The sequence below is a fragment of the Cyprinus carpio genome, chromosome B23 (assembly GCF_018340385.1).
Source record: "Cyprinus carpio isolate SPL01 chromosome B23, ASM1834038v1, whole genome shotgun sequence".
Taxonomy (NCBI): domain Eukaryota; kingdom Metazoa; phylum Chordata; class Actinopteri; order Cypriniformes; family Cyprinidae; genus Cyprinus; species Cyprinus carpio.
The window spans coordinates 10,609,546-10,681,634 of NC_056619.1; the positions used below are offsets into that span (position 1 = coordinate 10,609,546).

The 72,089-nt window shown below is 35.4% G+C and overlaps 2 protein-coding genes across 7 annotated transcripts in view; both read right to left on the bottom strand.

Annotated features, from left to right (window-relative positions):
* Positions 1-4,189: 4,189 nt before the first annotated feature.
* On the bottom strand, positions 4,190-35,857 carry LOC109048726 (neurotensin receptor 1 (high affinity)). Its single transcript, XM_042750926.1, is given in 11 exon segments — positions 4,190-7,043; positions 10,734-10,818; positions 18,579-18,780; positions 35,170-35,246; positions 35,249-35,306; positions 35,308-35,346; positions 35,349-35,576; positions 35,578-35,643; positions 35,646-35,768; positions 35,770-35,805; positions 35,807-35,857. Coding segments are annotated over 11 exon segments (1,215 nt in total). The 3' UTR covers positions 4,190-6,793.
* Positions 35,858-64,015: 28,158 nt separating this feature from the next.
* slco4a1 (solute carrier organic anion transporter family, member 4A1) overlaps positions 64,016-72,089 on the bottom strand; it is a 19,103-nt gene continuing 11,029 nt past the window's right edge. For all 6 annotated transcript variants that reach the window (XM_042750585.1, XM_042750590.1, XM_042750588.1 and 3 more), the window contains 7 exons: positions 72,004-72,089; positions 68,328-68,482; positions 67,965-68,217; positions 66,458-66,620; positions 66,013-66,188; positions 65,553-65,766; positions 64,016-64,782 (listed from right to left, as the gene is read on the bottom strand). The exon at positions 72,004-72,089 is cut by the window's right edge and continues 26 nt beyond it. In XM_042750585.1, the coding sequence (XP_042606519.1) occupies positions 64,615-64,782; positions 65,553-65,766; positions 66,013-66,188; positions 66,458-66,620; positions 67,965-68,217; positions 68,328-68,482; positions 72,004-72,089 (1,215 nt within the window). In that variant the 3' untranslated portion in view covers positions 64,016-64,614. The remainder of the gene's footprint in view (positions 64,783-65,552; positions 65,767-66,012; positions 66,189-66,457; positions 66,621-67,964; positions 68,218-68,327; positions 68,483-72,003) is intronic.

Consider the following 72,089-nt stretch of genomic DNA (forward strand, 5'->3'; position numbering starts at 1 on the left):
CACTGTGTGTAATGTTTTGCAAAAAGTGTGAAGCTGACAATGTGCTTAAAGTTGTGCAAATATACGCCAGTGATTCGCTCCTTGAGTGTAAGGTTTTGCTAATTGTGGGAAAGTTTTAATTTTAGTGTGTAAGCAATTGAAAAAAAACTGTAATGCTCTTATTAGTCCATTGTTTGGTTTAGTATTTATAGCCCTGCCTTTCCTCAGTTTCTTTTTCCTTTCACTGTCGTGTTAAGTGGTTGTTTTTCCCCTGTTCTCCTGAAGATTTATTAAAGATACTGTTTTTTTGATTATCTTCCTCCTTCAAGCTCCTTTCCCCAGCAACCCATGACAAATTTAGGGTCGGGTATGAGATAAATTTTCTTCTTTGCTGTAGTGTTAAATTAAGAATGTGTGCTGGTCTTGTTGTTGAAGGGCTTTGATAGCAGCATTGCAATGCAGGTGGAAAACTAAGAAATATTGATCTGAGCTGACAGATTGTTTCCTTGTGACACATTGTTGCATCCTATCACCCTTAGGGAGAGAAGTGCAATCATGCACACACATACACAGGCTGAGACTTTGAAATGGCCTTCTGCTTACAGCTCTACATATGGCACACTCCATGAATAGGATGCAAATGAAGGCCTGAAACTCTTTAATATTTCCCCAACTCAAACAATCAAAGAAAGGAGGTGGCTAAACTAATGGAAGACAGTTAAAATATTAGTTATCATTATATTAGTTATCACCATTTAACTGGAGTGATACAGACATTTGATGTTTAAAACTAGCCACTTTAATAAAAAAATAATAAAAAAAATAATATTCAGTGCACCCAGTACTAAACAAGCATTCAGGCAAATAAATCATGAGGGATTTGTAAATCTTAAATAAAATCCTAAGGACTTTGATACAGCAAAACATTTCAGCATGCCCTCTTCTGGTCATGATTTAGTAATTTATTTGTTCATCCTTTCCCCTCTTTCTCTGTGTTCTTTTTAACCTTTTGGGGATGCCAGCTGGGGAGAGTATGCTGCCAGAGCATCACAATCCCAGAGGAATTAATGCTCAAGCAGGCAAAGCCTGGCTGCATTTTGAATTGACTAGTGCATGCTCAAAATGCCAAAAGTCTAGTACACACACACACACACACACACACACACACACACACACACACACACACACACACACACACACACACATATTCAAAAAATGCACAAAGATGACATCTTAATTGACAGATTTGTATTAATTACATAAAATAACAGGATCTATTGACCTATGTAGCTAAATGTCACTAATAGTGATAAATAATATTATCTACACAATGTGTAATATATAGCATTAGAACCTGCTTTTTATCAACACTGAATTGAGAAGAATACCCCCTTTTTGTAAAATATGACACATGACTTTTCAGAAACTTTTCAGGACACTGTAACATTTAAAACACATTTGACAATATAAGAATTTTACATGTTTTTGATTAAACTATTTGATTTTGACCTGGAAATTTGAAGTTTGCACAAGTTTTTTGATTTGTTTTTTTTTTTTTTATTTGGTTTTTTGTTGTTTTTTTGAATTTTGGTGAATTTTTTGTTTGAAAAAGAGAAAAACTGTAAAAGCAGAACCAAGAGTCAAAAATATAAAAGATTTTAGATTTAATCAAAAGGGGTAGGTTATATTGTCAAATGTGTTTTAAATGTTACAGTGTCCTGAAAAGTTGATTTACTTTAAAATTTTTATTTTTTTATAAAATAGCTTTGTTCAAAATTATGTTTTCTTTTTTAAGATTAAATATTTTGATTAAGATGATGTTTTATTTTGTCAAATACACAGACTATTTTCCTGCCTAGAGAACACTAGTGAGAACAATTCGAAACGTGTTACAAAAACCTCCTTTTGGGAAATAGGAATCCTTTTGCTAGTCAATGTCTGTTACAGTATACAGCATAAATAGAGGGATGCAGATACAGTCAAATTCAGTATTAAACTGTAAGAAAAGTTTACTTACATTACACTACTGTAAAGAGATTTTACAGGAGATGAAAAGCACTAGAAGAGATATATTAAAAAACCAAACAACAGAATATACACTACACACACATTGGAATATACTGTCAGTTACTGTAAATAAATAAATAAATAAATAAATAAATAAATAAATTCATTCATTCATTCATTCATTCATTCATTCATTCATTCAGCATCCTCTGCCAAATTGCATTACAGTATTGGTAGTATCCTTATTTGTTGTAGCAGTTTCTTAGTCTCCTGTGTTGAGTTGTGAGTTGTTGAGATGCTTATGAGCAAGTTACTGTACCATGGATTACACTACCATGGATTGCCTACCTTTCGTCCATTTCATCCATATTTGATGTCATATCATTAAATTCAAACATCACATTAGTTTCCCATATAAACTCATTAAAGTATTTCCAGCTGAATTTGCATGCTTATTGCAAATCTCAGAGAAGCTCATTTCCACTTTCCCTTCATGAAGCTGGAAAAGTCACAAGCTCATTGCCCTTACTGAATGTGTAATTAAGCACATGTGCAAAAGTAAAGATATGATGATGGTTTTCCATTTGGGCAGAGGAGGGATAGGCTGTGGGCTGTGAATGGTTGACTACTGGTGCCTCTGAATCTGCACTGGACATTAAAGAAACACGGTGGCATTCTCAAAGGTCTTTAGTCCTTATTACAGTTTTTCTGAATTGCTAAATGGATTAAAGTTTTTTTTATTTGCTAAATTCTCACTAGCTTAAACCAATTTGTCAAATAAAGCACTCTTTCTGCTAAACCTAAACACATTCAGGTAGTTAGGCTCTATTTGCAAATCTCACCAGAGGTTTCAACCAGACTCAAGCACAAAGACATGATGCTGAGACAGAATGAAACTCTCATTGACCCTGATTTTACAATTACATAACTTGAATGTACTGTAACATGCTATTCATTTAGAATTTTATTTGACCTTTTTGACCTTTGCAGTTGGACTGCAGCATTTTTGCAGTATCCAATTGTTAAATATATACAAACATTCAGTACTATTCAATATTCAGTACAATGTTAATAATACTTTTCCACACAAGATCAGCCCAAAGAGGTCCTCTTTTACTATATATCATATGGTCATTTGATTGAAAGAACCTCAACACCTGAGTGTGTTTTCTAGATGGGAATAAGCTGTAATTTGCATAATTTGTATTTGCATCGTTTCAATCAGCTAATTAGCATTGGCATAAAATACAGGAGACATATTTGTGTTTTGATTCACAATATGAACAGCTGTTCACTTTTGACTTCAGCCTATAAGTTAGTTTTAAAAATGATGTTATCTGATCTGACATACAGTGTGAAAGCATTTGAAAATTTGGCAGTAAAATAATATTGTTTTGGTCTTGGTTGAGCTTGTGTGTAAAATAAGTTCAAGCATTTTAAATTTGTGTTAACTGTAACATTTGTTAACAAAGCATTTTGTGTCAAAGCAACAAGAAATATGTTAATTGTATAGTCTACACAGACGGATGTTGGGCAAACTGTGTTAAGAGTTTAGGAAAATTGTTAAAAGTATTGTCATAACGATTGTAAAAAACTGTAATGACAATGTTAACAAATGTAACCTTGTTGTAAAGTTTTTCCCAGATTGAAGGATCCTCCACATGTGGAAAATAGGATAAAAACTAACAAACTGGTCTTAGAGAATACTTGAATTCTCTTGATTGTGAACGTCAAACAGTTTAGAAAGTCAAAGGTTTATTTTTATCATGGTTATGAGGATGCCCCCAGCTTCAGGGCAGGATCTCAGAAGTGATTGAACAGCCCAATTACGTTTGACTGCTTCTCAGTGCTGCTCCTGCCTTTGGGATCCAATCACCACAACAATCACATCCATCACAGACCTCAGACAACCTCCAGACTGGGCATTACCTGAGGACAGTCTGAGAAAGTCAACAAGCTCAGCCATTTGTCTGCATGTGTGTGATTAGAATCAAGTGAATGGCAAAATATTAGAATGCCTCATATTTTGCGTATCTATAATGCCTCTGTAATTAATTTTTAATGGAATACTATTTACAAATAAATTTATCACAAATAATACATGGAGAAAAGATGTATCACTGCTTTTAATGATCTGACTAAAACAAATACTAAAAAAGAAAAAGAAAAACATAATTCCATTTTTATTCACTTATTTGCAAAACAAACTCATTAAATTTTAGTGGACTATAATGGATTGGCAGAAATCAAACATCACAAGCTTTATAAACATTTAAAGCCTTTTGAACAATTTATTAATCAGAATTATCCCCCCATTAAAATGAATACAACATAATCCGAATTTCAGTCTGAATTAAGGAAATAATAACAAGACACATCAACACCAATACATAGTACTATTCAAATACTATTAACTGTAATAATAACATATTTATTTTTTTACACCAAAAGTTATAACCTCAATTGTGGGATGTACATTGTATTGATTTATTCAACATCAATTCAGATAAGTTTTGAATTCGTTAATGTGATTTATGACACTATGAGCATGGAGGCACAGTCTAAAGGCATGTCAACTGTGAATCTGATTACTATTGATCTAAAACACTGTAAAGTCAGTTTAGCGCCAAAAAAAAGAAAAGAAGAAGAAGTTATAGTGAAGCCTTACTCCAGGCTTACATAGGAAAGGTATTGATTTGTAGGCAACAACAATAAAATTACAATAAAAAAAGTCATAGTGACCATGATGCAGATCATCCAAACAAAATGGTTTTGTTTGATGTGCCACATGGCTCGCTCTCACCCCAGAGAGCCATCAAGCAAACATTTTAACCTTTCTTACTGCATTGGTCTTGTTTTCTTTACAGTCTCAGCAGGTGGTCTCTCGTACCGTTCACTTTCTCATTTTTTTATTTTTATGTTGCTTGTTGTACCCTTATAGCCCTGGCCATCATACCCACTCTTTTTCCATTCAGTATACTTCAACACACTGGTCTACAACTCCGCTCAAGTGCTCAGCTTCCTCCCTGCTGTGAATATCCACCATGTTCTGTAGAGTTCACTCATGATGGTTCATGTGGATGGATTTCAAGACGGCACCAAAATGTGGTCCATACAGTATATACATAAAAATCCAGTCATATTAGGAGCCTAGCAAAAGCTTTATTTTACTTGGAACGGTAAAAATCATGGGGCAGCCATGTTGCAATCACATGACCAGATAAATATTACTTACTTTATCTTGATAACTACTTTGTTTTAGAATACTTGAGGATTAAATTAATTGTGACCAGTCAATGGCATCAATAACTGAAAATTGCTACATGCAAAATACATCCACACCACTAGGTGTCAGGTGGACTGCAAGTCCAGGACATTTATAGGAACATTAAACAAACTTTGTATCAACATGATTTAATGGGAAATCAGTTATCTATACGGCAACATGAACTAGAGAGCTTACTCATCTTCACCTCTAAGGCACAAGAAAAAAGCAGCAGTCTTGAACTTCCCATTTTCTTTGGCTTTCTTTAGTATTATCACATTCCATTATCCATTATTATCCATTATATTATTATTATCATTGTCACAGACCCTCTATCAACTCTTCTAGTCCATTCATCTCTCTCTAAATGGTTCCCTTTGACTTGTGTTGGATATAAAGCTCATCTCAACACTGTCCACAAGTCTTTGAACAGAATTTATATGAGATGAGCTGAACATTTATGCTGCTTTTCTGCTTTCCTTCAGCAACACATATTCTCAACCAATGCTCATTGGAAAACCATGCCTGTGGCGACATCTATGCAAAATGAAAAGTAGCTCCTTGTACATTTGTTCAAATTGAAATGTCCACTGAGTAATGCTAACACTGCATTCAGTTTTCCCCAAAACAGATGAACCTGAATTTGGCAAGCAATAGAAATGAAATGTTCTGGTGAGTGGTGCTAACAGGTTAATGCTGTATTACATTTGAAAATAATGTACCACCTATAGTGGTTTACTATATACCTATTATAAAATTATTTTTACTAAAAATTTAAATTGTAGAGGCATGTTTTTTTCAGTGAGCCTGTTAGACATTCTATCATTGCAATCTGAAGACTCTCCCCTCTCTGCAAATTGCAGAACAAGGCAGTGTTCAATTGAAGCTGCTTTAGAATGAGAGAATCATTTCTTTTTCGTAATCCTGTATTCTTCTCCAGTTTGCACACAACAGTGCTGCCTTTTTGCACATACTGTTGCTAAGGCAATGGAATGGCGACAATGTCTTGGTGTGTTGCGAGCAAAAGTCACTTCTTTGACAATGCAGCAGCCTCCTCTTTGAAAGCCCCTGTTGTGTGCCAGTGAATTAAATAAAATTCAAAATGGTGTATGTCCTTGTCTTCACAGTTATTCCGGTGTTGGTAAATTACATAAGCTGGATATAAAGACTCTGTGTACACAACACCGACTCTCTGCAGTCTTTTCCCTTCATAATATTTTTTTCTCTTTTCACACTTTTAGCTGCACAACATAGATATACATTTTATACTTTGAATGGGAAACAATGAACTGGATATACATTAGCTTTTTTGTATTTACACTGTTTCGGCACATTGTTCTTTGTATTTTGTGCTACATTTCCTCCTATAAACATTGTATGCGTCTCTGGTGCCAGTGCAGTTCTGCACTGTTTAAAAGCTTCAGTAGCATGGATATTATGAATTCTTGTAATAATAACTCAATATGAAAACATTCTTCGGTTCAGCAGTTTCTCCTTGGCTGAGTGAAATAGAGGAATGGAATGGCTGAATCTTGACAGCATTCAGTAAATGGTTTCTTTGATGACACTGGTGGAGAAGGTCTGGTTGCTGCAGATGCTGATGTAGTGTCTGGTGAGAACGTGCTTCTGTTTCTTATGGCGGCATGGCAGGATTAGGTAGCGAAGCGTGGAAAAAAAAATTTGCCGGTAATTGGCAGAGACGAGATTGTAGAGGATGGGGTTGATGGCCGAGCTGACATAAAAGAGCACATTGGTGACCATGTAGAAGTAGTGGTAGAAATCGAAGAGAGTTCTGTGGAAGAGAAAAAATACAGTTTGTTCCCATTTATAGCAACTACATAGAAAAGAGTTGCCATTATGAGGGTGAGTAAATGTAGTTTAATTGCTGATAAAAATAGGGTGCTTTTAAGTCACCTTCTCTGTGGGTATAAACATGATGACGATGATCTTCATTCAACCAACCCTTTTTCCCTTCACATAAAGTAACACACGACACATAATTCTATATGGTGTGCATGAGTAATTTTAAATTATTTGTAGGTTCAGTTTGCGGCTCGGCTCTCAAAGAAATCAAAGTGTTCAGCTTTACTTCTCTCTCCATTATTGCACTACATACTGCAGATAGCTTTTATTCAACTGGAAGCACTTTCTGCTAATGGCTGTAGATGACTAATGGTTAGTTCATATGTATTTTATCTTTTCCCTAAAAAAGTTTTTTTTTTTTTCCTCTCTCTGCCACAGTTTCCCCTACAACATTCAGAAAAACATATCTATTACATAATATATATTCTAAAGAAATTGATACTTTTATTCAGCAAGGATGCATAACATTGATGAAAAGTTACAGTAAAGCCAATTTGAAACGTTTTCTATTTCAAATACATGCTGTTTTTTTTTTCCAACAATAATTTTTAGATTGTAAAAATATTTCACAATATTACTTTTTTTAATTTTATTTTTATTACATAAAATCATCCTTTGTGAGCATAAGTGACTTTCTAAAACATAAAAAAGTAATTTTAACTCCAAATATTTGTAGTATATACACATAAAATGTTATGTATATTCTCAAGTAAACTGAAATCTGCTTGTTTGTGATGACTTTGATGTGCTGCATGTAATTATTTTGAATGTGTTGTTTTGCTGAAAGAGAGAACATTTTTTTTCCAGGAGCAGCTGAGAAGATTTTGCATAGTGATTTGAGTGTGTGTGAGAGAGTAATATTAATGTGAAATGCTTCAAATGAAGGTTGCTTTTGGCCTGCCTCAGTGCAATCTCATGATCAATCTTATATCCCCTGGGTTCATGACTCATCATCGCACACAAAAAAAGGAAATTGGGTTTTGACTACATTGGGCAGACGTCATATTCATAATCCATTATCCCTTTGATATTTGATCACATCAGGATTATGATATGTAGCATATCCACCGAAGACAGAACCACTAGGAATCTCTATCAGCTCACAGTCCTTAAAACAAACTAGTTCTTCTTTGATAGTGCTCATTGTAACAGCCTGGGACCTTGTAAACAAAACTGTCAACTTTCCCTTTTGGCCAATAAAAATTAGTACGCTATCCAATTAAATTAGGGCTTGATGTTTCTAAAAAGCTCTTACAATTTTTGTGTGCAACATACATCAGGCATTTTATAACCAGTCTGTGGCCATGCCATCTAAGCCAGCAACAATACCTATCCTTAATGACATTAATATCTGACCATTCATCTGCTAATAAAAGGGACTACCTATATTTCTGAAACCCAGCGGACAGCCATCAGCTTAGGAGACAAATGGACTAAATCATCAGCAAAACGAGTTTGGCTCTGATGACGTATGAGACTGATGTCTGCCCTTTAGCTCTCCATATATGCATTTTACACTTGTATTTTATTTAAAATGTAATATGCTTTTATCATAATTTCATGAGACACTTCTTGAAAATATTTAAAATCTGAAGACTATTCTTTCAGCTTGACGATCTTTAAAGTATAAATAATGAGTATAATAATTCATATGCAATGTATCTTTAAATATAATAATTAGTTGGCCATCCGGCTGAAGCCTTTGATTTCCCCCAAGGCAGCACTGCTGATGAGCCCTGCATGTGAAAAAAACAGCATTTCGACTGGGTAGAGAGATCTCTGCTGTGATTTTAATGAATGATGAATAAATTCAGTGGCTTACTGGCTGTATATGAGATTGAGAATATTATACAGCAACCAGAGTGATTCTGTTGTGGTTTAGTTTGTCATATTGAAATGTGTGCGTGCAAGACTCACATGTCCTGAGTCTCCTCTCATAATTTTCTTATAAATGAAAAGACCTTAATACATAAAAAGAAACTGGTAGACTGACATTAGGAGGCTTGTGTTCAGAGCCGATTCTCCCTATACGCAAAATCCGCAAGCTGCGAAGGGGCCCCCTTGCTCTCAAAGATGATTTTATTTCAGTTTCATTTTTTAATTTGGCCAGTGGTTATGAAAACATGAATCGTCATTTATTTTAATGTGGTGTGCTGACGCCCTTTCTACGTAAATATCAGTCAAATCATGTAACGTGAATGTCATACAGTCTTGCTCGAGACTAAAAAAAATTAGTTAAAAACGTACCGAGCCATGGAAGAGACACTGTTTTTTCTCAAGTTTTTTCGAGGGGAGTTATTGGAGGAGTGGTGAAAGGAGGAATGCATTTCATTCATTTGTTCATAACCACTCATACCCTACTTAATACTGCCTCCCATAACATCTTTGATTCCTCTCATATTTTCACTTCTCATCTTCTTCTTCTTCTTCTTCTTCTTCTTTCTGCTTTACTAAAACATCAAATGTACTACAACATCAAGCACTGCCTCGGCTCACTGGCACATATTAAAGTACTTCCATTTATTTATTTTTTTTAACCTTTGCAATCAATACTACAGCGAAAATGTACAGATCTCATACCGATCATTTCATTGTGTGGACAAGCATTACTATTGTTACTGTTCATATTTAGGGTTAAGGATTTGAACAAACACCCTGACAATATTAAATTTTGCCCTATAAGTTACCTTAAATCTTTGGTTTGATGACTAAATTGCATGTTTCGTTAAGCCGAGGGGTATTACTTTTTTAAACGAAAAGTTTTTTTTCACCTTGTGAATGACAAAACTCCAGACCAAAATCCCAATAGAATTATATTCTAAAGCCCTCTAGAATTACAAAGAAAGGGGCCTGAGCTTTCTAATCTAAACTGGTTTTGAATAGGCAAGCGCCATTCATATTTCTAAATCAAGTCTGAATTATTATCGAAACTTATGCATTTTTCAGCAAGGGTTCAAATGCCATGTTTTTCTGGACATTTGACATCCAATGAGGTGGTGTGTGCACTGAATCATAAAAAAGTCCCATCATTTATCAGCATATGCTTGAGGAAGCTCACCGCAGCATTAATCTGTGTGCAGTCAGCCACTGATAAAAATCACATGTACAAGCTGTTTGGATTAATTTGCACCATATGTAGTGGTGCTCTATATGAATTATAAGCTGCGTGTTGGAGCATAAGGCACAGATTTATAGATCCGGCCCTAAATCATTGAAGAAAACTCCCAGAAATCACTACCACCACCAGATGCATTGTGATTTATGTGCACTGCTGTTGGTAGGTGCTGCCCAGAACAAAGCATTGATTTGTGGAGCTGTAGTATGCATTGAGCTAGCTACAGGCTATAACTATTAATTTTTATTTATTTATTTATTTTTACTTTATATGTTATTTATAAGCTACTGTGTATGTTATTTATAAGAAGCTCTTGGACTTCAGCAACTTTGTCTCTAAAAACAGATGAATTTGATATTGGACGGGAATTGCAGTTACACTTGTGCATCTTTAAGCTCAGCATTTGTGCATGTTGTCCAATAAGAGAATGCAAATTGAAGATCTGAGAGAATGCTTTACAGTTTTATTGTATTGTGCTGTGATTGTCTTTGAACTGAAACTTACGGTGTCCATTCAGTGATATAGCAGTACATTAGTCTTCGAGCATGATATGGCAGCCAGCACACCACGAAAGCAATGACCACGGCACCTGTGGAGAATAAAATAAAATAAAATAAATAGGAAAAACATAGTCATAATAAGCAGCATTTCCACCTTTGTGCTATAGTCTATGTAAATGAACAGTTTTCAAGAGCTCTGCTGGTGGTTCCAGCATGTAAAGCCACATTTGGTAGAAACAGATGACTCATAATTTATTTCCTGACAGAAATGGATTTGTGTCTGCCAATTTTATATGTGCCATTTATTTTTCTCTGATCTGTCTCATTCTTTACGATCCCATTTCAATTTATCCGCCCCTCCAGGTCTGATCCGAGTCAAGCAGGGATTGACTCACTAATCTCTGTTGTATCTTTGTATGAGGCACAAACCTATTGATCTCTCATATAGTGACAACACACATTTGCTTCTTGATTCTGTTTCCTCACAGTTTATGTCCATATCAATTTGTTTTTAGTTCGCTTCAACATTATAAGCCTTATTCATGAAACAGAATGAATTTCTGTGTATACTCTATGTACAACCATTTGTATTCAAATTGTCACATTGTCAGACAGTTGAATATCATAATTTAAACACAGATGGCTTTACATAGCAATTTATTTTGCTTGTGTTTCATGAATAAAAACTAATGCAAATATAGCAGATTACAAATCATGTATTCCTGGAACGGATCTGTGCCATCCATCCATCGATATGAATATGAATGTTAACATATTCCAGGAATTAATGCCCTCCTTGCTCATGTTGTTAAAAATCATTTGGCAGAAATTATCTTTTTATTGTTTCATTACAAAAACAAACAAACAAACAAACAAACAAAAAACTTAAATGTTAACGTGTACTAGAATACTGTCTCTGATCTAGTAAACATGAATTCTTATTCAATATTTTGTTTGTTTAAATATGTTAAGGAGCATTTAGTAATCATTATAGTCAAAATTTTTTTTATAACGAAATACCAATAAAAAGATCATTTCTGCAAATTGGTTTTTAGCCTTTTTTACATAATATATTTCAATGTAACGTAATATTTAAAAACAAATATTTAATATTTGAATTTTTATATATTAATACATTTATTATTATATGTAAAAATGTTAATACATTAATTAATTGTTTTATTTTATTTATTCATTTATTTTTATATAGAGTTTTTACCTTTCTTGTGTTTTATTTGTCCCTTTGGTACAATTAAGCATTGAATGTTTCAGTGTTGGGGAAGCTGCTTTGACACTACACTCTTAAAAATAAAGGTTCTTCACGATGCCATAGAAGAACCTTTTTGTCTAAATGGTTCCATAAAGAGCCTTTAACATCTGTTTGTATTTTTTGTTTCATAAAAGGTTTTTTGTGTTTTACAAAAGGTTCTTTGTGGTGAAATAAGGTTGAAAAAGATGGTTCTTTAAAGAACCTTTGACTGAATGGCTCTTTGTGGAACCAAAAATGGTTCTTCTATGGCATCGCTTGAAGAACAGTTTGAAGCACCTTTATTTTTAAGAGTGTATCATTTTAAATAGGAAAACTGCAGTAAAGCTGATGAAAAATATAAACATAGTACAGGAATTTTTATTGGGGATAATTTTTTAACCTGTCTGTTGATCTTCTGAATGAACTGATTCACAAAAATGAATCACATTTTCTGATTCTACATCTGAGAGAGGACTGTTAAGTTAGCAGTGGCAGCATATACTTTTACCTCCTGTAAAATAATTAAATATTCTGTTATGTGACCTTCTGTGCAGTAAAATAGCAAATAATTTGTTGTCACAGTATTATACTGGAACTAAGAATATAAGCTTGGCAGATGATTTTAAATGAATTTCATTACAACGAAGCACTAGTTCACCTCAAGCAAATCTATTCATTACAGCCAAACTATACAGCTCCCTGTCTGTTTATTTCTCAGCGCCAAAACAGAGAACTGCTAAAACCATAGGCTTTTCATTTCTTTCTGGATCAAACTAGTTATGCAGATGGAGATTTAAATGGCTGTGTGTGTATAATTGTGTGTGTTTGTTTACGAAAGAGAGAGATTTACAGTATGGAGGGATTCCTCTTCCCTTTAAAATGTCAGCAGAAATGCTTGACTCATATAATCTCAATTTTTGTAAATTATATGAGCAACAGTCCTTCTGTTTTGTTCTGCTTTTCTTGAATGATTAAATCTCGCCCAGGGTTCTCCTGATTACCCAAACTGAATTTGTATTTCTTTATTTGAGACTAGAAGCAATTAAAAGATAAAGCCCAAGAGAAGGAAGCAGTTTGTTTCTTTTGAAAATGGCAATCAGTCTCAGTTATCAGGGGTTTCCACCACCAGCAATCACATTGGAGTGGAAGCTTTTCCTTTCTTTTGATCATTTATTGAGACGCATAAAATTTAGAACAGTAAAATAATTACGAGAGTCACAAGTCTCTGCCCCTCACATTATCAAAGTAAAAAAGTTCATAAAAGTGAATATTCTTATGTAACATTTTTGTAAATCATTTCAGCAAACTGCAGCAAAATGGCCGACTGCTTTAGGCAATTTGGCTGTAACTCTTTCACTGCGGTTAATTTGAATCCTTCACCACCACTCTAAATGATCTTGTTTTCTTTGATGAATTTCATTTTCTCCTCATTCCACCTGTCTATCTCCTTATCTTATCACTAATGGAGCATTAAACGAGTGAGTCACTCTGTATCTGAATGTTAATGTGTCAGGACGATGTTGGACCACAGCCATGGATGAAATTCTAGAAATTCAATCATGAATACACATTTGTCTGATTAACTTTGAAATGAAAGGCATTTGGGTACATGCATGTGTGATATATGAATATATATATGTGTGTGTGTGTGTGTGTGTGTGTGTGTGTTTCAAAAGGCAGTCAGATTTTATTTGTTCTCAAAGCCTGGCTGATCTCGCTCCTCCCAATAGCTTTGGCTTTATAAAGAAAAATAAATACCTATCAGTGACAGATCACACAGAAGAGGATTATGCCCTTTACACAGCAGCAAAACACTGACTGCCTCAGACAGCGCTGTCGACTCAAATAAATGATGTGTACAGCTTACAAACACATGCTGTCTACACAATAATGCTGTATTTTCAATGTGTATCAGGAGCTGCCTGAAACAAAAAATAAGCTTGTCCATCTCATGTTTTTGCACCAGTCTGTGTTGATTTCATTTGAAATCAGTAGATACATAAATGCAGTAACAGATGACAAAAATCTTGCCTGGTGCTGTGCTTTGATAAGAACTAATTAGCTCTATTGTTTTAGGTTATGAATATGGTAATTATGCAGTGCTATTGAGAATTTTGTCCATTAAATTTTGCCACTTTCATTTTTTTTTCTATGCGGTGGGGGTCAGTATCATTTAGCAGATTAAGACTCATTAACCAAATGCAACTTAAATTATTCATGGAGCTTGTGTAAGGCACATTTGTGTGAGAAAAAACAAAATGGTGTATAATATCTAGTGGGAAGCAATTATTAGCATCTGAAAAGGGCCAGAGATGTTGCTTCCTGTTCTCAGTCAGAGTGACGCTTCCTGTCACAGTTCTAGCACAGGGTCGAGATGAGCACCTAGTCACACTGCAAATGAGAATAGATCTTCCTCTCTCTTTCACTCTCTCTAGAAATGTGAATTCATAAGTCATTATGTCTTTCTGCAAGCTGTTTGGCTTTGTCTCTTCTAAATGCTGTCATACAGCCAGATACCATCTTTAAGGACCTTTTTTCTTAAATGCAGTCACTAAGAAGCTATTTCCTTATATTCATTTAACACTGAAATTTCCTTACAAAGTTTTGTAAAAAAAAAAAAAAAAAAAAAAAAATTCTATCTTAACAATCAAGAAGAATGAGCTGAAGCAGGGCAACTTTATATAGGACACACTTCATAGTAAAGAAAAAAAGTAACACTTATAGCTAATAAATCAGGCAGAAATTTATAAATGTAACACAATGAAACAAAGTAACTGCAGACTAATTATAAATATGCACACTAAAGAAAAATGTCCAGACCATCACAACAGATGCAAAGTTAAAACATAAGTTGCAATTTCTAGCAATAATTGCTTAAATATTTTATCAGCAATTATGTCTGTAATCTTCAAAATTCTATATACACATTCCTTTAACTTTATTCTGTTGATATTCTGTAGAATTATTTAGTTTAAATAGTTCTTGAAATGTTCCTCCCATTTTATCCACATTTAACTGAGCATTGTGTTGTTTTTTACTGTTAACTAACAATTAACTATAATTTTGCCTCAACAAACTATTACTTTGCTGCTTATTAATATTTAGTAAGGTAGTTTTTCAGTTTAGGTATGGAGTTGGGTTAAGGGATCTAAAATATTGTTATGCAGAATAAGGCATTAATATGTGCTTTTTAAATACTAATAAACAGCCAATATGCATGCTAAAAAGCAGCTAGTTAATAGTGACTGGTCCTTAAAATATACTGTTACTTATATAGTATACTTTGGATTGTATAAGATTTATTTATTTTATCTGTTATGCACATATTAGTAACACCTGTTCAATTTCTCATTAATGCAATTATCTAATCAACCAATCACATGACAGTTGCTTCAATGCATTTAGGGGTGTGGTCCTGGTCAAGACAATCTCCTGAACTCCAAACTGAATGTCAGAATGGGAACCATTTCTGACCATGTCCATCCCTTTATGACCACCATGTACCCATCCTCTGATGGCTACTTCCAGCAGGATAATGCACCATGTCACAAAGCATTTCAAACTGGTTTCTTGAACATGACAATGAGTTCACTGTACTAAAATGGCCCCCACAGTCACCAGATCTCAACCCAATAGAGCATCTTTGGGATGTGGTGGAACCCTGGATTTGCCCTGGATGTGCATCCCACGAATCTCCATCAACTGCAAGATGCTATCCTATCAATATTGGCCAACATTTCAAATATGAAAAATATTTGTTCTTTTTCTTTATAGAACTTTGAATACAGAACATCACCAGAGCTTTTATGCAGATTTACTGCTATGAACTTCTGTAGATGTCTCACTAAGTGCCTGCTTTGAATCCAGTTCAAGAATGAAAGTGAGTAATTCTGATTCTGAACCTTAACAGCACTCTATATACATTCAAATTCAGATGAAGTAGAAGCAAGTGGAGACGACATTAGATAAATTGAGAATAATGGATGAAACCAAAGCCAACACGCTCTGACCCTGTACGAACCTGCCGGGCACAAGAAAGTGTCCTCTGCAGATTTGCCTTAATTAGAGTCTTTCAGTTAGCCATTTGCAGGCTCTTACATCAACTATGGATCACCTCACCCACCCACGCTGTCACGCTGACAGATGAGGAGTTTAGGGGCAGATTGCTTGATTCTTAACAAACTCTGCTGAATCTTTCAGACACTGCATTATCGAAAACAGTGAGAAGAGAAGGTAAACAACAAGGTCAAGTGTGAGAGAACATGAGAGAACATGCATTTAATACTTCTAACCACAGGCAGGATTTTAAAACTGATATAATCACACATGTAGAAATGAGAAGAATTTATTTTTTGTTTTTTTTTTTTTTTTTTTTAATTTTCACTTGAAAATTCACTTGAAGTCCATTTCTGGAACTTTTTGAGACATTTTCCATTTTTTTTAACTCCAAACACAAAATTTGTTTTAAGTAAAACTTTGTGCACAAAATCTTTGTGAAAAAGAATTAATTTTAGCATACTTTTTAATAGAGTCCTTATTATGAATAATACACTTTAAAATAATATGAAGAGAATTTAATGTTTTTGGACACTAAACTGCATTTTATTTGTTAATTGCATCTAAATGAAAATGTATTAACATTTTAATTTATATAATGTAATTATTGTTTTGACCCACGTAGGTAAAACTTATTTTTATGTTTCAGAATTTATTATATTATATTTGAAATATGTACTGACTGAAGGCACTGACAAGAATTTATGATAAACTAAATTATACATAAATAAACTTATATTTGCAATGATGAAGCGGTAATTTAGTACATTTAAAAATATTAGAATTAATTGTAATATTAACACACTACAGTTAAAATTCAAGTATACATTCTTTAGTATGTAATATGTTAGTCAAATTTCTTAAAGCATGGTGCTACAAAATATTATTAAAACAATGATTTAAAATGTACGCTTTAAAACTTTTAATTTGACATTATTACAAAGTGCACTTTTAAAATTGGCCTATTATTTCATTAATATTATATTACTGTTTTTTCACAAAGGAAGAATGTGAGGTACGAAATGCTTTTACGTATAAGTTTTTTTTTTTTTTTTTTTTAAATAATGCATTCCGTGTCATGTGATTCCCTCAGTTTACTAAATTATTCCGGTTATGCTTGGTGCTCTTAAGGCCATTCTGACACAAATTTGCATCAAACCCTCTCGTATTATGCAGTAAATTAAATGAACAGTAAGTTTTATAAATAATTGTCTCCCCTATGGTGCTGAAAGCTGGTGTGAGAGCAGTCAGAATCTTAGACCGGTACACTGACCCTTTAATGTTCAAAGTGAATTAAATGGCTTTTTAAATGAAGTTAAACCGAACAGCTATGGCACAGATCTTTAGCTCCTGTCTATCAAGTCTCTCATTTATTAGACCAGCACAAAACATTTTATAAATCCAAACAACGTTATGAAATCTTAGAAAGTGCTGTGGGGAGTAAACATAATTTCCATTGCAATGAAAGAAAACAAGTAGGTAGATAAAATAGAGATGTTCTTGGAAGCAAGTAAGGCAGTACAGAGAGCCTGTGCTGATATGAGCTTCATAATAGGTGTCTTTTGTGATAAACATACATGTGACTCAGCCTTGTCCTGTATTTTATAAATGAAATGCTTTTCACTGTTTCACTGTGAAGAGTTTATGGCTATATTCATCCATAGAGAGAGAACCAGGCTCCTTATTAGCTTTCTGTTCATTGATCAATACACTCAGTTGGACACTGCACAACACTTATCATGATAATAAGGACACACACACACACACACACACACACACACACACACACACACACACACACACACATTCTCCTACAGAATGGAATAGGAGGGCAAGTATTTGTTAAAGGTTTCAATAGCTAAATAATTTCAATGCACTATGTGGAGGCAAAGAGCCACCTGGGGCAATACATATTGCATTAAACATCAACTTTAACATTAACTAGTCCATGCTGTCACAGTACTATGGTAATAGTGGGATATTTTGTGCAATAAAATCATTGGATTGTATTGGAATGATGCTCAGCCAATTAGATTTTAAGCTGTCGTACAAATATATATATCTATTTCCGTGATGGAAAAGTTAAATTTTCAGCAGCCGTTTCTCCAGTCTTCAGTGTCACATGATACTTCAGAAATCATTCCAATATGCTGATTTGCTGCTCAAAAAAAAAAAAAAAACATTTCTTACTATTATCATCATTAAAACAATTTATATTTTTGTGCATCTTTTACAAATCTTTAAAGAATCAAAGTTAAAAAGAAGATTATTTCTTTAAAATATTTATCTTTTGTAACATTAAATATGTGTATTTACTGTTGCTTAGGATGTATCCTTAATGAATGAGAATATTAATGGTAGCATAAGGTAATTTGTTGACTACTTAAAATGGTAGATAATATCACCGTTGGAAATCCACCACTACAAAAGTGTTCTTATGTAATATAATAATATATAATCTTGTATACTACTGATTGTATGCATACATTTTATATTAATTAATATTTTTATACTGTATACTTGAGAAAACATAAAGGTACATACGCAGCACCATGACTCCATGGCGCATTGATTGGGCACGGTTGGGTTCAACAGCAACACTGAGCATGGTAGCGTTGCCTCCGATGATGCAGATGCGATTGTCCTGAGCAGACTCCCGAAACATGCGCAGCAGCTGACTGGCTATAACTCCATTTAATGCTGAGATCACTGCCATGGGAACCACAAAGGACAGGAGGGCATTCACCTTGAGGAAAAGAGAACAAGGAAAAAGAGAGAAGAGGGAATTAAGTAGGCAAATGACTTTGACTTTTATTTATTTTTATTTGCCACAATGCTATCTCCAGTTGGTAGGACCTGCAAGTGTATGATAAAAGACAGGAAGTCAGTTGGACTAAATTTGAATTAAATTGATTAATTATGTGTTTATGAATACATGAACATGCATGCATTTGACAAACACATTTATCCAAAGCAACACTGTGTTTATTTATTGCATTCAGTGTAGACTATATTTTATAATTTTTGCTTATTATATCAAATAATAATGTTTTTTGCTTACTTTAGTTATCAGTTATGTGTATACATGGCCATTATAATTTTTTCATTCTCCCACCTGGATAAGAATGACACTTCTTGATAAACTCACCTACCCCAGAATGCACACACACGGACACAAGATAATTATTGCTGCTGCAAGTTGTGGGTTTTCTTGAACTGGTCACATTCCTATATCCATCATTCCATTTTTCACCAGTTGATCTTTTGTTCATTTTCATTGTTTTGCTTTTGCCAAAGCAAATTAATCTCATGCTTTCTGACATCTGACATTTTTGCCAAGATTTTGCCAAGACTATTGAAATACTCCTTAGCGCTAATTTAGAAGAACACGGTGTTGGTTAAGGCAGTCATGTTAAATTGGTGTTCAGCAGATGACTGGAGATTAAAGAGCCCAGCACTGTTCCTTCCAGACTGAGAAACATAAAAGGGATCTGCAGGAAAAACTTGAGCATTTTTTTCAACACATTAAAAACCTACTGAAGGGAAAGAGGATGGGAATATTTAAAGACTTTAATGAGAAAGGTCAGAAAGGTTAGAACTGAACATGTTCTAGAAGAAAGTGTTCTTTTTTGCTTGTTACTGCAAGGTTGGGCCAGGGCTACTAATTAAAACCAAACAGGACTCAAAGCAATTTTAAAAAGTAATTGCCTCAAGATTTCACCAGTAAGAGGATTTGGGTGCTAACATGATGTTGGGTTACATGGGAACAGGATATAATATTGTATTTTTTTGTTTATGTGCATATCTGCCTAACCATGACTAAGTACAAACTTGGTTCCAATCATGATAGATTAGTTCAATGTAGGGTTTTGTTTTGTTTGTTGCTTGTTTGTTTAATTTATGTAATGGTTTGTTTGTTTGTTTGTATGTATCATATGATACAGGTATAATATATAATTGGCAGTACACAAAAAGCAATATATGAAATGAGTATGTCGGAATTCTCAGAATTCTTAAAATTTAGTATGCGTATATAAATGATTTAAATATAAAGTAAATCCTGGTGCAGATGTTTTACAGCAGTGAATAGCTGCCAATCATTGTGCCTGACAGTTTTAATTATGTTGATTTCTGCAAATTATTTAGCAGAAAGCTAAATATTTATATGCTGTATCCTCACCCCATCATTTTTTAAACATTTTTTGTAAGCATTTTTAATTTATGTTCTAACACTGTGTTAGTTTATGTTCTAATGGTTTTAAGAACCTTAATGGGATAATTAATCACATATTACATAAATGCAGCTGTCTCACTAATTATGTTTGTTAAATCAGTTCTCGCACTGAACAAAAATGAGAATGCAGGGAAGAATCCTCTCTGTGTTTATGAAGACAAACACAAGCAAAATTAAGAGGGTTAGTCTGCCATATGTAACGAAGCCATAGAAGTACTGGCAAACAAATGTGATTTCTTTAGGGATTTTTTTAGCTGATTTCAGTGAAATGCAAACGCCTGACCAGCCATATATATACAAACCAATGTATATAAATATGGCAGAAATTACTTTCAAAAGTAAAGGAACTTTAGAAAGTCTACAAGTCAATCTATTATTCAGTCATGACAAGAAGAAAAACACAAAACTCTGTGTTTTTATTCTTATTTGATTGCCCTGGTACCACAGATGGAATGTTTTGTGTGTGATTGCATGCACCGTTTTTTTTTTTTTTTTTTTTTAAACTTGCCTTCAACCTCCAAAGAGCCCATCTCCATGGGAACTACAGAGGTAGTTTAAAAGAGTTCAGCCACCTCATTAAATGGACTGCTGTGTTTTGAGACCATTCAGATTGATTTGAATGATAGTGTTGGTATAATGGAGAACCCCAACCACATATTTATACATGATTTATTTATGCATGAAGAATATTATGCTTGTTTGTGAGTCATGTTTAATTTTTAGTAGAATGTTCCCTCATTGGTGACTGAGGAAGGTCTGCACTGTGGCTGTCTATGAATGTTTGTCTAAGAATGTTCAGGAGAATGACATTCCCATATCATTTCTCCATCAAAGTTTTCCAGCAGGTATGCTCAGTTAGGCAACAGTGCACATGCACACTTGAATAAGCAAACAAATCATACGGCAAATCAAATTCCACTCAAGTGTCTGCTTGTCGAGGGCCTTGTGTTCAGGTTCCTGCAGTCCTGCATGGATTAGCCAAACCTTGACTGAAGATGTCCACTGTTTTTATTTATTCTGGACACTGAAGCTGCAATACAAGTATTATCATGGCTGTCTCTTCATGTTCCAGACATTATAGTGCTTCATAATAACAAAGAAAAATATACTTAGGGCTGTAGATCCAAAAAAAAAAAAAAAGAATTAATTTCATGAAACACAAATTAAATTTATTAAATGAATTGCAAGTGATTGCATTATTAATGGAATGTGAAAAGCACCAAAATGAAGATAATTCAAACACATTGTGGCAAATAAGGGAAGCACTGAACAGACACGACAAAAAGGTAGAATTTTTAATTTAGGTCAGTTCTTTGCAAGCCGGTTGTCAAAAGACAGTGTAGCAGATTTTATGGCATTAAACTACATTTATCAAAAAAATTGAGAGTTGAGGTGCAAATCAGTCAAATTGTCCCAGTCATATGTTTTATTACTCAGTCAACTACCATGAATACTACAAATATTGCTATTATTTCCATCGGCGCAACCCAGGTTGACAGCATCTTTTTTACCTCTGTGCTAAAAGGCCTATGGCATCTCAGCAGTTTACTTCAACATTAGCACGCTATGCTCCCTAGAACTTTTCTGAGTAACAGAACAGATATTTTTATCTGTTTATTCCTGTTATTCCTGACATGTATACTCTCTTCCTGTTTCCTGCTTCACTCTGCAGTTTTTTGTTGTTGATTGGTCATCCTTGATTGTCTCCCAATGTGTTCCTTATAAGCCCATATAAAGCCTTGGTGTTTACTATGTGTCACGGTACTGTGTCGAAGGTAAATGTGCACAACAAAGATGAAGGTAAAATAGTATTTTAATAATCCACAAAGAGGGTTATACACCAGGCAGGTAGTTGACACACGTAGAACCATAGGAAATATACACAATACCGGAACAAGATATAGGGATCAGACTAGGACTTAAATACATTGGCAAATGAAGATGATTGACAAGACACACCTGAACATAATGATACAATCAAGGGGAGACAGAAACTAGGTCAGGGAACATGTGGGAAATCAAATTCAAAGTCCATGAGGTGTGACATGTCACCCCCCTCCCGGAAGGCATGACCTCGTGCCAAAGAGACAAAGAGAGGGATGGAGGGGGACTTTGGAGGAGGACAAAGGAGTGGATTTGGGATGGTGACAGGGGATGGCAAAGGGCTGGCAGGAAGGCAAGCTGACAATACTGGTGGTGTTTCAAGTGGAGGATGGACCCCTGGGAGGAGGACGACAAACAGAGTCTAGAGTGGATAAGACGGAGGAAGGAGCCAGGATGGACACATGAGGGACTTGGAGCAGGAGGACCCAAGTGGGACCCAGGCCACAGCCATGAAGGCAACACACGGTGTGGCCGACGGAGGGAGGAGCCATGGTGGAGGAAGGGCTGATGGCTCCAGGGGGCCGACCGATGACGGTGGAGCAGGTGGAGAAGCCCAAGGCAGAGACAGAGAGTTAATAAGCCACGGTGACGTGGAGCATCCGGAGGGCCAAGGCAGAGCAGATGGCTCCGGCGACTGAGACAGAGTCGGGGTTCTGGAAGGCTGTGATGGAGCCAGAGTGACAGAGATCCAAGGTGGAGCCGGTGGGAAGGAGGAGTCTGCGAGAGCTGGAGGGATGAGGTGCAGCTGGAGGAGTGGAGTCCCAAGGAGACACTGACTGACCAAGGCAGAGCCGGGAGGGACGAGGGAGCCCGGCGGAGCTGTGTGAACTGATGAGCCATGGCGGAGAGGATGGAGCTAGGAGCCATGGCAAAAGGGCAGAAGATGGCAAGGCTGAGGCAGCAGTGGTGATAGGATGAGGCAGAAGAGGGAGGGTGGGTGGAAATTCAAAACAGTCCAAAGCTTCTGGGATGGTGTGTGCTGCCCATACACACAAAATAGCAACTCCCATCACTGGGAGAGCAGCAGATAAGGTAACAACCTCTGTGGTTGTAACAGGACAGACAGATAGTTTAGGGCAGACAGACAGTTCACAAATGGCCTGCTTAGCCATAACAGGACAGAAAGAAGATTCAGAGGATGAAGGAAGATACGCAGGGCTTGAATTGAGGGGGGATGGCATCCCCCGGTGGAAAAAAAATGACTAAAAGCATTCCCCCTGTAAAACCACCATCCCATCTTACCATCCCCATTTAATCATGCACATTAAATATTACAATTCTCGACTTATTATAATTCACGAACTAAATAATGGCAATTAGCCAACCAGAAACTCGGTTCTGTAACAAGCTGTGCACAAGCTGAAGCAAGTTTCCCTAATTTTTCGTGCAAAATGGTTCAAGCGCAACTTTTGAAGTTCTTTAAAAAGAAGACAACAGAAGGTATGATTTTTCTTTGATTAGAATTTAAAGACATTCCCCTGACATAATGTCATTGTGCTGTATGTGTGACTGTGAGGGACTGAGAGATGATAGGAGAGCTGACGAGTATGTCACCGACTTTGCAAAAAACAAACAAAACACATCTTGAGTCCAAGCATTCACTGCGTGATGAAGCCCATGAAAAGCAGAATGCACAAATAATTCAAGCAATGAAAGAAAAAAATACCCATGTATAAGTTTTTATGTTTTTATATTCATTGCACAAGCAATGTACTTTTCTGACAGCAGTGTAGAGTAACTTGGTGTTTCATTCCTTGAATTAATCTGTTTTTGAATGAATCATGTGAGCCAGTGATTCAACGGTCCATTCACTTGTTTAGTTTCTAATTGAATCAACCATTTTGAACAAATCCTTTGATTTGAACAATTCAATAAACCATTTATTAAAACAGGGATTTGTTGCCACCTACGGGCGGTTTTATTGACATCTTTATTTATCCATGACAGTCCTAAACCAGCCAAGGTGCCAGCACAAAAACACATTCGGCAAAATATTGTTTAATTAGAAGTATTGACCCAAATTCCTCCATTTCAGGCCCCAGAAGGGGAAAAAAAGTTAAAAAATAATAGTTTGTTTAATAAGGCAAATTTTTCATTAAATAAAAACCTTTTTAGACAAATTTTGTAATCATTGTGTTAAATGAGATATGGGACAAACACCAACAACATTCTTTTATTTATTTATTAATTTGTTTTTTTAAGAATTTCAAGGAAGGAAAGGAATCTTTTCTTTGTCTCCCTCTCTCCTCCTTTCCTCTCTCTCCCTCACTTCTCATTGCCATCTCTCTTCTCTTTCTCTTGCTTCTCTTTCTTGTCTTTCCTCTCTCACTTGTCTCTCTCATTCTCTTTGGTCCTCCTTCTCCTCCATTTCTCTCCATCGTCTCTCCTCTCTCTCAGCAGCTTCCCGCTCTCTCTCCGCTTCCCTCTCCTCCATCTCTCTGATGATGTCCTCCAGGTGTTTTGGCCTTTTCCGTGTAGCCCTCGCTGGCTCTGGGCTCACTGAGGATGAAGAACTCACATCAACATCTGGGCCAGAAGAGGCAATAAGGGCAGGTGGAGTGATGGAGGGTCTGCCCCCAATTGCCTCATCCATGGCACTGTACCACTTCCAGGATGCTGTTGGCTCTTCATCCTCAGTGCTAACAGTCGGTGGACATTTCAGATCCTACAAAAATGCACAAACAAAATATAAAAAAGCAGTCATTTTGATAGCACAATGTAATTTGATTTCTGTATTAGAAGTAACAAAATTATCTTACGTTAATTTGTTTTTTTATTTTTTATTACAAATGCTGCTGTCACTCTGCCTTGCAGGTCCTGCTGCACCACAAAAGCTCTGCAGCAAATGAACAAAAGAATCAGAAAAGTGCTGTAATAAAAATTACAATAATTGAAATAAACTACAACTTAAGATTTAAATAGATTTTTATTAATTTCTGTAGTATACTCACTCAAAGCCTTTGATGGCAGCATTTCACTTTCTGGTGAAGAGGGCTTCATTAGTCGCTCTCCACCGGATAAGCAGACGTGTGTGATCATCTGTCCCTGTAACATCCAGACAAGATTCAAGTTACCTCTGAGGTTTATGTGCTTAAAACTACATTTACATGTTGAGGTAGTTGATAATGTGTTAAGTAGCTTTCCATCCAAACACAAATGTTACTAAATTTTTCAACAGTAATGGACAAATAAAACAGAGTACTTATATTTAGTTACTTTATTGAAGTTTATTTACATTACTTACATTCATCTATTGCAAACAGTGCTGACAACAGTGAATGTACTACACAATGGCACACATATAAATCCCTCAGATGTCTACATATCTAGGACCTATTAGACATACTCATATGAAATTTATATAGAAGATTTTCCTACCAGATATTAAATAGACATTTAGTAATCATATTTAAGATGTATATGGTTTAAAATGTATGTAAATCTACTTTGGAGGCATGTGTGTGCTTCCTAGAGCCCCCCTGTTCGCTGAATCGCTATACATTTTATGTTTACATACATTTTTGTTTTGTAATACTCACATTTGTAAACACCCTCATCCAAGTTTTCAGCCATGTTCGATTATGACGTATCCTCTTCTTCTTCTTTATGGTGTATCCTCTCCCGTGGCCTCCTGGGATAGAAAAGTATCCATCGGATGAGCACTCAAGAATCTGGGAAGAAGCAGTAGGCCATCCAGGAACTACTCGACTACTCTTTTATGAATACTGAGGTTTCGGACATACTTATTCGCTCACCTACTGCTTTTCCCTTACTATATAGTAGAGAAGTAGGCAGTTTCGGACACAGCCTATGTTCTTGGTCAGTTGTTATATGAGTGTTTTGTTTTCTTGTTATCTGTTCTTGTTTTTCCCCTTCCCTTTTATTCCCATTATGTGCCTGCATTGTAAAATATGTTTTTAAAGATCCATGACACATCAAATCTGATTATATTTTATATAAATCAATAATGTTGTTTGTCTTCTTCTACTTATTTTTTAATCAGTTATTAACACTGGGATATTTTATGTTATTTTTATATTGTATGCTATATTTATACTGTATTATGTTAATTTGTATTGCATTATTTAGTATTGTCATCCTGAGGGTGTTTTATTACTGGGCAACACTGTGCTCTGTTTAATTTAGAATTTTTTATTGCCTGTATTATGATGGTGGTTATCAGTATATTGTATTTGAACAGAATTCATTTTATAAAGCAGGTTAATATTACTGATTAATTTCAATGAATGAGAAAGCACAATAGCTAGAAATGGATACACAAGATTTGAGCATTAGCTTGTTAGGGTGTATGTCAAACATCCATGACATTACAGTTCACTGTGCATTGTGCACTGTGCATGCATTCACTGTGTTTTTCTGGAATGTTTATCCACCTTATTTGTTAATAAGCACTGCACCTTTAAAGCTGGGGCAAGTGCATTTTGATGTGTTAAACAGATTAGCTGCCTGTTCATTTTTGTTTTTTATCATCAATAGATTTCTAAGCTGCCTCACTCAGTAAAGCCACTGATCCCACCAGGCAACTACATCAAACTGAAAAAACCCACAGAGATGTTCTTATGAAACAGATGATAAACAGACTAATGGAGCAACGGCCGTGCGTTGTTAATAAAAACACAGTTGTAGCACTGCAATAGGTTGGAGTTATTCAAATGGAGCTTTTTGTGCCTTGTACAAATTTGTTCGATTTGAGTCCTGTGCAGGTTGATTTAACCAATTAATGACCCTTAGAGGCTCTAATGAGGTAATTAGCTGAATCCTGGGCTGTGGTGTGTAGCCGCAACCTGCAAATGTGGCCCTTAAGGGTTATGAGCAATGTTAATTCATATTTGTTCATTTCAAATAGCAGCACATGCCTATTGTGTGTGTTAAAGCTGAGGGTGGATTAGTGAGGTTTCTATGGTTACTGGCAGAACACTGTTTGTTTATTTGTACTCTTTTGTCTCCTATGCATTTTTATTCTTATAATCTTAATTGTCTTTCTTTCTTAAATACATAGACAGAAACACAATAAAGCCAGTGTTTTCTGTATTAAAAGAAAAACGGAGAGTAATTGTAAATTAAAAGGACTGGAAAAACGTGTTCAACATGATATGTCCCTGGTTGAATTGCGCTTTTTAGAAAAAAAAAATAAATAAATAATACTATATATCTATATATATACAAAATCTGCCACTGGCCGGTACCCTTTTCAAAAAGGTACACTTTTGTTCCTTTCACATACTAATAGTACCTTTAAGATACCACTATGCAATCTTTAAAAAGGTAGGGCCTACTGGCTCAGAAAGTGTAGATTTAATACTGCATTGCTTTAAAGAATTTTTTTTCTTTGTAATACTGCATCAAAATATAATCAATTCTCTCCTCTTCCTCATAAATTACTTTTGCTGCTGCTGTCATTCAGACCATGAAGGCTATTGCATATAAACGCCTCAGATGCTCCAACATCTAAAGTGATTTTAAAGGTATAGCTCTATGTGTGTGTGTGTGTGTGTGTGTGTGTGTGTGTGTGTGTGTGTGTGTGTGTGTAGTTCACCTTACGGCATGTTTTTTGTGTGTGTGTGTGTGTTTTTGTGTGTGTGTGTGTGTGTGTGTGTGTAAATTTAAAAATGCAGAAAGTTTCCTGAGGGATGGGTTTAGGTGTAGGGTTGGGATAAGACAATATAAAATACAGTTGGAACAGAAGAAAAAAAATAAACCTATGGAATGTCCCCATAAAACATGGAAATCCAAACCTGTGTGTGTTGGTAACCAAACAGTTTTGGTTATCAGTGATTTCCATTGAAAAAAAAATAAAAAAATAAAAAAATAAAATTCCTCATAGTTTTCCATACACAGATGTTTGTCATATATATATGACAATTTTATTTCATTAGCTTGGGTGTTGTATGTTGGCAGGATGCTATTTTATTTATGTCAGTGTTCATGAAATCATGAAATATCTTCAAGTAGATAGTTCACCAAAAAATTACAATTCTGTCATCATTCACTCACACTCATGTCATCCCAGACCCTTTTGTTAATCTTAGAAACACAAATGAAGATGTTTTTTAAAGGGTTGGGGGTCATATGATGCTTTTTTGAAGATCATTATTTTGTGTATTTGGTGTGCTTTAATGTTCAAAAAAAAACATTATTTTTTCAAATACTGTACATTATTGTAGGCCCTCTAAGCCCCACCTCTCTCAAAAGCGTTGTTTTCTACAAAGTCCCTCCTTTCGCCAAGCGCAGTCTGCTCTGATTGGCCCAACTGACCCAGTGCATTGTGATTGGCCCGAACACCGCAAGGCACTTGTCGGAAATGTAACGCCCCTTTACATAATCACAAGCTTCATCTTTCAAAATAAATGTAAAGACTGTTAATAATGTCCTTAGTTTTACCATCAGTTCAAGCCTGAAAGGGGAACAGAGTAGCGTGACAGAAACAGTGATGAAGCTCGTATGTGTTTGCAGTACACAAGCCATGGACGTTAAGACAGCTGACTCCACTGTGTGACCCTGTCTCTCTCTCTCTCTCTCTCTCACACACACACACACACGCACAATGTCTCTCACTCCGCATTTGAACAGTCAATAGTAAATACTTAAAACTAATAGTAAAACATACTTTACAGTAGCTTATTCAGAAGCGCCAGATTGTTGTAGCAAAATCAGAATTACCGCCTCTCCTAGGTTCACGAAACGGTGGTCCATAAAATGCATTGCTGTTCTGTTGTAAGTAATCTTAAAGATTCCTAAATGCATCTACTTTTGGAAGGCCAAATAAACTGCTCTTGCTTTCGTCTAGAAACACACACAGCATCTCCCTGACATGGCTGTTTTAACACTAGCTGCGGTTACTGAAACCATGCCTTCTTTCTTTGCATGAAAATTTGGGCAGCATTACGCAAATATTTCCACATAGTGATGTAGACATGTGGGGGCATGTTTGAATGAGCAGTTTTAGGGGGGCATGGCAGAGTCTTAACTTTGATAAAGAATATCTCTTTGGATTTGAGACTTTAGTCCTTTGCAACTTTACAGATCTTCTTCATGCACCAAGAGCTTGTAACACTCCAAAGAGAAAGGAAAAAATTGAAAACATAATCCATATGAATCCAGATGGTTTAATACAAGTCATGAAGACATACAATCAGTTTCTATGATGAACGGATTAATTAAAGCTTTTATCCATTAAAAACACACAGTAGATTCATTTCACACATTCATGTGGATTAGTTTTATGACACCTTTATGATATTTTGGATCTTTTAAATGATGACAGAATTTTCTTTTTCAAATGACTGTCCTTTAAGAGTTTTAAAACAGAGACATTCTTACGGTGCTGCATCTGGATGGACCAAAGTCAACAGTTTTTCCTAATTTCTTTAGTGCTGAGCAAAACAAAATGCTGTGCCATACTTTAAACAAGCTTCACTTTATGGCACAGTTAATAATATTTACCAGATTTTATAATCAAAACAGTCAAAAATGTTGCTTTCCACACTGTATCTGATTTACAGATCAGTACTAGGGCTCTGCATGATTTTTGTGACAAAAATTGATGAGGCTGATAAATTAGTCAGAGCTTTACTAAAATCATTTAGGGCTAGCATCACCCATGATGTAAGGTAAAAAAAATCATCTTGTAAAAACTCTTATTTACTGACTGAAAGGTATCATGCTGAAAGTTGTCCTTCCCCTCTTTCTTTGGCCTCAATTCCATCTCTCCTCCTATCTTCTCCTCTCTTTGCTGAGGTTTCTTTTATCTGTCAGACATCTCTCTGTCATGTCAGTATCTGCTGCTCTGATGTCTGTGAAGGTGTCTGGGAGTAAAGAGTGCACTGTGATTGCTTTGAAGCACTTTGACTGTAATTCACACCTCGGACAGGATCCTGGACAAAAGTAACAGCGTACTATATCTTGTCACTCAATGGACGCTGAGAATAAACGCAAAATGCAACTGACTGACATTTTACAGATTCAAAGAAAGTCTGTATTGTGCAAATGAAAGTGACACAAACATCACTCCTCTCAAGCGCGAGCAGGGGGCAGCACAGAGCTCTCTGGCTCTGTTTTCTTGGCTGACCACTGCTTATGACAAACAGTGAATATCTCTGGCAGATCTATATGAGGGACACAGATGCTTTACAACATGTAATTATAGCTTCATGAATGAAGTGTTGGGCAGAGAAAATCAATGAGATCTACCTACACTATTAATAAATAAGAGCAACTGCAATTTACAAAGTGAGTGGTGTTTTTTGTGTGTTTTTTAAATGCTCTTTTTTTTGTTTAATGAGTTTTTTTTCCCATGAAAATATTCTAGCATATAAATATGCAACTCTCCGTCCAAACCTTACACTTACCTAGAATGCCCATACCATGTATACCAAAATGCACCAAACCACCAGTCGTACACACAATCCATCTCTCTCTCACTTTCTCTTTCTCTCTCAGCAGGCAAATATACCCGTCAGTTCGACACTGTGCACTATTAGCTCACTGTGGACAGACACAAACAGACGTCATCTCTATCTTTGCGTGAATTCCTGTGCTTCACTGGACATGTGTCATCTTAATTTATTTCCAGTTGATGCTTGGAGCAAATTATATTTTTGGGTGGCGTTCTAGGCTAGTTTTGATATGATTTTAGATGCCCGCCCAGTTGCATTAGAATGTGTCTTAAATAAACAATATTGTAAAACATGGATACATTATAATTAAATAAATAGATAAGTACTAATAGATAAGGGCAACAGTGTGAAAAGGAAACTGTCGAAGATACAACAGTGTACATGTTACAAAAAAGGAGAAATAAATATTTATTTTTCATGATCACGATTATAGTAAAACATTTGTTGGCTTTTTAAAAGAATCTTAGTTCATTAAGACAATTTTTTTTTAAATATAGTAAAATATTGTAATATTGTGAACATTATTACAATTGAAAACAATGCTTTTATATAATGTATTTTCAAACAATGAAATGGATTTATGCAATCGCAAAGCTGAATTCTCGCATATTACTTCAGGCTGTAGTGTCACATGGATCATTCGAAACAATTAATAATATGCTGATTGTAATAAATAATAATTTTCTTATATCAATACTAAAACAACTGGCTGTAATATTGTGAAAAAATGATACACTTTATAACAACAAACTGCCTTTCTATTAAAGTATTTCAAAATGAAATGTATTTATGCAATAGCAAAGTGAATTTTTTCAGCATCATACTTCGGCTTTCGGTCACTGATCTCAGAAACAATTATAAGATGCCTGATTTGATACTAACGCGCCGCCGGGCGCGCCTTCTCTCTCTCTTCGGTTATCATCAAGACATTCTGCTTTTCAGGTAATGTTACATTTTAGCATCAGCTTGGTAGAGACGGCTTTGTAGATAACAGGTGAAAAAACCGATCGGATGTGGGTAAGTTATAGCTAGCTAACTATCAAACGCAGCTACGGTTAGCCATCGAACAGCCTTCGATACATTTCTATGTTATAACTTCCCAAAAATACGCAAAACATATAAAACAAACTTAGCGGAATACTAACAGCATCTTACTTATCTACTCAATCCAAAAAGAAATGCTGCAAGTCTGAGTCAAAGCTCATTTTTTCAAGTCCATCAGTTGTCTCCAGCGATGGAAAGCAGTGCCGAGTGTTTACTCTGTTTCGCCCTTTTCTTATCGGATTTGATTTGTGATTCCGCAGCCTGCTGCTTTGACATCAGGTCTCCAGCACGCCCACAAGCCGCGCGAAGCTATTCGTAGCCATTGCAGGTTGGCTGGTGGGTATATTGCCCGCATACTGCCCTCCACATGGCCGAACTGGTATTACGACACCTGTCGGGCCGTAGTAATGCTAATGTTTTTATACTGTACAACATCTATTTTCTATTATGGTTTTTACCATACCCCATCTCCCTCAAAATAAACCTCCCATCACAGACGATTTGTGAACTCTCATAGGCGTAATGGTTTTATAATGTACAACTCTATTTCGTATGCCCTACAAACCCTCAACCTAAACCTACCATAACAGAAGATTTTGTGCATTATTAGATTTTTAAAAACAAACTAAAAACAAACAATCAAAACACAACAAACACCATTTAGTACGTTTTTTAAGCATTTGCATTTACTGGGACTGGCAGTGTTCTCATAAAAACCACCTTCACAATGTAAACAAACTATGCCATTACCCATGGCATTATACAAATGTGTGTCCCCATAAACCTTTCTTGTATGGGTATCTTGCAGGTGGTCCCTGTTGTGTTGAATTGAGAAAAGCTGTGATTTGTGACTGGTGTTGTACTGTGAGTGAAGGGGTGAAGTGTCAAAAGCTTGAAATTTGGAGCAACCCTCCTTCTCTCCCCTATTTATGGGGAGAGGTCGCTCTAACAACTGCCCAGAACACAGTGCCAGGAAATATCAGCTATCAGCCACCTATCCTCGCCCAACAGCACTGCCTGCCTGCTATATCATGTCAGTCTCACATTATTTGTTTGTATCCATGTACTTTCAAGTGCTAGTACTAGATTAATTTCAGGTGCAAACTGTGCATAAGAAAGAAAGATCACAACAACAAAACGAAGGGGGTTTGCACCCTTGTTGGCTCTATTCAAGAAGCTGTAGCTGAACACAAACACTTCAGTAACATACCTATTTATATTTCAGTTTACATTTGTTGTGGTGATGGTTATACCACATCTCCAAAAGGAAAAAGCAATAAAACAATAAAGACATTTATGGTGTTGTTCTTTTTTTGGAATTTTGTGCCCCACAGGGCAGCTTGAATTTTTAAGGTATGCTACAGCAATACATAAAACTGAGATCATTTTTTTATATTGTGAAACCTTCTGTATATAAAAGAGGACATCTTGGGTTTTCTGTGGGATCCAATTTGCCAAGAATTTTAAACGTGCTAAATGTTTGTCCTGTAGCAAACAGCCGCTATTGCAACTATCATTCTTTGACTGGAAGTATCTCAGGATGATACACACTCTCAATGACTGATGGAATTTGTCAGAACCAATTCATCCATCTTTCATTTGCTCTCGAATCTCTCTGTTTTTCATTTCCCCCATGTTGTCTGCATCTTTGCTCTTTTTCAATGTGCATCCATATTCTTGATTTTCCTTGTGTTTGTCCCCTCTTTTTCAGCAATGCACAGTGCTCCGTCTGATTCAGAAATCGTGACTCACTGACCGTGTCCGCTGTGCTATGAGTTCCAATGATCTACATCATGTCAAGTACTGCATGCTGTAATGTTCTTCATATAGAATTAAGTGCAGTTTTCATGTATTTTTTTCTTGCCTAGAACCCCACAGGTGTGCTAGCTATCAGCTTCTACCTGTGTTTGTTTTATTTATTTTTTTTTAAATATAGAAAGGTAGAGAGCTGAGAGTTACAAACAGGAGACCTCCTGTCCTTGTAATGGAATTGTGTTCCAATCTAAATTAGATTCACTGGTTGTAATTAGAAAAGAATAAGGTCGGCGCAAGGTTTAGGGCTGCAAAGCCAATTTTCCCAAGATAATCAAAGCATAATGTCTCAATTTCCAGGCAATCAGGATTTACTTTAGGCACTGTAAGTGCTTTCCATTTTCGTAAGATAGAAAATCCTTATTTTTTGAGCAAATCCTGCGCTTGTTACTCAAACGAACAGATATGGGGTTGGTATAAGGGTATAGGGTTATGGTAGACTTGCAGTTAATAATTTTCAATAGACTGCAATATTTAAATTCATTTGAATTAATGATTTATTATTTGACTTCCATGTCCATCAGTGCTCACAAGCGGAACAGCAAAAGAAGACCCTGCTTGCTTGCACATTTTAAAATGTTGTTGAATTATCAAGACATCAACATTTCAGTTGCAATTCCAAAATCAAATCAAAGGGGCATAAGTATATTAAATAATTTAAGTGCTGCTACTCTTGTGTTTAGAAAATAACACACAATACACTGCAAAAATGTTTAAATATGGTTGTGAAATCAACCCAACTGCATTAGGTTAAATCTACAAAAAGTATCTAAGATCCAAGCGTTTTAATAGAATAGCTACTTAAAAAAAAAAAAAATCCTTCATATGTTTAAAGATTGACTTCATGTGTTTCTGTTTGCCTGTTTTATTTGTTCCAATAGTACTAGTCCTAGGTTTTTTGAACTTAACACTGGACATCTATTTCCTGGAACTCGGGTGGCTGTTGCATTGCACTGATCTGTGCACTGGAGCTGCGGGTTGTGTCATGGTTGTTTTCATCAATCCAGCAGAGACTGCTTGTTTGGACATTTTAGTTTTCCACTCGTACCAATTCTGTTTGGACTGGCGAATCAGCATGTCTGGACTTACTGATATCTTGTCAACTTGGACATTTTTCACACTCAAATTGATTTTGAACATGTCTGGTGGATGGCAACACATGAATCCATACCAGCATTTTAAGCAATGCTTGGTTGTTATGCTGTGTGTGTATATAGTGTATGTTTTTGTCATATATGAGTTGCCTGTTTTGATGTATTTTTTCTGCTTTGTGCAGTAAAATTACTTAACTGTCAGAAAGTAAAATCAACATTAGTAGTAGTAGCTTAGTGACGCTGCTGGTCATGCTAAAATGCAGATTTTTATCCTTGTGTGAGTCAATATTATTTCTACTTAAACATGCTTTTTATTCATTGTTGGTGGAAACAAATTACTGGGTACACATTTAACATTTTACACTGTGGTTTTAAATACGTCACTAATTAAAATCGTGGAAATCCGTATAACAATGTTGGGATGTAGACAAGGTTTTTTTTTTTTTTTAAATGAATCAGGTATTGAGGAGATCTCGCAACACATTTCTCTACGCAACAGGTTGTTACTTTTTATAAGACACTAAAGCTTCTGCTACTTACTCATGCATAAAAACCTAAAAACGCAAATTATAACCACGGCTTTATATAGAAATATAATAAAATGGCTCCTCTCGTCCCAATCATGGAAAAAAGTGCTGTGCGCGCTCAACTGTAGGACGGTTTAGCAGTTTATCGATGGACACGATAGTGGTGCATATAAATTCGTCTTTTATCAGTCGCTGGCCATGGTGAAGAGCATCGGAGTGGCCAGGAGAAAAGACGCGACCCCCATAGCGCTGATGAGTTTTCTTGGTGCGGCTCCGCGACATGATGCTCTTCGCCTTGAAAACGGGTGGCAGATGGCCATGAAGCGCTCCACGCTCAGGGCTGGCGATGTTGAACGCCGTTCGCATACGAGCAAGCCGTCCCGCAGCAAAGTAGTATCCCCTTTACAAACAGCCTCGCCAAAAGCCCACGGGTGATGGACCCAGATGAAGTTGTATAACTCAATGGGCATGCAGAGGATCAAGATGAGCAGATCGGATATGGCCAGACTCGCCAGGGGATAGTGCACCAATAGTTCTCCTCTGGAGGTTTTGAAGAGATTTCTTCGTGAAAAGTGTGTACAAGGTGATCTGAGTTCCCCACAACATCCGATTACAAACAACACCACCGAAATCACAGTAACAAAAACTTTAGAATAGATGTCTGTATTCACGTCCAAATCCTCCTCGGAGACGCTTTCCGTTTCATTGTCCAGAAATGGCTGGGGACCGGTTCGCCGAAGAGAGAAGTTTCTGCGTTAAAAATGCGCAAGTCTATGAAGGTGCGTCCTGATAGCGTAGTATTAACCTCCATGTTAGTTTATAAATATCAACATATAACGATGGTAAAAATTAAACAATGTTTTCCTTGCTACGTTTTTCACATTTGTAAATGTTTGGCGAGCTGTGCGCAGTGCTGTGGTGAACTGGGGCCACTGCTCTAAACTTACTCTTACAGGTCTGACGTTTCTGAGCGAGACGTTCAGATGCTTTTATATGACGAGGAGGCGTACGAACGCAAAACCTTGAGCAAGCGGACGCAGTGCCATTCAACGATTGGTGCATTTCTTTCTATGTGAGACTGCGCTATAACCTTGAACATATATGAAAGAGCGTCTCAGTTCTGAGTTGCTTTAGTGAAATGTCCTGGATATAAGGTTTAGAAAACATGTTGGATATGCAGTCAGAGTTTTTAGGCTGAAGTACTATGAAAAATGTTCTAATCATTATTTCTAGCACATTTGTTTTCCATCTGTACTTTGAGTTTTTAGAGTTTTCTTTATTAATTTAATTAAAAATTGGTGAAATGTGCAAGCTAACAAAAGTATGTTGTAACAATGTTTTGCTAACATTTTTATCAATTGATGAAATGGGTATCAGTGGTAATACTTCCCCACTGGAACAGGTAGTAGGATGTTAAAAAAAAAACTAAACATTCAGCAAAAAATGTCTGAGAAAACCATTATAAGCAATGTTAAATAATGGTTTTAAAAAACACTTTTATTAACATTACTGGAAGAATGTTTGTTTTAACTTTAAAATAATTTTGGATTTAATTTAAGAGAAATTCTAGACCTACTCATTGCTGCTGTTTACTTTTGCACCACTTAGATTTTACTTTATTTATTTTTTCAGCATTTTTATGGTTTTTTTACTGTCTTCTGTGATAACGTCATGCCGGCTGCACATTATCTAGCTTAATGATGGCAGCTTAAGATATTAGGGAAATATTGACATGCAATGTTGATTTAAGCTTGAAATTTGTGAGGTTTATTATCATTAGGGAGAGAGTGGAAAGACAAAAGGGAGCCCATCTATGCAGGAAAACATATCTTTCTCAGATGAGAATTCGAGGGTAATTCAGAAATACTGTATTTACATTTAAATGTAGTCATTTTGCAGACGCTTTTATTCCAAAGTGACTTACAATTGGGGGATACATAAGCGATCTTTCTTCTTCATAAAGAGGCAAACAGGACACGGGAAGTGCTTGTAATACCAAGTTTTTAGACATTGTTCTAATAAGTACGAGCTAGGAAGAGAAGGTATATTTTTGTTTTTTTTTTGTTTTCATTTTAAAAAAATGTCTTGGGTACATATTCTCTCTTATATAAAGAGATGAGTTTTCAGCTGTCGCTTGAAAGTTGTCAGGGATTCAGCATTCCGGATAGGGGTGGGAAGATCATTCCACCAGCCAGGAATGGAACGAGAATGTTCTGGAAAGTGATTTTGAGCCTCTCTGTGATGGTGCCACGAGGAGTCGCTCACTAGTGGATCTCAGACTTCTGGAGGGGATGTAGATTCGTAATAGTGATTGGAAGTGAGTGTATATTGACTTTGATTGACCAATTAGAATCAAGCAGAGAGCTGTATAATATGAAGAGGTATTAAGTAAAATGGGCAGTGCAGAAGCATGATTGTCATGTAGCTGTGCTCTAAGGAGGCGCACGACCAGTGCCGATCCTAGACTTCTGGGTGGTTATGAACAAATGACATTAAATGCATTTGTCTGTGTTTCACTCCTTCTTGAATCACGCTTGTGGAAAGCGATTGAAAAACAGTGTCTATTCTGCAGTTCGGTACGCTTTCAACTCATTTTTTTAGTTTCGAGCAAGACTGTACGACATTCACGTTACATGTTTGACAGATTTTTTACGTAGAAAGGGCTGGCCAAATTCAAAAATGAAACTAAAATGAAATCATCTTTGTGAGCAAGGGGGGCCCCTTGCTGTTTCGGGGGCCCTATGCAGCTTGCGTATTTTGCGTATAGGGAGGATCGGCTCTGCGCCTAATGCAGGAGTAATCCAATACAGTTTTCTATTATAATCCACAAAGCAAACACAAGGAATCGAGGAGCTGGGGTAGCAACAAAAGTGTAGACCAAAATAATAACTGAACAGAAATGGGGGGTTTTTATACAAACGCAATAGACAGACTAATGACAAAATAGAATGAACACAGGGGAACAGAATAAATTAATCAGGGCAACCTAGGTGATGGGGAGCAAAGCAAACACAATGGAAAAACAGAACAGGCAGAAATGTTACAGAAAAAGAAAAAAACTAAAGTTCATAAACCCTGACAGTAATGGCTTAGTAGAAACTGTTTTTTTAATCTATACATGTTCATGACTGGCTCCCCAGAAGCATCTGTCAGAGTGTAGTGGTACATACTAGAAGATTGAGTTTCTGGGTGGCTGCTTTTATTATTTTGTGGCCTTTCCTCAGACAACGTGACTGGTGTGTTTTGCATGTCTAGATATAATATAGAAAAGTATTTGAATATAAATTAACAAAGACGTATTCATTTATTATTTTGATATATGTCAGCAAGAGTCACTATAATTAATGACCCACACATATGAACAGTTGAAAATGTTCAAAGATAAATGCCATTTAATTCTATTACAACAACTGTCCATCACTCAGTGTAATGAAGATATAATGATATTAGGAGTTCAGAACCTGTCAGGAATGAGGTGGATAGAGGGTGTGATGAAAGGGGAATGAGCAGGGCGTTTGTCTTCAGACTGGTCTCAGTGTTGTGATCTCTTTTGTCAGCTCTACAGTATCTCTTGTCTCAAGAATAATGGTCTCTGAATGTCCTTTGATTAATAAATATCTTCACCACCTGCCCCTAATTCTGGCAAAATTATGGACATAATTAGAGTTTAATTATTATGTCTAAAACAGGAGTTTAGGTCATTTTTAAATTCAATGTTTTTTTTTTTCTTTCTAGAAATTAACATTGACATCAACATCAAGTACAAAAATTTATCAAAATATTCATGTGGTGAAAAGCATGCAACATGTGGAATAAGTATTACATTACTAAATATTACATTTGGTAATTAAATTTAAATGTAAAATAAATAAATCCATTCTGATAACTAATTAATTAATAGAACGGTCAGAAAGTATGGTTGTAATTACAATATAATTACAACCAAAGAAACGGTCTTAATAGGCTCTGTCTGAAAGATAGCATGCTGAATTTTGTTATTCCTTATGCTTGCATGCCCCCGTTATGGCTTTCCATAAAATTATGACTCCTGAGGTTAGCTCTCTCCTCTCCTCCCACTCCCTCTCCTTTTTGGTAATAACTTTTGTTTCCCACAATCATAAATCATGCAGAAGTAAAACGAACAGAGGAAAAAAAACAAACCAAACCAAACATATTTCAAAAATTGATGAGATGATAAAAGCAGATAAAAAAAATACCACATTTATTTGAGTATGTTAGTTATTAATATCCCATTCATTTCATCTATCATATTGCAGGAGAATGTCTACAGAAGTTCACTAAATTTGAATCCAGATGTTGTATGCAGTCTATAGCTACACTTAGTGGTTCGGCTCAGTTACGTGTAGATTTCCAGATGTTGTATGCAGTCTATAGCTACACTTAGTGGTTCGGCTCAGTTACGTGTAGTAATCAAGTTTGTAATAGTTATCAGTGGCCCACTCCTGATAACCATTTTATAATTTATGGCCATTATTAAAAGTGGCATAACACAGCAGCACTCACTTTATTTTCTCTAAAGCACTGCCGCTCTGTTACACAGCAGAAACTCAATTTTTGCGAATGTGCAATGTGAGGTCTGCTGCTGTAGTTAAGGCTGTTTTGCTCACTTTACTGCTTTGTATGTGCTTGTATGGTTTTAATAAAACATTATGAAACAAATAGCACATTTCTCCCCACCTTCACACAAGTGCGTGGTCTTTCTTGACGTGGATGGGAAAACATAGGTGATTAGTCACCTCTCAACAAGGATTACAAAAGTCTTTCTCAATTCTCAAGTCCTGAAGTCAAGTGTTCTCACAATGCAACCCATCATTAATATTCAAATCCCATCAACATCAACTCAGGTCTTGAGAACTGTTGATTGCTTGAACATTTGTCACTGTGTCGCCAGCATGTTATTTTATTGGTTGAAAGGAAGTCTCCCAATGGGAGCTCTGTAATTTCCTCCTGAAGTATTACGCACCATTGCAATTGTCCTCTGAAAGATGTGGCAGGCATATTAGACCTTATTATTGATCTGCGAACAAGAGTGTTACTATATGCAGTGTATGACTGTTCTTATGCACTGCATCTCATGAGCAACAGTGTTTACATGTTTGTAGTCTTTTAGTTTTGTAGCAAAGGACATCCTGGAGGCTTTCTCTCTCTATATAAAAGTATTAATGAGCAACAGTGTTTACATGTTTGTAGTCTTTTAGTTTTAAGAACCCTTCAGAAAGGGCCACTGCACTGGTAAGCCATCAGCAGAACCATGTTGTTTAATATTTTATGTAATCAAGAATAATAATTAAATGTTTTAAATCACAATGCCAGCCTTTTTTGACTATGCATTGTGACTTCAATTGAGACTTCAATTGATGAATGATGCCCAAATGGTGTAGTTACATGATCTACCGGCTCGCTGGGGCAGTCAGCCTTGACCTCCTGGTACTGCCAAAATATATCTAATTTAAGAGATGCAATATAGCAAGGGTTAATGAGATAAAAAAACAAGCCTATTTCAGTGGGTCATTCATCCATAGCTATAAAAGTAATGGCAGTAAGATAAGAAATACTTAAGGCAGAGATTTTGTGCTATAAATACCCTGCTCTCTCTTGTAGGCACATTCTTCGAACAGGAAATTAACAAGAAATTCATTATCGGTGAAAGTCGAATGATCAGCCATTTGTGAATGATAAAGTTTTAGACTGTTATAGAATTTTAATTGGCACAAAATTCCCATTGATGCACCACTGAGTCTGTTTTATACTCACACTCATTTACATTAGGTAAATGACATTTCTTAGCGATGAAGTCCCTCACAAAACACATTATCACTCACAATCACTCACAAAGCAAGGTACATAAAGCACATTAATAGCAATTAGCTAAAAAATGTGCAATGGTTTCTAAACTACCCTGCAAAATGTATTCATGCATATTCTACTAATGCAGATAATGTGAACAAATTTTATACTTAGAAGAATCCCTCAAAATGAGCTTAGGCATCAAGTCCTTGGTATGTAGACCAGATGTGAAGATGAAAAAAAAATATGTTTAGTACTACTAATACTACTAAATACATTCATACATACATACATAGGCAGTGTCTGTGACTCCATGAGTCAACTGAATTTATGAATAATATGAGAAACTGGTTTAGTCTATCTGGTCTCATGGCAAAAATGTACCTGGGGGGGTTTTTTACGAAGGAGTAAGTTAAGTGGAGATTTTTATGCTTGTGTTTTTCTTTTTTTTTTGTTAATTTGTATTAACTTTCAGTAAGGTATGTAAAAACGGTGTTGCAGAAAAGTATCCAGAGGTACGTATTTTTATGAGACCAGGTTGGGTTTAGTGGATTTAGATGTGCCCATTGAATAACACTGGCTTTAGCATCTGTTTTCATGGTTACAAGTGTTAAATACCACAACATAAAGGTTTATAAATATAAACACTTTTGTCTGTCTTCCCTGTATGTTCTCTGCCCCTTCCTCTGAATGAATGAATAAATCTCCCTCAGAGAGACATTAGCCGTGGTTTGCCTTTGCTCTTTGACTCTCTTTGTCTGAATGCCTCCACAATGGCATTTGGTTTTTCCTCTCCCAAATGCTTTACTGCTGGCATGAATAATACATTTTGGTTACATTTGGTGGATTGTGTATTTCATTTTCATTTGCCCTCACAACTGAACCGTTAAGCTTTGAGATGCACTGCTTGATTACCTGTTAAATTACTTTAAAGGGGTGATATCATGTGATTTCAATTTTTCCTTTTCTCTTTGGAGTGTTACAGGCATGGTTGGTGCATAAAGAAGAACTGTAAAGTTGCAAAGACTAAAGTCTCAAATCCAAAGAGATATTCTTTATAAAAGTTAAGAGTGAACCATGCTCTCCTAAAATGCCTCGGTTAAACACGCCCCCACATGTCTACATCACGATGTGGGAAGATTTGCATAATGCCGCCCAGATGTTCACACTAAGAAAGAAGGTGTAACTTTTATTCTCGCTGTTGCCGCTGGTGCCATGGAGACGCTGTGTGATTTGTTGTGAAAGCGAAGCTACTTTGTTTGGCCTTCCAAAAGAGGACACGACTAGAAATCAGTGGTTAAGTTGTATTTACAACACTGTTCCAGAACAGTTCAACCCAAATATCCAGATGTGTGCAGCGCATTTTGAGGAGAACAAGGACTGTTTCCTGTGAGAATATTCAATGCTAGTGTCTGTTTCTATAAAGTGGGGCAATTCCAACTTTGCAAGGACAGTCTGGTGCTTCTGACGCACAGTCTGTAAGTAGTGATTCAAATGCGAGTTTTGAGCAGTGTAGAGTAACTGTTAGAGCTTGTGGTTTGTTGTTTCTCTGATCACAAATGCAGACATGGTTTTATGTTTACATAACGCGATATGCAACGCAGCGCATAAAAAGACAGTATAAGTCATTATAATTAGTAATTATGTCCCCACTGGATGCAACATATGCCTTGTTTGTAATGGGTTTTATTGTTTTTGTCTGGTCATGCCGGGACAAACAACATCACAGTGTTAAGGGGCGTAACATTTCCGTCACACGTTTGAGACATTCGGCCAATCACAAAGCACTGGATAGCTGGCCAGTCAGAGGACATCTCACTTTTCTGAATGATTAGTTTTGTAAAAAATGACATATTTCAGAAAGGTGGGGCATAGAGGAGAAACAGTAATGTACATTATGTGGAAAATAATGTGTTTTGAACCTTAAACCACATAAGCACATTGCATTACACCAAATACACAAAATAATGTTCTTTTTTAGCAACATCATATGACCCCTTTAAGTGTCTTTTCTACTGATATAAAAAGGTACCCTGAGGCCAGTGTGCCCACTGAAGACCATACAGGAGAGGACAGAGAGGTGGTGGTTTAGAAAGTCAACGGCCCACCACTCAGGGATATATAGCACTTTAAGATGAATATTTGCTATATGAGTTATCAGTGACATATTCATTTGGTCAAAATGTTTTACCACTATTGAGCATTTTTATAGTTGATCACTTCTTCTTTCTAGATGCAGATTACATGCTGCATCTTATTCATCATTTTTGACATTTAAAGGGCACACCGCTTTTGGAAACAGTAGGTCTACCCTTCAATTACTCTGCAGGTGACAAAGGAAAAATGCTTCAGTTTTGCAGGTGTTGGTGCGAACCTTCACATCTGACGTCTGTCTCCAACACTCTTTTTTGTTTTCGTTATTGTTTGATGAAAAAAAAAAAATAAGGCAGCTGTGATTATGTCCTGAAAGGGAAACTTGAATGAGAAAACTAATGTTATAAGAAAAAATCAATTCCTGATAAGTTCACCTGCGTTTCCATGATGCAACATATAAAATTACCAACCACAGTTCATTTTGTTTTTATTTATCATTTTGGGGCAGGGAATTTGAAATAGATTAGGTTGAGCAGGTTGTCTGTTACACAAAGCTAGTTGAATTTCAGAGTAGGTTTACAATTGACAAAACCAAAGAAATCTAAGCCAGATGAGACTGGGTTCAGCGGGTTCACAACCCTTACTATAAGTTTTTTTTTTAAGTTTTTTTGTTCCAGAGTTTATGATTTACTCTGGAGCACATGCACTTGACAATATGGCATCTGCAACAAATATCCAATCACAGGGAACATGGAGAGTGTCATTTCACTCTCGAGATAGTCAGCACAATCACTTGTCTTCTAAATATTTAGAGATCGTTATGAAAAATGTAATGCATTTAAACACATTTACAAGGCAGAAAAAAACACTGCAGCTGCCGCAGAAGTCTGAGAAGGCAGCTGAAAGAAAATATAAATATTAATGCAGGTAATGAATTGAACTGAATTAATAATTTATAGAGGTTTACAAAGAGACTATAAGAAAACATGACTTTAGCAATTTTAAAAGCTTTAAAAAATATTCTAAAGTTTGTATTTATATTTATGTATTCATGTTAATTTAAATTAAAAGTTAAATATTAGTTGTTAATCTATTTATTTTTTTTTGTTTATTTATCATCATTATTTCTTAAGTTGGTTACATATAAACATAGGTTGGTCTTAGTTAAATCCAAAATATTTAACACATTGCATGGTAACTAGTTGGTCAGATTAGTTTTTAAGACACAGTTTTAACATAGAGACTAAGTTTATGCAAATTTATTTATTTATTAATAGGTATAACAACTGCAATTATTTTTTCAACAACATCTAAATATTGCATTAGATGTTCTGGATGAGAGCATCATTAGCTAATTGCAGCTTCAGGACCTCTCCCTTCTGCTAGTGTGGTATAACGCACCTGTCCATAAATCAGAAACAAACAGCCTCTTTCTATTCAGCTACAGAGCTCCCTCCATTATTACAGCTACATTACCATCACTGTTATTATGCTAAGATCAGATTTGCAACTGGCTTTTGTGTGGTCTGACAAAATCCAAACCATCAAATTGATAAAAAAACACATATAACCTCTGGCCATAAATCATTTGATTGAATTAGAAAACTCATTTGCACAGATGGATCACAAACCATGTAGCCCTACCGCTGTTGTGAGAAGGAAATGAACATCTATTTTAGTGTAGGAAGTATTTTGTGGCAGTATTCTTCACCCAGCAGTAAGCGATTAGGAAAGGTATGCAGAATAAGTCATACTTTGGTAGTGTTTTTGATTTATATGTATAATGAGTGTTATTCTGGTTTGGAAATCACACAAATAACTGTATCGAGATGTCATGCCGATATCTATCCCTTTAACACTCTTAGTTTTAATCACCAAATTCACTTTTCACTTGCACTGATATGCTGATATTGTAATTTCTATTAAATACTCGCATTTTCACTATTGGTCTTAGACTTTTAGGTTCCTGCTTATCTTCTGCACAGCCCTCTCCCTCTTATGAAGATTGCAAATTTTGCACTGCCACTGTCTAAATTATCATAATTTCTCAGCATGCTCTTTCATGTCCCTATATTCCATCATGCAGCATTTTTGAATGAGAACTGATGTGGAGAAGAGAGTGCAAAGATGATGTAATATAAGCTGGTGAATTTTGTAATGCAACATTTGCATGTAATGACAAATGAATTGAGGTGGTCTTTAAAGATGAAACCACATAACTGAAGCGTGCATATTTGTCACTTAAGAGCTTGACAGTTTGCAAAGATCACAGAAGTTTACTCTTAACAGCAGAAATCTCTCTCTCTGTTGAATAAGCCATACAAGGATGAACTTTCTTTTGCTATTTACTATTTCTTTTGTGCCCTGGCAGATGTGTTGATCTCCAGATGTTTGGAGTGTGATATGTAAGTGTGCGTGTGCTCTTGAGAAAGGAGACTTTGTTTAACGGTCATTAAGAGACAGTTTGTGCCCTTGAGGAAAATAAATCTTTGTAGTGCTCTACAAAGAGAACTTGCAGAGCAAAGATGTTTTGCAGGGCTTACAAATAAATGATTTGTACAGGAAACTTGGTGAACATGTTTGTGCTCTGTGCAGTATTACACTATTGATGTTTCAAGAATGTGCTTGGATTTTAACAGTTAAATGTTTCTCTCCCTTCTACAAGAACTAAACTAACAAAATCAGTAATAAAATAAGAACCAGTGAACAAACCAATAGCACAGATAAACATATTACAAATTATTATTATCAAAGCTAAAAAAAGGTTATTCATTCAAGAGCAAATTTGAGCAGACTGAATCTTTTTCTGCATTTTCTTTTCTTTTTTTTTTTTTTACATTAATGACACAAAACAGTAGTGAGTATTTTAAGCTGCTGTCATGTTTGGACGAATATGACACGCTTTTCTCCCAATGAGAGAAAACCGCCAAAACAGGCTTAATTTTTTACTTAATGTTGTCTGTATATGTACATTTTAGTGCAATAATGTGCAAAAATAAATAAATAAATAAATAATCCAACAATGGCAAGCTGTCTGAAACACGGCTCTCTGTGTGCTCACTTAAGGTATGTGCACACTGAAAGAGTACTGAGCAAGTAATAAGTTATCTTTATCAATTAAATGTTTAAACTACTGTAGCAAGACTCAACATCAAGGTTTTTGATAACAAGTGCCCCAAGAGCATTATCTCCCCCTAAAATCTGGAGGTGAATTAAACATAGCAACAATTTTGCAATTGGTTGTTGTTTTGCATGGGACCAAGGTAGGTCCTGTGGTGAGGATTTTTCACTGATTCGCAATGCCAATAGCTGGCGACAATTGACTGTTTTATGAATATGTCAATAGGTGCATCACAATTTGCATAACATACCATTTTTAGTGATAAATAGTGTGGGTTCCACTTTATATTAGGTTGCCTTAACTACTTTGTACTTACATTTAAATGAATAATTTGATACAATGAACTTATTGTGTACATACATGTTTTTGCATTGTACTTAGATTTAAAAAAAAAAAAATACCTGCATGTAATTACATCTGCAAGTAATATATGTAATTACATATATAATTACACCATTGACCCATCCCTTCACCTTAACCCACCCTTAAACCTACACATACCACCAAACCTGTCTCTAACCTGACCCGTATCCCACCTCAATAGCAGCAAAAGTGTTTTGCAATACAATATGAATACAGCAAGTACATTGTACTTATTTTTTGATGTACAGTAAGTACACATAATTTAAGACCACCTAATATAAAGTTGAACCAACCTGAAAAAAGAATTGTGGAATTTTGGCCCTTCATGCATTCAACTGTCACAGATTTCCTTACATAGTAGAGTGGGAGGGTTTATCAGAGTCCAGTATTGGATGACAAAATACACTTATAAAATTCAAACATTAGATGGTGGAATACCAACCTGTCCACCAACCAATACGCCTGTATAGGTTGTTTGTCAAAATCCCTGAAATACGACCCATCACAGCGTATACTACAATTGCGCCCCTATCGGCAACAGGACACTTTCATATTAATGCTTTGTACTCTTTTATCTGCGTCATAATTCGTGATTCGTACAGCTCAGCTGGTAGAGCATCACATTATACAACGATACGCAATCATCTGGTCATGCGGTCATGGTTTGATCCCAGAGAACACACATGCTCATTAAATGTACATGCACTGTAAATCGCGATTTTGCATGATTTCTGTGAGGGTAGGTTTAGGGGCGGGGTTAGGTGTGGTCATACGTATGAATTAGCCACCTAGTAAAATATGTACGAATTGCCGTGAGATCAGGTTGGACCATGTAAAAAATCCACAATATGCATTTAAATAAACACACATTTTGATTGGTAATGACAGTCATACGTCATATTGTGAAGAGTGATGAAATTGGATTTTGTCAAAATCATTGATTCTTTCAGGAACAAAACAAGTAAATTCAAAATAGCATACATCAATACTACTCTAACTATTTCTCCCGTATCTTTATATGGCAAAAAGAGTAGTATGCTAATGCTATTCCAACTGAATCACTGAATTTAACTCATTTAACCCATTTATAAAAAAAAAAAAAACACTAATTCATTTAGGAATGGAATCCCGCTATTGTGTGCTGTTTGGAGGCACAGTGATGCTTTGACTTTGTTTGGAACAATTTTTTTTTTTTTTTACTGATGGAGCAAAAACAGATGAAGTAATTGGCAATATTTTGTTGTTTAGTTGTAGGTGCATTCAGTACAGCTAAAGAAGTAGAAGAGGTCTCAAGACAGATACACCTTTGAAAATAGTTTATTAATGCAAATATTTTCTGTGTCCTTTTTAGTGCTGCAATAGGCTCAGAAATTACACACTTCACCTTTAAATTGAATTAATCTGATTCACTGATTGAATAAATCCCCTCCACTCCCCACCTTCATATGAATAATGAAAAGGGGGTTAAATTAGTGGCTCCTGTGTTCAAGTGGTTATTTTGTTGGTTTGTGTTTTTATTGGGAGTTGTTTGAGTTTGGGTTTTTGTGAAGAGATCCTTAACCCTGGATAATAAATTCTGTTCTGATTTTGAGTCTCTTTTTGGAAGCACAGAACAGAAGTTATATTGTCCAAAGAGAATAGCTCTTGTAAACGAGTGCTGATAAGAAGAGAGCAATCACTGAGAGAAAAAGGGAGAGGCACTGAAAGAAATAAGAGAAAATAAGAAGGAAAAGCTCATTTTGAGTTTCTTTGTCATCCCCACACTCTCAGCTGTTTTTCTCTTTCATCCTAATATCTCTTCTTCCTTTCATGCCTTATCTCTCTCTGCCCACATACTGTTGTTGATGCATAAAGGATGAAAACAAAGGTGGACTTGATGTGCTGAGTAAAAGACCAATTTCATGTTGCATATAAAATGTCAACAGTGGAAGATGTTTCATCAGATGAAGGATGACTAACAGTGTCTATATGTATGCCAGAGGTTTGTCTGGGCTCTAATGGCTCTATTGATTCCAAAGAAGAGAATTTATTTATATCCAATATTTAGCTCACACACATCATAAGGTACATTATATTTTTGCTTGTTTACATGTGTGTGCTATACAGCAGAGAAGGTGAATGAAGAGGGGAATGTGGCATTTATTTATCCCCTAAAATCACATTATGGAGGAAAAAGAAAACAATAATCGACACTGTTCTTGACAAGGCTATCTCTCAAAACATGAGTTGTTTCTAAAGCCAAGGTTAAGACATTCCACTCCTCTTTTGCTGCAAATCTCAGTTCTCATGTAAATGAATGACTCCTTGTTGCTTGATGCCAGCCAGAGTTAACGCCCCATTATGTGCAGTTAGTATGTACGTTACCGCTGCACCGCAGCTCCGACAACAGGATTAATGAGTGAAAATGGGATTTGCACAGTAAATTGTATTAACACTCCAGCAACCTTCATAACATCTCTTCATAATGACATATCCATTAAGCTGCTCTGAGGCATGCAAGTTAAAATCAACCAGATTCATGAAAATCATTGTGTTGTTTTCTTAGAGAGCTTAAAAGTGCTGTATGTTTGAAATCTATTTCAATTAATCATAAAATGGCCCTGATGTGTCACTAGACATTAAGAAATCATGTTCATTTCAAATACTTATATCACTTGACAACAGTAGTCCGGCCAGGATATTGTCATTTAAAAAGTGGACTTGCAGCCATCAACTGATGTTGATGTTGTCATTTTGTGTTTTGGCCTGACGCGCCTCCCTCCACCTATCTACCAATCACGAAGTCAGTAGTGTTTCGGGATCCGTGTTGCCAGCTTTGCTGTAACCTACCCTAACTCCAGTCGGATATAAAATGTCTAATGTTACTAAATCAAAAAGACCTCGTTATAATTCAGAAATTCGTCGTGACAAAGTCCGAAATAAACCAGAATTTGTATTGGAGATGCTTTTGAAAGATGGAGACGGCTGAAAACGGAGAAGAATTTGAACACAGACGCCAATGTTGCTAATTTTCTCCTGGACAGGTAAGATTCATTCATTGGCTAACTTGTACTTGATGTCAATGGACATTTCATATATTCATGACAGTCGAACAAAGTTATGCATGTTTGTGCCAAAGTAACATAACGTTAGCTCACATGGACGTATGCTAACATTAGCAATGCATTACAGGAGCCCGTTTCTCTGTCATTATGCTGAGACGCTGAGGAAAACAACATTAGCATGCCCATTATGGCAATTTTAAACGTAATTGAGACAGTAGCCTAGACTAACAGTTGCCGTTCTGTCTGTCACGTACGAGCATAAATCTTTACGATTATACTGTCACATACGAGCATAAATCTTTACGATTATACTGTCACATACGAGCATAAATCTTTACGATTATACTGTCACATACGAGCATTACATCTTTACGATTATACTGTCACATACGAGCATAAATCTTTACGATTAGACTGTCAACATACGAGCATACATCTTTACGATTATATTTAACTAATGTCAATTAGTAAATTTTTTAAATACATAATTACATATCAAAATATCTCTCATGAAGCATAAACTATCAAAATATCTCTCAAAAAAAAACTTACTGTGTACGTCTGTTCGTCACTTGCCATTGGAAGCTCATTGAAGCAGCCTACGTTTCTGCTGAATCCTGCAGCTCATCTGGCAACCCCGAGTCAGGGGGTAGGGGGAGGGGATACACCGCTCTACAGTATTTTTATAATGATTGCAGTACCAGTTTAGGCCACAATCCTACATACGGCTTCTTAGAGAGCTTAAAACAGAGTATAGTATGGCCATAAAATGAGCCTCCAGTGATTGTTCAGAATTGGGAAGCAGTTTGATCAGTATTTGCATCTAGAGGTTTTAAAAGAGGAAGACTCTTAAAAATAAAGTTTTTTTTATTGGCATCTATGGTTTAAAGAAGGATCTTTAAAGGGATAGTTCACCCAAAAATGAAAATTCTGTCATTAATTTTACTCATCCTCATATCGGTCCAAACCCGTAAGACCTTCATTCATTTTCAGAACACAAATAAGATATTTCTGATGAAATCCGAGAGCTTTCTGACCCTGCATAGACAGCAAGGGTACTACCACAATCAAGGCACAGAAACGTAGTAAGGACATCATTTAAATAGTACATGTGACATCAGTGGTTCAACTGGCTAGATACTTAACACAACTAATCCTCAGATCCGTGTTAAGCTAGGGTACCATTTTGGTTTGGAATGACATGAGGGTGAGTAATTAATGAAATAATTTTCATTTTTGGATGAACCATCCCTTCAACATCCACCTTTGGGTGCACAAAAGTACAAAAGGTTCTTTATAGTGAAAAAAAGAAGAAGATTCTTCAGATTATCAGCATTCACAGGGCTAATTCACAATGCACCGATAGATCCCCACCAGTGGTATCATTCACCACAGTATGTCACTTCTCAGAGATTGAAACAGTGATTGAACGTGGTCAAAAAACAAGTAACCAACACCAGCAGATGCAGACATTGTATACCGATCCAACTTAATTCAATGTGAATTAGCCTTGAAAATGTGATTGAAAGTTGTCAAAACAAAGCAAACAAACAAAAAAAAACCCCAAATGGTTCTTCTGTGGCACTGCTGAGAAAACCCTCTTTTGGAACCTTTATTTATGTAAGTGAAGATTTGTGAAGAAAACGTATCTATATTTGGTAGAAGTTCTCCAATGAGCCCAAAAGTATAATTTTTCTCTTCTCTTCTTTTTATTCTCTTTCTTAATTAGTATCTTTGTTTTGTTTTCCAGTAAAAATATATAATCATTCTTATAACACATAAAATTTACTTGAGAAGCATAATTGTGTAAGATATTTAGACTGTTGTTTTTCTTTTTGTGAGTTTAATCTTCAATAAATTTAGTTAGAAATAAAAAATGCTGTAAATTTATGCTTTAAAAAAAGCTATAAAAGTTACTGTATTTACCACTGAGGTAGGTGTTTTGTTTGTTTGTTTTAAGGATTTTGTATTACTGAAAAACTACAGATTAAGTATGTTTTTATAGTGTGGGAAGTTTTGGAATTTGATTTAATTTAATTTAATTTAATTTAATTTTATTTAGTACTTCTTTCTTCCTTTATTCATTTTATTTAAAGACACATATTCAAATCTGAATTAGCTTTAATCACTTTAATGGCAAATATTTTTTGTACTTCAGAACTAAACTGTCACCTGGAAATATTCAGATATGAGTTATGACATGGGGTGTCTAGAGGAGGATGTCTGTTGATGCTTTTCTGTCCCTTCATTTGACAGATTATTCATCTATTGGCCACACGGTTCGCAAAGGCCAGAATCAGATATGATGTTTTCTTTGGCTTGTTTGTTGCTCTGGGGGCATAAATCATGCTTTGCATGAGAAAGATTTGTATAGTTCAGTCATGAAACTCTCTGATACCTGACGGGTATTAACATAACTGATGATATTCACAGCTTTAAACAACCTGGCACAAGCTGATTGGTTCATATTGCATACGCAGCCATTGAGCTTGCTATTTTACATTTAAATGGCTGGTTAGCATTCACTTGAGATTTTTGCAGCACTCTTTCAGAGTGTCTCTGAAACCCACCACCTCTCCCAGCTCCACCTGTATAGATCTGCTACGGGTTATTTTATATGTAATTTGTGCAGCAGCAGTATACCTTAAATACTCACAGCACTGTATAGCCATATGCTATTTGTGTAGTTGTTTTATATGTTATTTTTTCAGTATACTGTTAAGCTAAATAATCACTTCATAGTATTGAATGGATCTTTTATGATCTTCTGTGACCTCAGGCATCACAAAAGTCCCTGTTAATAGTGGAACTAACTGTCCCATGGGAAGAGGTGGGCAATATGACCAAAATCTTATATATCATGTAGTATATATCAGTGGAGTAATTTTATGATAACGTAATGATATATATCCCAATATAGTTGTTTTTTGCTTTAAATAAAGTCTTTATGATATCAAAATTTTTGATACCTTAAAAATTCCATAATTCTTGTCAACAGTGTCGATATCACAAAAAAAAACCTTTTTTCCTGGAAAGGTAATTTTAGTTCTAATCCACTGGTCAGCTGTCAAACTGCAACTCTTGTGTAGTACTGCATTTCAGAGTGAGAGGATCCATCAGAAAATGGCAGTCTCCAGTTGAATGCGTGCCATACTGGTGTTGGTCAGACACTCCACCTCATTTGGCAGAAGCTACATGAAAGCCTCATCTGTGACTTACAGGTACGAACCCCAAATGAGCCTGGCACAAGAGTTTGGCAAAAAAAGAAAATTGAACACTATTGTCCTGCTTTGCAATTGTGAAGAAATAAATGGAGCTCATCAATCAAACAACTTGGGTCGTTCAAGTCGCAAAACCCACATGAATGAGAGAAGAAATGTGTGAGGAATACAAATCACCAACAAAAGTAATAAACAAAAATGTATGTGTAATAAATATTTATGAGTTTTTGTTTGTTTATGCTAAATGTAAATCTGTTTTTTTCCAGTGACATCTGCTTGCAGGGAGATAATGAAATGGATTCTGTTGCATGAAATCGGAGGAATTTAGTGGGCCCTGACATGAGCGCTTAGATGTCAGCTACAGAGGGAGTTGATTATAAACTGGTTTAGAGGGTATATTAATTGTCTGACATATTCTCCCCATCACTTTCTTGCAGACAAGTCATGTTTTTTCTCGCTTCTCTGCTTCTCCTGTCACACTAGACTATTGTTATGAAGCCTTTGGGGATTTTCCATTAAGCTAAAGACCTGAAAATCAAATGTAATGTACAGAGTTGCAGCACTTTTTTATAAGAGAATTCAGCTTCAGTTCAATTCCTGAATTGAATTTGAATTGAAGTAGCAAACCAGATAATAAGGGTCATTTGAATTTTAAGGAAGATTAATTAAAATGGAATTTAATACACATCAATTCATTTTAATACTCTGTATGCATTACAGTAGATTTATTTCATTATATATTATTATATAAATTAAATACATTTGTTTGTATGGTGATATATGTATATTTTGTTATTTATTATTTAAAATGTATTGATTTATAATATTTTATTTGTATAAATATATCAATAGATTCAGTATAAATATTTGTTAATAAAGCTATCTGAAACTGATGTGATGAATTTTGTTGATTTGCTTATTATGGTGTGTTTATTTTGATTCCTTGTATATAGTTTTGACAGCAGAAATGTGTCTAATCAGGGAAAAAAAAAAATCTGCATATAAGTGAATTTTTTTTTACACTATAGAACAGGACCCTTAAAAGGACATATTTGTTCCTTTATTATTATTTATTTTTGTTTTTTACCCCTAATAAGTAGGCCTACAAATTAGTACCTTAAAGGTACGAATTAAGGTATTAATATCTACAATGTACTGCTACGGTGTCAAGCTGTTGTACCCCAAAAGGTACAAATTTGGCCCCTTTTTTCTGTGTTTTTTTCTGGTTTATTCAGTGTAAATTTTAAATCATGAATTGTTTTTACATTTTTAGTTTTGCATTACTGATGCCAGTGATGTGGTGTTTTTTTACTATATAAAATGTTCCAAAAAATGTATCGATGTAAAATATCCCAGAATACTCACATGATAATTTCAGGAGGTAAATTTTAGAAGGAAATCTGACCTGTGAAGTCTTGAAATGGACATCAATTTCTGCTGCCTTGTGCTCAAAAGAATTTAAAGATCTCATGTTGAGCAGACTTGTTGTCAGTTTCTGTATGTCTGTATCACTGCTTCCCTTGATTTGTAGTCTTAGGTGATTCACTGTTCACTATTCCCAGTTCTGCCCAGAATTCAATCTCTTTGCCAGCAATTCATTACCTGAGGTCTTTAAAACATCCCACATATGAACGCATTGAAAACTCATTAGCGCACAAACAAACACTCATCTCATCACATTCTCTTCTCTCTCTCTCTCTCTCAATTTAGGTGAGCTTTATAGGCATGACAAAAACTGTACATTTGTATTGCCAAAGCGGTTGCAGCTGGGCTGCTTACAAATAGTGCACATATGTATTAACAGAAAGAAGAAGAAGAATAGTAATATTAAAAATATACTAAAAGTATTAAGCATGTAGTGCAAAATTAATTACTGTATGTAAGTTAGAAATAAAATAAAATAAGATATAGTATTAGATTTACAGAGGCAAACTATACATCTAAGTAATATAATACAGTAATATGACATAACATAATCTATATGTGCTGGAAACATCAGATCAGGGCAGATTGAGTGTTTTCTCTTCTATGACAGGCAGATACATATTGCACAGCAGTTCTTGTGTTCTCCTAACAGATACAACAGTTTCTCCTGGTTCGAAAGAGTTTTAAATGTCTGATGGATCTGCTGTATTTTATCATAGAACACTGTCCGTATGTCCGTGTATTTGGAGCATTCTGTTAGGAAGTGCAGTTCTTTTTCCATCTGATTCAGATCACAGTGTGAACATAGTCTCTGCTCCGGTGGCAGTCATGTTTTTCTGTGTCTGCCCATCTCTATCATCAGCTTGTGTCCGCTGAGTCTGTATCTTTTATTTTGTATCTTTATGACTAGAGGATATTTGCCTAATTCTGCCCTGCATGCGTTATTTGTTGTGTGCCGGTGCACATGTAATATATTTTTACAGAGTTCTGAATGCAGGGTCTCAATTGGATGTTTTTCCCATTAGGTGAAATCTTGATTTGGATTTGTCAGTAGACCCCACACCTTACTGCCATAGAGGCCAATGGGCTCAATTACTGATTACTAATTACTGTGTTGATGTGGTTGTGGAATTTTGATTTGTACCAGATTATTTGTCCTCCTGAGTCCCTGTCGGACTCTCTCTCTCTCTCTCTCTATATTTTTTTCTCTCTTTTTTTTTTTTTTTTCCAGTCTTTTTTTTTTTTTATTTTTTTCTCTTTTTTTTTTCATTCACACGGCTATAATGCTCTCCTGAAGTTAATTAACTCCTGAAACAGACCAAGCTACTTTTGTCTGTTTGGAGTTGAGCTCAGAGTGCAAATAAAAAGCTCTTCAAAGAAAACTTACTGACAGTTTTTCCTCGCTCTCTCGCTGTCTGATGTACTTTAAAGAGTTATAGAGAATATAATTCAATCTGTATTAGCAGTATTTGTGGCTTAATGTCAATTACAATAGAAAATAAATTACATAGCCCTATTTATGGCTGAGCAATGGCAGGTGTCATAATAGGGACAACTTATCCCATGTAGTGTTACAAAATCCCCAAGATACAGGGGCATGTCACAAAAGGTTCATGTGGTTTCAGTGAACTATATCTTTTAAAATAATAATATAACTGCTAAATTCAAATTTCTGTTTTGGATAAAAATAAAAACGCTTTTAACATCACTCACTGGACATTTCACTTTGAAAGTGTCAAAAAACATGCAAGAAGCAACAACATAATGTAATTTGCAGAAATGTCACTACAGGCATGATTTTACTTTGAGCCTGGATTGGTTTATACAGAAACTGACATTCAAAAATAAACCATAAGAAATCAAAGTAAACGGTGACAACTAGCCCATAGACATTATTTTAGAAGCATAGTGACAAGACTTAAACATTATCCATATTAACATGAGATTAGTGCGATAGAAATCCCGCTTACTTCGTCTGTGTAACTCCTGCCATGACCATCAATGGTAAACCCTGTCTTTCACAGAATGCAAAAGAAGGATTGTTTAGGGAAAATCCAAACACATGAACTAAGTGATGAATAACTAAAACTTCACATGCCTAGTCACGTCGATTGGAAGAAAGTGGCGTGGACTTTTTGTTTTTGTTTAAAATCTGAAAAAAAGAAAAAAAGAAAGAAACTAATGTAGTTGATGAATTGTTCATAATAATATCAATATTTGTAAAAGATAAAATGTGAATTTCCATTTCAAGCATAATTATTCTGTTAACCTTTTGAAGCAACAGCACATCTGGTGGCTAAACAGCTCACAAGGTTTGGGAACAGAATGTGTTTTTACCTCACAAGCCCTCATTTGTGCCTTTCAACAAGTACAAACTGTTTTGTTCGCCTTTGTTTGAAAGCGAAATTAACAAAAGAGGTCCACAGTTATCCATCTGCAGCTTGCTATAATTAGATTCCTCTATCACTAGCTTTTATCCCATCTTTATGACAGACTCCCTGTGTCCTGTTAGTCAGAATGAAAGATCATTTATTCTGTTGAGCACCATTCAGTTCAGATGTTTTGTGAACAATACAGAGAAAACAGTTTTATAAGGTATAAGTTTGAGACAGATAATAGAACCTATTTTAAACTTGTTTTCAATAACTATTATTAGAGTATTTAACTTATTACATGTTATTATGAGATGTTAAACACTACTATGTGATCATTAAACTGTGACTTATTAGTAATTATTCAAATTAAGTGAGTTAAACTAAAACAAAAAATGAGCTAATATATATATATATATATATATATATATATATATATATATATATATATATATATATTGTGAAATTTTATCACACTTTCAAATACCTGTTTTCTATTTTAAAATTCAATATATATATATACAATAAGTACAATATATATATATACACGCCACTTTATTAGGTACACCTGTTCAGTTGCTTGGTAACACAAATTGCTAATCAGCCAATCACATGGTAGCAACTCAATGCATTTAGGCATCTAGATGTGGTGAAGATGACTTGCTGATGTTCAAACCAAGCATCAGAATGGGGAAGAAAGGGGATTTAAGTGACTTTGAACGTGGAATTGTTGTTGGTGGCAGATGGGCTGGTCTGAGTATTTCAAAAACTGCTGATCTACTGGGATTTTCATGCACAACCATCTCTAGGGTTTACAGAGAATGGTCCGAAAAAGAGAAAATATCTAGTGAGCAGCAGTTGTGTGGATGAAAATGCTTTGTTGTTGTCAGAGGTCAGAGGAGAATGGGCAGACTGGTTAGAAATGATAGAAAGGCAACAGTAACTCAAAAAACCACTCGTTACAACCAAGGTATGCAGAATACCATCTCTGAACTCACAACACCTCGAACCCTGAAGCAGATGGGCTACAGCAGCAGAAGATCACACTGGGTGCTGCTCCTCCCAGCTAAGAACAGGAAACGGAGGCTACAATTTGCACATCCTCACCAAAATTGGGCAATAGAAGATTGCAAAAACGTTGCCTGTTCTGATGCGTCTCGATTTCTGCTGCAACATTCAGATGGTAGTGTGAGATATTTGGCATTAAAGAACATGAAAGCATGGATCCATCCTGCCTTGTCTCAATGGTTCAGACTGCTGGTGGTGTAATAATGTGGGGGATATTTTCTTGGCACACTTTGGGTTCGTAGGGTCGGATTTTGGATTGTTTAAACACCACAGCCTACCTGAGTATTGTTGCTGTCCATGTCCATCCCTTTATGACTACAGTGTACAAATCTTCTGATGGCTACTTCCAGCAGAATTTTATTATTATTATTATTAATCTTTTTTTTTCTCAGTATTCTTTAATGTAGTATTGAATCCCTAGCATAGGGAATACAGGAGTCACTCCTGAAACTAGACACTGACAACCAGAGCATTTTGGCATTAACAATAAACATGAAAGCCAAGATTTTAATTGCATCTTTGCTATTGTTGATGGCAGAATAGTTTGTTTATGGCCTTACATAACCCTTATAGTCAGGAATGAGAGACATAATAGATTTTTATGTTGATCAGTGTGTCTGCGATATGAAGTTACAGAAAACTAAATGCTTGGTATTCTGCCTTACATCTTTACAAATCAATGCAATATTACAAAACACAGACAGCTGCATGATTTTGGACTGAGAATATAAGTGTTTTTCCTTTTTAGTGTGACTTCATTTTAAGATTCTATTGGAAAACATCAAGCTATGTAAGAAATCAATACCACACTGTCACTGGCTTTTAATATTTGCTTCCATTCTTCACGGTTTTTACTCTTCAAACATTTTTCAGCTGAGCTTTTAATGAGTCCTTTGACATTCACTGCTTTGTGAGTAATCGGCTTCTGATCTGACTTTTCCTGTTGTTAAGTTGTTTTGCCTCCTGTGGTAGTGATTGCCAGCCTCAATGAAAGTGAGCTCCCACTCATGAAATGAAAGAGAGATTTTAGTCACACCGATTAGACGAGGACTTCCAGCTTCCCTTGTCTCTCCTCTGCTCTCTCCCTCATGCTGAGATCACATCTCGCCTGTATGGCAGATCTCGGCATGTTATTCCCCCCCATCATTGTGTTGTGCTGCTATTATAGACTTCCTGTTTTGATGAACAATTTCTCAGAAACTCTGTAATGACTGTTCTTCAGGAGAAGCAGGTACATGAATAATTTTGTTCTGTGGTACAACTGTTGCATCTCCTTCTTGTTTCCTTAGATGTTGCTTCTGGGTAATGCCCTAGTTGCAAGTGCATGACGGTTAATTATGGGGGTAAGATTTAGAAAAAACAAATGAAGAGCTTGAACATGGTCACACTGCATCCTGGCAGTCATTTAAATTAGATTACATTTGTGTTATATATTATTAAAATTTCTACATTTTTATTATTATTTGTTCCCCCAGGAAATGTATGATGTTTCAAAATTAGTTTTTTTGATTTTAGTAATGATGTCCATTTTATGTGAGAAGAATTATATATATTTTTTCCATACAGTGTGCAGTCATAAAATTTTAAAATCTATTCAACATTTCCTCATCCTCGTGTTGTTCCAAACCACTTTCTGGGGTGAACTTATATAAATTATCTTATTATTTTAGAATGAATTGATTCTAAATTACTCAAAGACAAACAACTGATATATTTGATCATTTTACATGGAAGAAAGAAAGGAAAGAAATGAAGGACAAGGAAGACCTTTGTCTTTTATCATTATAAAATATTTATGTGTGTATTGTATGTTTCTAGTTTCCAGCTCATTAAAAAAATTCCAAACCTACACCCTTGATATATATGTATAAATATATAAAATCTTTTGGTTCTCTTCGCTTGCTTATGCTGATATAGGTGTGAAAGATGAAGGTGTGTGTGTGTTGAGAGCTGGTGTCAGAGGGGGACTGACTGTCTTCTTGATGCTCTCTAAACTTGATCACTCAGTGACATATGGGGAGGTTGTTCTGTGTGAGACTGACATGAAAGACCTGACCTTCACAGCCACCAAAGATGTCTAATGCCGTTAACAAAAGCTGCTTTGACGGTGACCATATGAAATGGGTGTTTATTTGAGTATATGTGTGTCTTCGGCTGTATTGAATTTCATCATCTGGCCATCTTTCTCTGTGTGGGGGGAGTGACATTTATTTACGTCTGTATGCTTGAAATTTTTTTTCAAGCATACAGGGTTACAGAAATACAAGATGCAGAGACAAGTGTTTGCCCAGGTTGTGCATAACTAGAACATTTTGTCATAATTACTAATGATTGTTCTAAGAATTTACACTCGGATCGTTTTGCATCCCTTGTTTCTGTTTTCAAGATTTCACCTGTGACAGCTTGACTAGTTGACAGATTTAAACAATTCTGCTTGGGAAATGGAAAGCACTCCTGCCTGTGTACAGGAAATAGTCTGCTGCTTCCCTGTTTGATATTTACTCTATATAGTCCATTCTATAAGTGCTGGCTAAAAGGCCTCATCGTGTTGAGGGAGAGGGGGTGATCACTGTTCAATCACCCCTGCTCTCCGTTCTCCTCTGGCAACAGCAGGGACAGTTTACACAGTGGATAAAACAGATGGCTGAGTGAATTATCAAAAAAAAAAAAGAATAATAATGACTCCATTTTGTGAGGTGGTCAAGAGGTTAGGATAGTTAGATGTCAGTCCAAACATATTATTTCAATCCTCTAACACATACAGAAGGATCTTATCTGATTGTGTGTGAGTGTGTGTTTGTGTATGTGACTCTGAGCCTTGAGGCTAATGCTTCAGAGCTATCATGACACCAGTAAGGAATGTTTCAGTTCCTTCCATAAACTACTGTAAATTTATATTCTCTTTTCTTCTGCATCTACTCTTAGGTCCTCTTGAGTCTCCCTGTGCTATAAATCCATGCTACTACCTTTAAAAAGTTGGAGTCAATAAGATACAGTATATTTAAAGGAATTAATACTTTAAATCAGCAAGGGGGGATTAGAGAGATCGAAAGTGACAATAAAGACTTTTAAATTGTTACATGCTCTTCTTTGAACGTTCTGTAGATCAAAGAATCCTTAAAAATGTATTTTGGTTTCCATAAAAATATATTAAGCAGCACAACTGTTTTCAACAATGATAATAAAACAAAATGTTTCTTGAACATCAAATCAGCATAACATGATTTCTACAGGATCATGTGACACTGAAGACAGGAGTAATGATGCTAAAAATTCATATTTGAAATCACAGAAACAATTACAGAATTACATTTTAAAATAAATCAAATAAAAAAATCAAATAGAAAAGAAAATTTTAAATTTAATATTTTACAATGTTACTGTGTTTCTGATCAAAGACAGCATACATGAACAAACGTATTTGCAAACAGACTTTTTTTTGTAAGGCTACATCGTAATTCCCCAAGGGAAGATTAATTAGCCAATACTGAGTATACATGCCTGCATCATTAATGATGAGCGTTTCACTGACTGTGTGCATTAAGATAATGGATTGATCTTCATTAAATGTCTGCCTTGAGTAGCGATGCTAAGCGTATAGAAATAGATTTAACTGAGCCGGCCAGTGCCTGTGCCTTTTAAGCAAGCCTCTTATTTACAACAATAATAGGCTAATAATAATTACAACAATTTTATTACAACAATATTTCCTGAAATTGTGAAGATATTGTGGTTGTTTGAGTCACTCTGAGGGAAATTGAAATCCACCTGGATTTAATCTTGTGCTGAGATGTAATGACAGCCGTCATTTATTATTTATACATATTCTCATGGTAAACTAATCTTATTTTACAGTACGATGATCCATGAAAAACAGCCATTTCGGGTATTCCCTGTCTTCTGCCTTGGTCCCACTGCTTTATAACCTCAAATAATGTCATGCATTCATTAGAATATAAATCTCAATTCTAGCCCTGCCTTTCTCATCTGAGGCCTTTCATTTGTTTCTTATCTTTTCTCCACTGCCACCAAAGCTTCTCCATCCCTTTTGACGGCACCTGAAACATTTGCTGTCCTCTTAAGATATTTACCTTTTTTATTTCTTAATGTATATTCCATGCTAAATTATTATCTTTAGCTTGAACATTTCGATGTTTTACAACTCAGATTAAGATACAAGTTGTAGATTTGCAAATCTAATGATAAGATGAAGTGCAGTCACAGCTAACATTTCACTATGACATTTTCCAGCAGAGACCCTGTTTTGAACATATCTTCAGAACATGATGTTGAATCATCTTTATCTGTGCGTTAACACAAGTCACATCAAATTCTATCTCTTATTATTTTTACTATCTCTTTCTAAGAATGACCTCTTGTCATTTCAGTTGGCGGGAATAATGTACAACACTGTATCGCTAGTGACATCTAGTGGCAACAACAGACAGTGACCTGACCAGATGCACTTGAGTACCTTAAAAACTAATTTTTGCTCTATTTACTTGATAAGCTGATGCAACAAAATTCTTAACCATTTTGCAAAAACTATTTTCTTTATGTTCAATAAACTTTATTTTACAACTTTATCTAATTTATTTTAATTATTTTTGATGGCATTTAGCCTGCAAAGCTACTAACTGGCCTCCATTAACACATGCTTTCCTTTGGACTGGACAGGGAGAGTAAAATGTTTCTGAGTAAACGGATAGACTTGTAAGTGCTATGTTATTTTGGTGTGTTATGTGTTATGAATTTTTGTGGTTAGCATGGTGAACGGAGGTGCTTTCTGAAATACTACATAGAGACTGTGGTGTATACTGTAAGTTTGACTCAGTGACCAGTAGCTGTGCTAATTAATTGGATACTGCATATGAAATTGAATAAAAAAAAAAAAGAAACGTATAAGTAAAGTAAATGTTTACATTGCTTTAGTACATTATTTAAATTGACCCAATCTAACTAAATTAGGTTGACTTAAGTTAATGTATTCTTAATGAAAAACATGCAATTATGTGTAAAATATATATTCTATGTTCCAATAAAGTTGTTTAATGACTAATTGACAATGGTGCTTTAAAACATACACTGGGGGCCAAAAGTTTGATGCTGTATTAAAAATGTAGTATTCAAATTTAATTTAAAACTCAAAATAAATAAAAACATGTTTTGATGAAATGAACAAGAAATAAACTGTTCACTTAGATTTCTAGGTCACTAAAGCAAATTTGTTCATGTGTCTCTTTGTATAGACAGGGTGTGTTTGTGTACATGTATAGACAAGAAATAATTAGGAATAAAATATGTCAGTTTGCTTGTGTTTGTATTTGGGTTGTTGCTTCAAACTTTTAGCGAAACGTCTGCCTAAAAAATTACTTTATTTAGAAAGTAAGTAAATTAATTGATTAGTTTTTAGTGTTTATGTGGTATTTGGTAATAATAATAAAAACAAACAAATATCAATAAAGACAATAACAGGCCCACTCGCAAACTCCTTTTGTGACACAAGACACATTTCTTTAAGTCAATGGAATAAAAAATACACATGAACCAACACAAATTCAAATACAAACATCATGTTTCTCTTTGTTGTTGCATGTTCAGTTTCATTGTGCAAATCTTCAGTTTCCTATCATCACTGTCATTCAGGGTTTGTCATCAGAGAGTTGATGTAATCCATCAAAATCCATCACATCAGGGAAAGAAGAAATATAATAATAATAAGAGACTTCAGAGCTCTGATACAACATTAGAAAATTAATCCTAACAAATGGATTTATTAATTAATAAAATCTTCTTAATGTATTATTGTTGGTGTGGTTTTTTAGGTATTAATTTATGTAAATTAGGTTCATGTGGCAGATATTTGTTATTCTTCTTATATTTGGATTTAAGCAGCTTGGGGTACTTTTATGTAAAATAATAATAAAAAAAAAAAAAAAAAAAAAAAAAATTGCTGCATGCTTATTTTATGAGCAACTGAGAAAGTATCCTTTTATGTTTTACAATATTCCATTCTTAATGTGGCAGAAAATCAGTGCAATAATAATTTTAAGTATAATCTCAAAGTGAAGTGCTTTTTGGGAATATCCCACCTTGGGTGGTATTTTTCAACCGGTTATAAAGTTGCAAAAAGTTCACTTTGTAAACCTGCTGCATCTTCATCTCACACTTGCATCTCTATGAGACCTCACACCTTGAAGCCTCTCTGTCCTGCTCAGTCCTGAGCTACAGTATTTTGGCACATTTTAAAATGTTAAAAATATTCAGAATTTATGAAAATCAAATACATGAATCACAAGTCATACATGCTTTAGATGGTATCAAAATGTGGACTAGAACTGTGTATGATTTTGAGTTGATGGATGATTTTTGTTTTATCTGGTTGTTTGTTAGATACTGTACATGGTTCAGATGTATATTTCCATCAGTGAAGTGAGTTTAAAGTGCAATTTAGATATTTTCTTTTTTTCCTGTATTATCTTTCTAACTGTGCTGACTAATGCAAAACTCTTTTTAAAGGCAGAGTTTGTAATTGTCTGTTGTTGTTTTTTTTGTATAACTGCTCTGCATTTGAATCCACTATATTTAATATTTTATAACAGCTTAACACTTTATAACATCTGCACAGTTATATTACTCTCTTTCCATTACATTTATATTAAGTGCTCTTTTTCTATATCATCCATGGCTTTTTCCTTTCAAAAATGCTCTAATTTGACATTTAAATTATATAAATAATACCATTTTATACGCATAAATAATCTCTTGTCAAATTAAGATTATGTTGCCTTTTGGTAGGTTCTGTTTATGTAGCATATATGCTCTGATTTCACCTTTGGTCATTTATTGTGACATAAATGCTTTTAGTCCTCATGTCTTGGTCGGTGGACTCAGTATATGGGAACATATAACAAATGCATGTTGGGAATGATGTACAGCCAGCAGGAAGGGGCACAGTGAACAGTGATGGTGTTGACCTTATACACACACATGCACACAGACGCGTACACACACACTTTGAGCTGAGGTGTCGGTGTATTTGTAGACTGAGGTCATAATTTGGCATGCGGGTTGGAAATGATCTCAGCGGGGAGGTCTTTGATTGGCAGGTCTCTGGCCTCTCCCCCTCCCACATCTGTGCTCTCACAGCTGCTCTGAGGAGACTCGGGGGGCGGCTTGTAGAGCATGGCAGCCAGAAAAAAGAAAATAGTGCCTAAAACCTGACAAAAAAACAGATATAATAGAAAATATTTCTATTTCAAATAAATACTGTTCTTTTGAATTTCTGAAAAATATGTGTCATGATTTCCACAAAAATATTAAGCAGTACAGATGTTTTCAACATTGATAATAATAAGAAATGTTTCTTGAGCAACAAATCAAATCAGCAAATTAGAATGATTTCTGAAAGACCATGTGACTGAAGACTGGAATAATGCCTGCTGAAAATTCACATATTTTATTATTATTCATTATTTGATTTATAATTAATGAATATACAGCATATGTGTACATATATGTATATGTGTCTGGTTTTTAAGATTTATAATTTTCAAAAATGCAAGCAAAAGCATTATCGAAAATGATTTTTAAAAATTAATATTCTTCTAGTTCACTTTTTAAAAATGGCAACAAATCAAATATTAAGACAATGACATGTTATATTTTCATATTAACATTCACTCAATGTTATGCTTATAATATAATTTGTAAAGGAGCAAAATGGAAGCTTTCTCACTAATAGTTTCAGACTTCTGATCCCCACTTGATGTACACTTTAACTTTTATGAAACTCTTAAAACTGACTTGCCAACAAACAACTGGAGGCCATTTAGAGCTGCAAAATAAACGGCCTCCTGTGGTAAATTGAGAAGTTAGTTTCAAGAATTTCATAAAAGCTAGTGTATTAAATGTGGAATGAGTCAGCATGGGTTTCTCAGAGAATATTTTTGCATAATTTTCAGATATTTTCAAGTCTGTTTTTCTCTACCTTGTAGATGATGCCTGCGATGAGCGAGTACTGGCTCATGGCTGAGTTGTGGTACAGGTAACAGGAGCCGTATTCCCCACACTGCTCCTCCCACAGCAGGCAGGAGATGTCAATCACAGAGCCAAACGCTATAGGGCCTGGGATCCCACCGAGAGTCCTTACTACAATCCACTGGATTCCAAGTCCAAACGATCTCTGACTGTCAGGAACACACCTGCAGGAGAAGACAGACAACCACCGTTTTTGCTTTATAATTTCAACTTTTTTGTTGTTTTATTATTTTTTTTCTGTTATGCTCACCAAGACTGGATTTATTTGATGAAAAATACAGTAAAAAGAGTGTTTTAAATTTTTTTTTTATGAATAGGAACTTCAAAAGAACAACACTTATTTGCTAAATAAAAGCTACATTTTTTGAACCACAAACATTTGAACCACAGTGTATATGCAATGGTCATACCTGAGTGTGGCAGTAAGTGCAGGGATGCTGCAGAGGAACGTGAATAAGATGATGATGAAGAGGAAGGTGAGGAAGGCTGGCATGTGATTGCAGGACGACACACACCTCCCTTCTTCAGCAAAACCTTGTTCTCCCCATGATATATTCCCCACCACACAGCTGCATCCAGAGAACACCTAGGAATGCATAAACACACCAATGCGGACAAATTCATAGCCAAGAATAAGATACACTGTAGATTCACATTTTTTATAAGAGAGACCTCTTATAAAAGTAAACTTTTTCTTTGCACCAAAACAACGGATAATTGAAAACATTTATGCAGCTTAGTTTTAAAACTTCTGTGTAATATCATATTCTGAAACTTACAATATGCCTTCATAGTATAAACTCATAAATATCAATTCCGTGACACTGAGAAAATGTGAACATGGGGTCTGTGTACCTGTCTGCCTCTGAGGCTATATGTGTGGTTGATGGAGCTACAGCCAGCATGGCAGGGAGAGAAATACATCACTCCATCCGCACCACACACGGGGTTAAACAACTCCTTAACACAGTGACAGCCAGTGTTACAGGCTGCGGTCAGATTGCCCAGATCTGAGAAGCTGAGAGGGAGAGAAAAGAATTTTAGTTTTAAATTTCACCTCAACCAATCAATTGTTGGTCACATTGTCAGTCAATCTCTTTGTTCCTGCTCTGGGTATTTATTTAAACTATTAGCTTATCAGCTAAACCTCTTTCACTTAATGTGTGTTTCCCACAGACTTACAATTGCTCTGGGTGTTTATTTTATATATATATATATATATATATATATATATATATATATATATATATATATATATATATATATATATATATATATATATATATATATATATATATATATATATGGTGGGGGTGAAAAAAAACCCTGTCCAATATTTTGAATTTAGCCTGCAATACCTAGTTCAACCACTCGGTGTCAATCCTACATACAGCACCTTTCCAATATTTTGAATTTTGATTGCATTAACTATTTAAGAATTTAGTATTTTGTGTTTTATTTTTATTGTTGTTATTTTATAATGATGTATTTTAATTTGACATTTTTATGATTTAATTGATTATTAGCTTTTCTTTAAACTCTTGAACCCCCAGCAGTTCCTTTACAAACCCCAGTTTAGGAAAACTTGACATAATGTTTAATGTACTTCATGTTAATTAATGGAACAAATGGAATGTGTTTTCTTCCTTTTTGTATTTTTATATCAATATGATACAAGATTATCCTATTTAAATCAATCTGATAAATGAGCTAGCTCAAAAGTAATGTAAAAGTAATCAAAAAGTAGTGTGCTTATATTACCTAAAATGTGTAATGTAAGGGATTATGCTACAGCCTACAATTTTTGTCATGTAATTTGGAACCAGTAATGAACTACAATTTGTAAGTAACCTACCCAGCACTGCTTATAACTCCTGAATACTGTACATTGATTGACTCATGTAGTTTGTATAATTATGACCTATTTTCCTGAATAAAGTTGAGAATGCATTGGTAGTGCACCAATTCTCTGCTGATTCATTCTCCCAGGCCTGCGCAGCAACAGAACACCACTGGGGTTGATGATAGGGATAAAACACAGATAAACTTCCAAAGAATTAGGGCCAGATTTACTTAACAGCGCAAATTAGCTTTAGAGCACAATTCTATAAAAGCGCAGATGGAAAAGTAAAATTCTGCATGTGATTTACTAACAATGCATACATTACAGAACACAGACAAAGCCAGATCATTAGTCAGGCACAAAAACAACCTTGTGTCCAGGCCATTTCAGTGCTAATTCTTCACTCTTTAGTAAATCCTGACAGTACTATTTTAACGCCTAAAGACGGTTTGTGTTGGCGCAAGCTGTTAGTAAATCTGGCCCTATATCTAACAGTAATGAATTCAAACGGTTTCATACCTGTTGTTATGGATCTCTGTCTGCAGGTAGGGGGCGCTGTAGTGGTTGTGTGTAAAGTTATTGTAGTATGGGGCAGTTACTCCTGCCATGGGCACATTAGGACAGTGTACCAAAAAGATGAAGATAGCTGTCAGACTGACCACTGCGCACAGCATGCAGAAACGGATAATCCCACGGCAGCGAAGGTTCAGCTTCTTTACAATGAAGCCACCCAGAAAGGTGCCTCCTCCACCAGCTGGTACCACCATATAACCTGGAATGAGAAGATGGAGTTAAAAACAACTCAATGTAGCGGTTTCTTACACGCTAAGAGTAATTTGAGCAAGAGGGTGTGGCATTGAGTTTGACTGATGTGATTCTTACCAAACCAGGTTGCTGCCTCTGATGCACTCAGACTAAACTGAGACTCTAGAAATTTGGGGCCAAACGTGGACATTCCAGCTATGAGCGTGGCCTCTGTGGCACCAGCGAGACACAGAAAGATGAAGGTAGGGTTCTTCAAAAGAAGCAGCACTGACCTACAGAGAAAAAGGATTATTCAGTCATTTCAACGATTTCTTGCTAACAACTAGGGATGAAACGATTAGTCGACATTATCGACAATAAAAAATTGTTGACAAATATTTTTGTTGTCGAGTAGTCATTTGATCTCATATGACCTAATGAAAGTGCCTGCAGTAATGCGGTTGACCAGGATAGGGTTGAAGGGAATAATAGAGAATATTCAGTTCAGCGCAAACTGAGCAGATCTGAACCTGAGGCTGCTGAGCGGCGTTTTGATGAATATGTAAATATATACTGTGCGCTTTCCTCTCAATAACAAAATAAACACATCAAAAACTGACCACAGTGTGAAAGCAGCACTTAAGAACACATTTGATTATAGCAATGTGGATGTTTGCACGAACTGTGAAGTTCGGCACTCCAGTAAAGAAAAGTCACGTCACGTTTATTTATATAACAGTACAATGCAAAAGATAGCCTTAAATCAAGCAGCTTTACAGTATTAAACATGAAAAACCAGAGTCAGTGTCACTTTCAGTTAGAATTATAGCTTGATTTTCTGTTATAAAGCAGCTTTCCAGTGTGGTGCTAGCTAATGATAAAATATTTTTATTAGCGGGAAAAAAATATTTCATTAAATTTTAGTTTGGTTTGATCTAGCTCAGTACTGTTTTGATTATCATAACCCTATAAGGTATTTTAAGAGAGGTTATGTTGAGAATAAAATGTTTAGCCAAAAATAAAAAATCCTATCACTTAGGCTACCTTTATTTTGTTTCTTATACATATGACATTCAAAAAGAGATGTTAATAAGGCAGAATGATTTGTCATTCAGCTACTTTCTATTTTGTTTCTTATACATGGCGAATAAGATAGTTTCTCTCATCTCATTTTGTGTGCCAAATATACTTGTGTATAAATTAATTGTATAATTGTAATTACATAATATGACTTTCAAAAGCAGACCTTAATTTATTTGTTAGAATATGTATATTTTAACTTATTGCAAAAACTGAATAATCGATAAATGTCTAATGATTAGTCAGTTAAATAATAATATGACTTTCAAAAGATCAGTCTAATAATCGTTAGATTAATAGATTATCAAAATTATCGTTTGTTGCAGCCCTACAAATTCTCATCTCATCTCAACTCACAACTTTCTGAATTTTACAATGTAATTCCTTGTAAAAAAAGAAATTCAATCATTAAATGTACTTGCAGAAAATATAATATTAATAATAGAAGAGATTAATATATATATGAACAGACTTCTTAATACTCTTAAGTAAAAGTGTTAATTTTTGCTCATTATATTTTTAAATCAAGCATAGCATCAGTTCTGGCAGGTCATGTTAGTTAAGCTATAATATTAATACTGTTGTGTGTTGTTATTTAGGCTCTTTTCTGTTTGTATTTTGAATTATGATTATTTTTTGTTTCATTATATTTTTTAATGTTTTTGATTTATTTAATATATTTATGTTGGTTCTGTTCAGTTTACCTTGGGGGGTTATTGCTCCTCTCCCTGCTCCAGGGAGTTCTTGCCCAGAACAGAACCATACTGCTAATCCAAACTGTATGCTAATTGTCAGTCATCTTTGAAAATGTTGGTCCTGACAGAATTATCTTTTGTGCATTTGGCAGTGCAATTTAAAAAAACAGTTCACCCAAAATCTATTCAAAGCTGTGTATTTATACTAAATTATTTCAACAAGACCTTTTTTTTTTTTTTACTTCCAGTTGCTTCTGGTCCATCCACAATATTGCTTTCTCAAGTAAAACACTGTCTTGTTTGAATCAGAATATTTACAGATGAAGCACCGATTACAAGCACAAACAGTCTAAATCAGTTCTGAACAAATATATTGGTGGATTTTGATGTGAGGCGACAACATGACATGGACTTTTTATTAGAGGAAGAATTATTATTGATTATGGACTGATATTTTGGCCATAAACGATGGTTTAAAGTTAAAATGCATTTAAGGGGTCATTGGATGCCCATATTCCACAAGTTGATATGATTCTTTAGGGCCTTAATGAAAAGTCTATAACATGCTTTGGTTACAATTTTTCAATTGTAGTATAAAAAAACACAAGTTTTGTTGCATGTTCCTTTAAATGCTAATGAGCTCTGCTCACCCCGCCCCTCTCTTCTGTGGGGTGATGAGCAGAACTGTTTACTTTAGTAGCATTTAGCCGCAAAACTTGCTAACTAGCACATTATTAGGAAAGGCGATTTGCAAAGATTTATATATATTTATTAAAAAAATATACTCACTTCTTCTGCAGGTGAGGGTGGATCACGAATGATTTGCGTGAACATAGGTGCATTTAGGCCGATCGGGGGGCGCATTCCCTTCAAAAGTGAATGTAATTCACTGCGTCTTCAGCAGCTCAGATGTCGGGAGTAAATGATAACTGCTATGTTCATTATTACATCAATGACAACAAAGCACCTCAATCGCTTAAGAGACATTCTTGTCTATGTCCCTGCTCCAGTGTTGAAACAATGGCGGCCGGACTTTTACAGCTCACTCAGGGCTGGTTTAAGGTAAGATGGCCCTGTCAATAGGCTTGATTTGAAAAAGGGGATATTATTTTTAGGGATTAAATAAAAACCACTGGGTGGATTTTTATCATTATAGGGTGGATGTGTACACACACTGCCAACACACATTTATGTTCAAACACCATGTAAAAGAGAATTTTGCATCCAAAAACCCCTTTAATGATGGACTTTATTCTTACAAACACAACTTTTGAACATGCAATTAAATGTTTTATGTACTCTTTTTAAAAGTATGCTAAAGTGTACTTAATTTCACATTAGATTAGACCAAAAGCTGGCTAAAAATGAATTGTTTCACATAGGGCCTACATTAATCATCTTTTAACTATGTAAAACATGCATTTTACATGTTTCTATCTAGCATTTTAAGTTAAAACATCACATGATGTTCTGTTGACATCTCTTGGCCTACTATTCCAACATTTCAATTTTATAGATAATCATGTCTAAAATACAACAGCATCAACTGACAGCATTGATTTGTGCTTTTTTCTTATATTGGGGTCGAAAGACCAATTGGTGAAATGCGGCAATTGTCTTTTATTTGCCTTTGAAAACTGGACAGAGGAGAAGAAAACAGCTGAAGGTTTTAATGATATCTAGTGGAAACTTGTGGCAAATTGAAAACTAGCAAACCAAATGAAAAATGACAACCCAATAACTCGTACTTGGCAGTTTGCTGGATCTTTAAAAGTAGTGTCAGTGAAAAGTGCTAATTTCCTGGATCCTTAAAAATCGTCTAGGGACTCATCACCCATCTGAATTCGCTGAACTTGCCAGAAAATAAAACTACAACCTCAGCTACTACCCATAAACGAAGTGTCTAATTATAAACATGGCAGTACACCACATGATAACAGACATAAAATGCAGTATATAGTCACACAAATATGACTTTAATACATTTGAAAAACCAGCAGAGGAAACAAACCTTCCTCTTCCTAGTTATATGTTCATACCTGGGCATGTCCTTTACTGTTTTGCCAAACTGAGGATCGGCTGCAGTGATCTGACTGCCATCCTTCAGCTGGTGGGCCTCTGAGAC